This window comes from Plecotus auritus (genome assembly GCF_963455305.1).
Source record: "Plecotus auritus genome assembly, chromosome: 2".
Taxonomy (NCBI): Eukaryota; Metazoa; Chordata; class Mammalia; order Chiroptera; family Vespertilionidae; genus Plecotus; species Plecotus auritus.
Genome location: NC_137771.1, coordinates 88,420,095 through 88,490,392, shown reverse-complemented (window position 1 = coordinate 88,490,392; position 70,298 = coordinate 88,420,095). Strand labels below are relative to the sequence as shown.

Here is a 70,298-nt window from a genome sequence, read left to right as displayed (position 1 = left end):
ATTCCCACTGGCAGCCATCTTCCTATCCCAAGAACTCTTCTTTTTAATAACTACAACTTCAATGCAATTATCACATCTTAAAAATTAATAAAAATTTCTTAATACCAACAAAATCGGTGAAATCCTTAATTTCAGTTAGGATCTATGTAAGGTCCCCATACATTGCAACTGATTGATACATCTTAATTATCTTTGGGTGCATAGATTATCTTTCTCTCGTCCATTTTTAAACAGTATATTTTTGGACTTTTATGATTATTGTGCTTGGAGTCACGGGAGCTTGTGGGAATGTACATGATACTAACAAAAAGGTCTTTTGAGGCCTTTTTATGAGCCAGGCACTATGGCAAGTGCTTTGCATATTTTATCTCATTTAATCCTTAAAACATCCCATTGAGTTAGGTATTATCAGCCCCATTTTATAAACAGAAAGCTGAGGGTTAGGGAGATGAAATAATTCGCTTGGAACAGAGCTGAGATTCAGAACCAGGTAATTCTGATTCCAAAGTACACGTTCTTCATTCATATCCAGGCTATACTGTCCAAGTAAATGCATTAGGAAAAATTAATGCCATCCCGAGTATGGGCTTTATTTATTTTTAATATATATGTATATTTTCTATTGATTTCAGAGAGGAAGGGAGAGGGAGAGAGAGATAGAAACTTCAATGATGAGAGAGAATCATTGATTGGCTGCCTCCTGCATGTCCCCCACTGGGGATTGAGCCAGCAAACTGGGCATATGCCCTGACCTGGAATCGAACCATGTCCTGGTTCATAGGTCGATGCTCAACCACTGAGGCACACTGGCCAGGCTGTGCTTTATTTTTATTAGTACCTTTATGGATGTTTGAGATATATCTTAGATTATCAAAGGAAATTGAATGCCATCATAAAATGTCCATGTTGCCCATCTAAATAAACAGATATGTATTGAGCACCTTCTGTGTACAAAGAACTAGGTAGGAGCTGAGCAAAATCAGCAGAAAAATTATATTTGATCAATGCTTCCAAATGCTCAAAACCCAGAGGTGAGGGTGAAGGAGACAGACAAATACACAAGCAGATGCAATGGAAAGAGGACTGTGGTGAGTGCTATCATAGAGCTACGGATAAAAAGTGATGCAGAACAGAGAGAGAAAAAAAGAATTCTAATTTGGGGGGGATTAGAAAACATGGGAGCTGCAAGGCCCTTGAATGATAAGTAGGATGTTAGCAAACAGAGCTTAGGTGGTTGGGGAGTGATGATGATGAATATTAAAATGTAATGCCACATTCTGATGAGGTTTATTTGGGGCTTCTGTTTCCCTCTGTTGATTCTCTGGAAATGCACAAAGTATTCTTTGCAGCTTTCTCTACAACTCAGCAGCTTGCACCATAGGCAGGAGGGGCTAACACTTCACCCACCCCCGCCACCTTTCCAGCAGGATCCAGGTTGGGATGTCACATTGACCATCCATAACTGCCAATGGTCTCTTTGCCGGTCCCTTTTGAAAGGCCTGGGGTTGCTTTTGGATCACTAGTGGCCATGGTCCCTGCTGCCATTCATCTCACCAGCCTGCTTCTGACCTAACGCTTCCTTTGGCTTTGCTGAGGTCAGGCAGCTTGCCAGCTCCACCTTGGCAGGAGCCTCGGTTCCCGAGATAACTAGCTTTGTGCCTCTCTGATTACAACCTGATTACAACCCTGGATTGTTCTTGGTGAGCAGTGAGGGCTATCAGTGCAGGAGGCGGTCAAACCCTAGGTGCTTAGCGGAGATCCATCTGAGATTTCTTAGGTCTATTACATTAAGAAAATAAGCTCTTTTATCCAGTACTTTACAAGACTATTCCATTTTACATCTTTTTTAGAGACATCTGTTTCTATGGTTTTCTGAGGTTAAGCAAAAGGGGAATGCTGAGTGGCAAATTTTTCATTTTTTTGTCACCCATCAGCAGCAAAAGCTTAACCTCTGGCTGCCTGAACCTTTTCCCTAAGACCAATTGTTCCCTTCCCATCTCTGTACACACACAGCAGTTATTGTGTTCTCAGAAAAGACAAATAGGCTTCAACATTAATCGAAGAAAAGCTTAAGTAAAGAAGTAAATCTAATATTCACTGCTCCCCTCCAAACCATATATGACAATAAATGTAAAAGCCAAAGGCAAAGTATGTTAATTACCTATGCAATAGTTCTTACAACTAGGGAAGAAAGTTGGGTTAATAATACAGCCTACAGACCCTTACTTGGAAGATATAATGATAACTTCAAAATCAGCATTTCTATATTATAATGACTTATTACATTGGTTGTATGTGGTAGTTGCTAGGTCTACCTTTCAAATATTTCTGGTTTTCCTCCCAGATGCACCATAGCAGTATATATTTCAGAACTCTGCAAGTTAGGTGTGGCCAAGTAATTTGCTTTAGTTAAGAAAATGTGTGTGCAGGTAGCAGCTGCCACCTCCAGACAGGCGTTGGGAGCCAATGTGTGATGCCCCATGCTTCTCTTTCCCTCTGCTATGGTGACTGGTGACTGTGACCGGGGACTTTCAGGGTGGTCAACCTCGTTCCTCTAATGATAACAACACTGGGCAGAGGCCCCAGCCAACTATATGATAGACATGAAGCATGAGCTAGAAAATAAACTTTTGCTGTTTAAGTTACTGAAACTGAGGTTGTTACCACGGTATTGCCTTGACTTGCTTGACTGATACACAGGGTTTCTTAAAAGCTTCCGAGGATTAAAAAAATAAGCCTCCAGATAACCTTTTATATCTAAAATAACCTTTTATACCTTTTTGGCTTGGTGAGAGTGATAAAATATCTGCTGCAAATTTGAGGGACTAACGATAATTTTGCCAAACTTCCTTAAAAACTCATTTTCCAATCTCCTGTAACTAACATAATATCTAATATATTACCTATAATATATATAATACATCACCCTACAACAAGTTTGCTTTTCCCTCCAGGGAATATTAACTAAAAGTTTTATAAAGTGACAAGGCAATATGAAGTGCCCTTGTATTTAAGATTTAATATTAAAAATTTCACATATTAAAAATTTTGGTTCTAAGACCTCCTGTGCCCATATTGTGCAAGAGTAGTCCTTTTAAGATATATTTGCTATAAGAACTTGATGCTCAAGACTGAATAGGCAAATCTATTAGTTAACTAAACAAATTTTTGCTAAGCTTCATTGTGCCAAATTTCTATTTGAGCGCCCTCTGCTGGAAAAATATGCACCTCTGATAAATATGGGTGATTTTTGGTGTGTGCTTTTCAAGTATAGAAGAATGTCTTATTTATAATCTGTACTAAAAGAATTTTCTCCTTTAAGAAAATATCCTTTTGACAAACTATTCATCTACAAATGGTATTTGTCTACTGCAGACCCTATAGAAGAATACAGATGCACATGTATTTATGTATGTATAATTTACACATTCACAATGTTAAAAAGTACTAAGTAAAAATTAGAAATTTGTAAGACCATAATCCCCTGCCCCATGCCTACACATGCTTGTGCTTGCCAGTGTCCAACTCTCTACAATGTCTTCTGAGATATGTGCCAAATCTCAGTCCAAATATGTCATTCATTCCATAAACTATGTGACAAGCACAGTGCTAAGGGCAGGTGTTCCATTCTGAGCTAAAAGGATGTTAAATCTGTCTTTAGGGAATTTATAGTCTTATTGGGCAGCAGAATTTCACCAAAAGAAAAGATCAATAAGTGTTTAATTATGAACTATTGTTACAGAGAACCGGAATAAATCAAGCAATGCTCAGAGAGTTTGGAGTCACACTTTATTCACCGCGGTGGGCTTAGAGAAAATGAATTCAAATTCTAAGCAAAGCTACAAGCAGAACGCCCCTTTTTATTAAAGAGCCAGCCCTATGTGTGCTTAGTGGTTATCTCGCTGCTGACCTTGAAAACAACACAATTAATTAATTAATTCTATCCAATTAAAAAATACCCCTGGCATGGCATTGAGAGTATGGGCATATCTAGTCTCTGGCCTACAAGGTCAGACAGCTAAGTTTATCTTCCTCATTATTCAAGCAGGCTAGAAAGCAAAGTTATTTTTTTATAGAATAAGAGGCTGCCTAAAAAATAGCAGAGAATTCCAAACAGTAGTTTTACAAAATAGGGTTAACCTTCTCATTCCCCGCCTTGTCCCACAAGCTTTTTAGCCTTGTGGTACAATAACTACGGGATGTTACGGTGAACAGGGGTGATGATTGCTCTTTTACTGCTAAAAAGGGATGATGTCCAAGGGGTTAACATCCCGTTTCTTCCTCTTGGAGAGGTTTGTAGGGAATTCTTCTGGCTTGTAGGACCATTTGAAGTTTAAAGGCATCTAGATGGGATGAGATAGAGTTAACAGATTTTGAAGATATGGTCCTAGGGTTATGGCTATGAGTAGCATTAACAGTGGTACTGTCAATGGAAGGAGCCATTTCCAGACATCCCGCCCTCCCCTCCCCTCTGCTCATGCAGCCCAGGTCTAAGATAACTCCTGTCTTATTTTTGAAGCTCAATCAGCTAGTTTCTTGGCCCATCCCTTACAATACCAGACTGGTTAGCATAAAAACAGCACTCTTTCTAAAGGAACAGGCACAGCCCCCCCTTTCTCTGCAGTGAGAAGGTCTAGTCCTCTTCGATTCTGGAGAGTAACGGCGGCCAGTGAGTCAATCTGATCCTGTACTGCAACAATACTTTGAGTTGTTTCTTCTAAACTGTCAGCAAGGTCTTTGGATAGGCTCTGATAGTAGGAGAGGGAAGTTGCCAGTCCCCCTATTCCAGTGCTAACCCCTGTTGAAATGCCAAGTGTTATAAAGAGAAGGATTAGCTGGACTGCTCGTTTGTATTGGATATGATGTGTTACAGGGACAGTCAAGGATTGATTGTTGGGGGCAATGTCTATTTCAGGGGCTAGGTAAACCAGAGTACAGGTCCCAGTCCAGTTGGTAGGTAGACAGAGATAGGTATTGGTGCCACAGAGGAAGAAAATTCCCTGGGTCTCCAAACAGAAGGTATTCTCAGTGGTAAAGAGGTGTGTCAGCTTGCTATTCTCCTGTTCCCAGACAGAGAGAGTTCCTGCCAAGGTTGCCCCTGTAAGGGGCTGAAAGGGGCCTTGAGGATTATTTTGTGTAGTCCCAGAGGTGGTGTTTTCAAAGAAAATAAATTTCCTGTCAGTCTCTACCCAGAATTTAGAGTGTGTGAGCCCGTGGGAAGGGAGGCAGCAGCATGAGGCTTGTAGGTTCAATGTGCAATCCTGCCATGGGTGAAACCTTGAGCAGGTGCGGTGTTGGACTGAGCAGAACTGAGAGGTGTCCGTGGTTGGGAAAGCTGCTGAAATGATGGGCCCTGCGGAAAATAGAACAGGGTTCCGAAAAGGAGCTGTTTGGGTGACAATATAGTTAACCCAATTAGAGGCAGGTTAGGTCGAGAGTAAAATTGCAGAGGCATTGATCAAGATGTCCCAAAGCATCTCCTCCAGGGAGTTCCCTTCTGATGCAAAGGGGTGACTGAAATGTCAAGGCAGTGTTAGTGGTTACCAGTCCAAAGGCAGGAATCTTGTTGGATCGGTGTGGTGCTATATCATTTAGTTAAGTTTGGTGTAGCTGAACGGCCCTGCCTGTAAGTGTCACTTTTGTCATCTCCGTGATTTGGAAGTTATAAAGTTCATTGAGGTGCATAAGTTGGAATGGATGTCCTCCATGTATTTTATAATGGAAGAACAGACTAGAATCAGACCATGCGTGCAGGGAGGTGGGGGCTGCCATGTAGCTTGTAGATCAGAGGGGAAGACAGAGCCAGCACTCCCTGGCAAAGGCTGGGTTGGTCTGATTTAAGAGGGAGAGGGTGAGGTTAAGCGTTTGGTAGAGATAGTGAGGACTTAGGAAGCTCTCAAGAGGCAGAGTGTAGATCTGAGAGTGGTCGAGATTAAGAGAGTTCAGTAACAGTAAAAGAATTAGCCTTAGCTTCATCTTGTTCCTTTGCTGTATAGGAAGCAGTAATTTTATGGTGCTTCTGTGTTCCAGCAAGGGCAGAAGAGTTCTCCTCCTAGGACTAGCCTCGGGTTCTGGTGGCACTCATAAAAAGACAATATGAGAATTATTAGAAAGATAAAAACAATGATTATCCAGAAATACCAGAGCATTTTGCCTTTAAGAAAAGATAAGAAAGGAAGATTAGTGTAAGGAAGAATTCAGCAGGGCATTTCTGAATTCCTTGGAGCAGGTTGATCAGTTAGGTCTGTTGTCTTCTTGAGGGTGATCCTCAAGGGGTGTTTCTGGTCAGAGGTCACCTTCCACTCAGTCTGGGCATCGCTCGGCTGGTGGGCTGCTTTCACCCGGGAGTGGTGAATCCAGGTGTTCAGTCCTGCAACCTTGAGAGCCGTGGGAGTGGTTAGTATGACTGGATAGGGTCCCTTCCAAATTGGCTTAAGGGGCTCTTTTTTTCCAGTCTTTTACCCAAACCTGGTCTCCAGGTTTATAAGGATGTACAGCTGTTCCTAGAGAGATGGGTAGTCGGTCAGTAACCCATCTGTGGACCTCAAAGACAGTTTTTCCAAGTCCTTGTAGTTGCTTCTGGATTTCTAAGTTTCTTATTTCCCTGAAATCTCCCTTTGGCCGAATTAAGGGAGGGGGGTCTACCATATAGAATTTCAAATGGAGAGAAACCTACCCTGGCCCTTGGGGCACAGTGTACCCACAGGAGTACAAGAGGCAAGATATCTGTCCAGGGTAGGGTTGTCTCTTGGCATAGCTTAGCCATAGCATGCACTCTACTTTCCCTGAACTCTGAGGCCTGTAAGCTGTATGTAGGTTCTGTCTAATTCCTAAAGCCTTAGTTACCTGTTGTACTATTTCTGCTACAAAGGCTGGGCCATTATCAGACCCTATGGTCAGAGGCATTCCATATCGCGGAATTATGTCCTTTAGCAATGCCTTAGTGACTTCTCTCGCCTTTTCCGTGCAAGTGGGATATGCCTCGATCCAGCCTGAAAAGGTGCAAACAAAGACTAGTAGGTATTTATTTCCTCTGCTAGGCCCTACTTCTGTAAAGTCTACTTCTAAGTCCTCAAAGGGAGTTTGCCCGCAGTGCTGAACTCCTATTGGTCCCACAGGACCCTGTTTGGCATTGTTCTGCGCACCGAGGAGGCAAGCTGAGAAACTGAGGCACACAAGGAGGGAAGACGGGCAATTAGGTAGTATCTGCCTAACAAAGCTTCTAGAGCAGTCTTTCCTAAATGAGTAAGTTCATGCTGCTGGAGGACTACCTTATGGGCTAACTGTTCTGGGACATAGACCCTATGATCTGGGAGTATCCACCAACCTTCTTTTGTTCTTTTGCCCCCTTCTTGCTGGGCCCATTCCTCCTCCTGCGGAGTGTACTTTGGAGGTTCAGGTAATTCGGGGGCCAACATGATCCGTGCCGGTGCTGCTTGTTCTTTGGCAGCCTGCTTTGCTGCGGCATCAGCACGCTCATTTCCTTCTGACACTGAGTCTTTCCCTTTCTGGTGACCTTTGCAATGAATGACGGCTATTTCTTTAGGCTCCCAAACTGCTTCTAGTAACTTTAAAATCTCATTTTGATTTTTTATTCCTTTTTCTCCCGCCGGCAGGAGCCCCCTTTCCTTGTATATAGCCCCATGAATATGCAGGGTAGCAAAGGCATAGTGTGAATCAGTGTAGATGTTGGCACGCTTATCCTTACTGAGTTCTAAGGCTCTGGCGAGGGCCCAAAGTTCCCTCTGTGCTGACCATCCTTCAGGCAGGGCCTGTGCCTCAGTTGTCTCAAAGTCTGATACCACTGCATACCTGGCTTGTCTTTTTCCTTCATTTAAGAAGCTACTGCCATCTGTGAACAATACTAAATCCGGATTCTTTAGGGGCTTATCTGTTAGACCTGGCCGGCTAGAGTAAACCTCCTCTAGGACTTCCAGGCAATCATGCTCAGGGCCCCCTCAGCAATGAGTAGAAAGGTAGCAGGATTAAGAGTTCTTACTGCTTCTAGTCATACCCTTGGATTTTCACATAACAGTCCTTGGTATTGAGTCATCCGAATATGAGTTAGCCAGTGCTGTCCCGTAGCTTCCATTAGGGTAATAACAGAATGAGGTACTTTTACATTTAAGTTTTGTCCCAGGGTAAGCTTATCTGCTTCTTTGACTAATAATGCCGTGGCTGCAAGGGCCCTGAGCCATGGGGGCCACCCGGAGGCAACTGGGTCAATCTGCTTGGAGAGATAGGCTACTGGTCTTTGCCAAGGTCCAAACTCCTGGGTCAGAACTCCTAGGGCTACCCCGCTGTTCTCATGTATGAAAAGATTAAAGTCCCTTGTCACATCTGGTAGCCCTAGTGCTGGGGCCTCAATGAGCTTTGCCTTTATGCTGATGAAGGCTTTCTCCTGCTCAGGGCCCCATACAATGGGTGCCTTCTCTTCCCCTCTTAAAGCTTCATAGAGAGGCTTGGCCAGATCTGAAAACCCTGGGATCCAGATTCAACAGAAACCTGCTGCTCTCAGGAATTCCCGAATCTGCCGCTGGGTGCTAGGGACTGGGATGGCACATACTGCCTGCTTTCTTTCAGTCTCTAGCCTTCGTTTGCCTTGGGTGATTTGGAAGCCTAGATATTTGACTTCCTTCTGACAAATCTGTGCCTTTTTCTTGGACACTTTGTAACCTGTTTCATTAACAGTCTCAGGAGGGCTCGTGTCCCCTCCCAGCACTGAGCTCGTGTGGAGCTGGCTAGTAGGAGGTCATCTACATATTGAAGTAGAACGCACCCCAAGTCTTGTCCTGGGAACTTAGACAGATCAGATGCTAGTGCTCCACTAACGAGTGTAGGGAAGTTTTTGAATCCTTGTGGAAGTCTGGTCCAGGTGAACTGCTCCTTGGCCCCCTAGTTGAGTTTTCCCACTCAAAAGCAAAAAGGGGCTGGCTGAAGGGGGCTAATCAGAGGCAGAAAAAGGCATCTGTCAGATCTAGGCATGTAAACCATTCTGCTTCTGATGGAATAAGTCCTAGAAGTGTGTAGGGGTTTGGCAGCGCCAAATGCAAGGTTATAACAGCCTCATTAACACCAGCAAATCCTGTACCAGGCAGTAGTCATTAGTCCCAGGCTTTTTGACATGCAAGAGGGGAGTATTCCATGGTGACTGGCATCTTTTAAGGAGTCCCCACTGAAGTAGCCGGTCTAAGTGGACCTGAATTCCTAGGCGTGCCTTTCTTAGAATTGGATATTGGCAGATTATGACAGGCTGTGCCCCAGGCTTTAAGTCAATTAGTATCCGGGCATGGTCTTTCACCAGGCCAGGGGGATTTCCTTCTGCCCAGACCAGCAGAAATTCTTCCTCTAATTCAGGCTCTAAAGATGAGGCCTTTGACTGAGGGACATAAAGTATCCATTCTTCCTCCCGGGGCACTGCTAAGGACAGGATCATTGGAGAAGTCCCCTCACCTAGGCGCAGCTGTGCCAAGCCATCTGGGGTTGCTGGGGTTCTTGTTCCAGCCTTACAAAGTGTTCAGCATTCTGGGGAAAGGGGCTGCGCCTAGATGATTAAAGAGTCCGGAGATGAAAGATAGTTTTGAAAGGCATTGGGGGTCAGAGGAGCTTCAGCTAAAAGGAACTGAAGACTCTACCTTGACCAAGGACCCGTGCTTTTATTGAACATGATTTATCCTAAGGCAAGGTGGAAATATACACTTCAAAGGGTACGGTATCAAAGGGTAGAATACAGAAGCATTATCAGTTTGGGGAATACCTACAGCTGTTCAGGTGTTTGGCCAACAGGAGGCAATAAAATGCCCTGAGCTGTCTGGCAGTTAACAATCCTATTCAGGTTTGAGGGAAGTGCCTTTTAGCTGTTTCCAACAGGTAAACTACATATGACTCAACCCTGTTGAGCTCCCCAAGTCCCATCAACCTTTTGACGGAACTCTTGTAATTATTACATGCTGGAATTGGTTCTCAGCATGGGGCAAAGATGATCTCTGCCCCCATTTTGGCTAAAAGGTCTCTACCCATCAGAGGTACTGGACAATCTGGCAAGTTCAGGAATTCATTAATTACTCAGTGGCCGCCAAGTTGGCATCGGCGAGGCCGGCAGAAGGTCTACGGGTCTGGTCTCCAGTAGCTCCAATAATTGTGACCTCCTTTCCTGAGAGAGGTGCTACTTTCTTTGTGACTACTGAGTGCTCCGCTCCCATATCAACCATAAAATCCACAGTCTGGCCCCCAATTTTCATTCTGACCATGGGCTTGTGGGGACCCAGCTGAAAAGAGCCCGGTCTGTCCTAGTCAGAGTCATCTGCTGCCAGCCCAATAAGGTCTGCTTCAGGTGGTTCTGGTTGATAGCGACTGAGTGGAAAAGGGGGCCCTGTTTTCTTGCTCTGCCATTTGGGACATTAATTTTTCCAGTGCCCTATTTCCTTACAATAGGCACACTGGTCCCGTCTCAGGCTTGCTCTTCCTTTCCCTCCTGATCTGTCTCCTTGTTTCCCTTTTTGGGCTGTCTGGGGGCCCGAACCTCTGAAAGCCGCTGCTATCACATTGACTCTTCTTTGTATTCTCTTTTCTTCCTCCTTTCTTGCTGCCCTGTCTCGGTTGATGAAAACCTTGTTTGCTATCTCTAGCAGTTCACTAGCATTTTTTCCTGCAAACCCTTCCAGCTTCTGTAATTTTCTCCTGATATCAGGCTGGGCTTGGCCTACAAAACCGGCATTTACCATGGTTTGAGTGTCCGGGGCCTCAGAGTTAAAAGGGGTATAGATCCGGTATTCCTCACACAGTCTCTCATAGAAAGCTGCTGGACTTTCACCAGGCTTCTGGAAAATCTCAGAAATTTTAGCCATATGGTGGGCTTCTTGGCTCCGGCCCTGACCCCCTGGAGGAAAGCCAGCTGATATCTTTCTAGCCTGGTCTTTTCGTCTTCTGAGTTTGGGGACCAATCAGGTTCCTCATCTGGGAGGGCCTCCTTTGCCCATCTGCCTGTATCTAATGTCTCTGCCAGGGCCTGGGTCTGGAGCCACTTCCAAGCCTCTGTCATTACTCTCATGTGCTCCTCAGTGTTAAAGAATGCAAAAAGGAGCTGCTTGCAGCCCACCCAGGTGGGCTTCTTGGTCTGGAAGATCATTTCTAGGAGGTCTACCATGGCTTGAGGTTTTTCAGAATAAGCTGGGGTGTGTTGCTTCCAATTCAGAATGTCACTTGTGGTAAAGGGCTGATAATAATAGACCGGCCTTCCTTCCTGCAAGGTCCCATCTTCACCAAGCACTTGGGCACCCTGAATCTCCCTGAGAGGCATCTGACACGCTGGTTGTTGTTTGGGCCCTTGATTGGCTGAACGCAAGCGCTGCCCAACCAGCTCTGGAGAGCCTGGTTGAGGAGAGACGGAGGGGGGCGGTGTTTCCAGACTTTCCAGACCTTCCAGGCTAGCAGGGGGAGCACTTGGTGCTGCCTGTGGCTCATATGGAGGTGGTAAAACTGGTGGGACTTCCTCAGGGGGGTCCTGTAGAATAGGGGGTTAAACTTCCTTCTGAGGGACTTGCTTCTCTTCTCCTGCCTGCTTTTCCTTAGCCTGAACCTGCCCTGCCTGCTTCTTCACTCCTGCTACTAAAGCCTTACTCTGTCCCTTGTTACACACGCAGAACTGGACCCAAGGTGGCAAGGTTTTAGCTATTTCTAACCAGCTGTCTATGTAGGGAAACTGATCTGAGTGTCCAGGGTCTCCCGTGACTACATTCCAGACCGCCCTGACCAATCCTTGATCTAAAGAGCCTTCTGAGGGCCAGCCGACCCCAAAGGTTGGCCATTCTACTTCACAGAATTTCCTCACTGTTTCAGAATTCATTTTAATTCCATAATCCCCATTGAATACCTTTTTAAAAATTTTCAACGTGCAATTGAGAACAGTGTGTTTACTCTGTCCCGACCCCATGATGATTGGTGGCGCGAGACAGACAAGGGAGGGGGTGACCTGTTTTCACAGATCCTCACTCAAATGCCCGCCTGGCCATGTCCCTTGGGAGCTTAGATTTGTCTTAGCTAAGGTGCACCCGTATAAACCCCAGGCCTGGTCACTTCTGAGTGGGGGTGAGTCACCGTTATGCCGTATGACAAATCACGGAACCGCAGGTTGAGGCCCACTCGGACTCCGTAACCGAAGTCGTGGAGCCACACAAAGGAGAGGAGAGGGCAGGCCCTTTCCTTCCACACTTACACACTTTCACCCGTCATTCACTCAGAGTTTAAACAATCCACCCAATTCCTGACTAATTGCCTAAGGAAGCCCTATGGCTTCCGGGGAGGTGATCAAGCTCCCCCTTCCACTCACTTGGAGTGGGCCTGACTGGCTGGGGCCCCTACCTTACCAATTTTGTTGAGAGGTCCAGAAGTGTCTGTTCACTCTCTCCAGATGCCGGCCGGGTCCTGGGCTAAGGTCCGGGGTGCCCAGAGACCCCCGGTTTAATTCTGCTAAGATCATCAGCTTTTGAGCCTCCTGGAGGCCTGTCCAGCGCCCCTGGGGCCCCAAACCTGGTCCACTCACCAGAGGCCAAAAAGCCAAGCATGGGTTGGTTTTCCCTGTCAAAGAACAATAATGTTACAGAGAACCGGAATAAATCAAGCAATGCTCAGAGAGTTTGGAGTCACACTTTATTCACCGCGGTGGGCTTAGAGAAAATGAATTCAAATTCTAAGCAAAGCTACAAGCAGAACGCCCCTTTTTATTAAAGAGCTAGCCCTATGTGTGCTTAGTGGGTATCTCGCTGCTGACCTTGAAAACAACACAGTTCTATCCAATTAAAAAATACCCCTGGCATGGCATTGAGAGTATGGGCATATCTAGTCTCTGGCCTACAAGGTCAGACAGCTAAGTTTATCTTCCTCATTATTCAAGCAGGCTAAAGCAGGCTAGAAAGCAAAGTTATTTTTTTATAGAATAAGAGGCCGCCTAAAAAATAGCAGAGAATTCCAAACAGTAGTTTTACAAAATAGGGGTTAGCCTTCTCACTATGAGATGTGCTTTGAAAGGATATGGTTTTCTGTGAATAACAAAGAGAGCTAACTTAGGTTGATTAAGTCAGAAAGCAGTAACTGAGCTGAGATAAACTGTGTCCATGGACAGGTGCTAACCAGATAAAGAGCAGGATGGGTGGGAGGAGGAAGAGTAAGCTAGGCAGGAAAGCAACAAGTTGAGAGGAAGCCTGGGTGGTCCAGGAGTAAAAGACAGCAAGGTTCCAGTGAAGAGATCAAGGGGAGAGAGGAGGGAGGGAAGGCAGAGCCAGACCAAAGGGCTTTGTGAGTCATAGGAGGTAGTTTTGCTCTTGTACTTAAGAATTATGGGAACTGGTGAAAAGGGGAACTGGAGGGTAGGGTAGATGCTATAGTCAGGACATCATCAGCTCTGTGTTTCTAAACAAAATTACTCCTCTGGGTTTTGGAGCAGAAATAACTAATTGGATATAACAAGAGTGGTTTCCTTTAGACCCTAGAATTGAACCTAGTGTCTAAGCATGACATTGAGCTCTCTATTACTAGGCACTAACTATTCTTTCAGTCTCACTCTCCCAGAGGTTCTATCTATTGGTGTTTATTGTTCCCTGAGAACATCATCATGCTCACTTGAAATGCCCTTTCTTTTTCTCCCCTCTCCTTTTTCCACCTACAGAAATGCCATTTATTTTAAAAGACCAATGCAAAGCCACCTCCTTTGGGAACATTTCTCTGAGTCTCTCAAAATGAATTCTGCTTCCTCGACACCCTTTTAACATAGAATCTCCATTTCTACATGTTTTGTCTCCACCCCATGACATTGTAAAAAAATCAAAAGGACAATATTCTCTTCATCTTTGTACCCCATCCCCATAATTCCTAGATCATTGGTTAAAACTAAATAAATGCATTTTAAAGTAAAATTTCACTATGCATTTCATTGTATCCCCTAATAAATGTCATTAAATCTATCATAGACACAAACTATGAAGGTTATATCCACACACATATATCCATTTAGATGGGCACTCCTAAGAGCAGAATGGGCAAAAGGTTAATGTTTTGCTTGGGTTGAGACAGAGTATAGCAGAAAATATATAGAGAAAGAGAAAGGGGGGGTGAGAAGGAATAAGGAGCTGAATTACAGCAGATGGGCAAGCAGGTGAGAGACGGAATAGTAGGTGACCAGAGAATGAAGACATAAATAACCATGCTTATCTATAAAGCTGAAGTCTTGCTTCACAAAAGTTACATCTTTCTCATACATTTACACTGAGTTGGAAGAACGCATTTGTAATATTCTCAAAGAAACTATTATACATACATACATACATACATACGTGCATACATATACATAGGTATCTACAAATATGTACACCGATGCATATGTGCGCGCACACACACACACACACACACACACACACAACTTTTACTTACTATTCTCCCTTGTCATTTTATAGTTTTGGGAAAAGCTCTATTAAATCTAAGTTGATGATGTTGGTCCCCTTGCTAATATCTAAAAGTCCTGATTGTAGGGAGGTGAAGGATGAGATCAGTGAGTATCAGCTATGGATCTTGCAGATCCTGACTGAATCGACCTGGGTGGAGCCTGAACTTCTCTTTGGGTGCTGCTGAGTCTGCTGGTCTGTGTACCACACTTTGAGTAGCAATAGACAGGTGATTTCCGGTAGTTCTTTGGCAAATGTTTTTGTTGGAAAAATTCTCCACTTTTGGAGGTATTCACCTGTAAACCACCTATAAATCACTTATGCTTAAGCTATATAGTTTTAGATGAAAACAAAACAAGACATTGCAAGGCCAAGGATTCAAAGTTAAGTAGCAATCGTAAATATAATCTAGAGTTATTCTTAAGGCAACAAAAGCTGTCAAAGTAAGTTGTAAGCGCTAGACTTGAAATTTTAAGGGTGCACTTAAGATGAGATGTACAACCGTTGTTGAGTGAAGGTTTGGTCCCAGTCTCACAGGGATATAGACTAGATCAGTAGATATCAAAGTTTTTTGTTTGCGCTGAAACTGGTTTGGCTCAGTGGATAGAGCGTCGGCCTGCGGACTCAAGGGTCCTGGGTTCGATTCTGGTCAAGGGCATGTACCTTGGTTGTGGGCACATCCCCAGTGGGAGGTGTGCAGGAGGCAGCTGATCGATGTCTCTCTCTCATCGATGTTTCTAGCTCTCTATCCCTCTCCCTTCCTCTCTGTAAAATATCAATAAAATATATTTTTTAAAAAAAGTTTTTTGTTTGCAACCTACAGTAAGAAATGTATTTTAGGTTGTGATCATGTACAAAACAAAAGTTTAATAAATAAGACAATATCTTACTCTGTGAAATATACTCTGATATTTTTTATTCTATTACATTCATTAAAAATGCTTCTCACAACTCATGAATGCATGATGGCTTGAAGTTTGGAATATCTGAACTAGAGGACACTTTCAGCTTTCTTTCTTTTTATTTTTGGTCACTATTCATCAAAAGAAAGTCATGAGACTATGTTGCATGGTCTTTCTTTTTTTTTTTTTTTCAAATTTTTATTAAGGTATTATATGTGTACATATCTTATCATTGCCCCCCACCCCCACCACACTCCCATATATGCCCTCACCCCCCAATGTTTTGCATCCGTTGGTTACTCTTATATACATGCATATAAGTCCTTCAGTTGATCTCTTATTTCCCCCACCTCTCCCTAACCTTACCACTGTAATTTGACAGTCTGTTTGATGCTTTACTGCCTCTGTAACTATCTTTTTGTTCATCAGTTTATAATGTTTTTCATTATCCCCAAATGAGTGGGATCATGTGGTATTTTTCTTTCATTGACTGGCTTATTTCACTTAGCATAATGTTCTCTAATTCCATCCAAGTGCCTACAAATGGTAGTAATTCCTTCTTTTTTACGGCAGCATAGTATTCCATTGTGTAGATGTACCATAGTTTTCTGATCCAGTCATCTGCTGATGGGCATTTAGGCTGTTTCCAAATCTTAGCTATTGTAAATTGTGCTGCTATGAACATAGGGGTGCATATATCCTTTCTGATTGGTGTTTCTGGTTTCTTAGGATATATTCCTAGGAGTGGGATTACTGGGTCAAATGGGAGTTCCATTTTCAGTTTTTTGAGGAAACTCCATACTGTTCTCCACAGTGGCTGCACCAGTCTGCATTCCCACCAGCAGTGCACGAGGGTTCCTTTTTCTCCGCATCCTCGCCAACACTTGTCGTTTGTTGATTTGTTGATGATAGCCATTCTGACAGGTGTGAGATGGTATCGCATTGTTGTTTTGATTTGCATCTCTCGGATAATTAGTGACTTTGAGCATGTTTTCATGTGTCTCTTGGCCTTCCTTCTGTCTTCTTTCGAAAAGCTTCTATTTAGGTCCGTTGCCCATTTTTTTATTGGATCATTTATCTTCCTTTTATTAAGTTGTATAAGCTGCCTGTAGATGTTGGAAATTAAACCTTTATCAGTGATACCATTTGCAAATATGTTCTCCCATACAGTGGGGTTTGCATGGTCTTTCTTATGGTGGAGACGGAATGTTGGAAGGAGGGCTTCCAGGGTAGGGTGGATGGCAGAAAAGACCTGCTATGTCTTCCAGCAGCCATTTATATTACAGGTGCCAGTTGTTTGATTTCCCCCCAATGTACAACATAACTATGTGTGATTCTTGGAATTTTATGGAGGCAATCTGGAGTATCCCCCACCCCTTTCCCAACAATAACCACTTACCTTTTACTTGAGTAGGCAGAATAGGAGAATGGTTAAGAACAGGTCTCGAGGCTGACTCTCTGGGTCTGAATCTCGACTCTCCCTTTTTTCAGCTATGTAAATTTGGGTTAGTTATTTAACCTCTTGTGCTTCAGCTTCCTCATCTATAAAGTGGAAATAATAGCCCTGACTGGAGTGGGTCAGTTAGTTGGGCATCCTCCCATGCACCGAAAGGTTGCCAGTTCAATTCCTGGTAAAGGCACATGCCTGGGTTGTAGGTATGATCATCAGTTGGGGTACATGGGGAGGCAACCAATTGATATCTCTCTCTCTCTCTCTCTCTCTCTCTCTCTCTCTCTCTCTCTCTCTCTCTCCCTCTTCTCTCTCCCTCTCTCCTTTCCTCTCTCTCTAAATCAATAAAAACATATTTTAAAAAACCTGCTAAAATGGGAGTAATAATAATTCCTACCTAATGGAATAGAGATGACAATTAAATGAGCTAACACAGTAGACAAGTTGTACTACAGGAGTGTTATTAGCCACTGTTAGCCAGACTTTAGTTAAGTTACAATGTAAACTTTGAGCTTAACTTTACATTTTAATGATAAGGAGGAAAGATACTCTATTGATAAGTACTTTCTAAGCAGTGGCCTGAAAATAGTGGCTTGAACTGCAATATTAAATACAATTAAAGAATTTCTGATAAACCCCAAATGCAAGTTTTCCCCAGTCCTGATTCAAATGGATATGAAATAACTTAGTTACTGAACTGATTAACTTCCTAAAACTAAACTGGGAAAAAAAGAAATTAAAATTTTTGTACTAGAAAATAAAGATCCAGTGAAGCATCACATTTCCTTGGAAATGTAAGAGGGCTTTATTGTTCAAAAGGAGGGATGCAGATTCCATTCTGTGTATCACCGAGGAAAACAAGACATGATTTAGTAATTTTTTCTTTTTGATTAGTGCCTCCCTTCCCCCATTGTTACCTAATTTTTTGTGTGTGTGAGTCAGAGGTTGCTATGGTACTTTAGAAATAAGATAGGTTGAACTGCTAAAGGAAATAAATATGATTATGTTATAGATCAAATGTTTGCCTCCCCCAAGTTAATATGTTGAAATCCTAACCCTCAATATGATGGTATTAGGAGGTGAGGCCTTTGGAAATATTTAGGACATGAGGTTAGAGCCCTCATCAATGGGATTAGTGCCCTTATAAAAGGAACCCTGAAAAACGCTCTCTCTCTCTCTCTCTCTCTCTCTCTCTCTCTCTCTCTCTCTCTCTTCTGCCATGTGAGGGCACAATGAGAACATGACCTTCTATAAACCAGGAAGTGTTTCTCACCAGACACTGAATCTGCTGGTGCCTTCATCTTGGACTTCCAGCCTTCAGAACTGTGAGAAATAAATGTTTGTTATTTAAGCCGCACAATTTATGGCATTTTTGTTGTAGCAGCTGCATCTGGCAGAGACAATATCCACTATAAATGTTCAACCTATTAAGTTGTGAAAATAATAATATAGTTATCTCTTAAAATTCTTAATTAGTTTAGCTTTTCCTTATAAAACTAACAAATTAACCTAAACAGCTACTTTTATACATATGGTCTGCAATTAAATATTCTACCTGCTATGGGAATGGTTAGCCCAAGAAGGGAAATGAGTAGTAGCTGTATGTGCTTTCTTGCTCACGACAGTTGTTGCTATCTGTGTAGATAAAAATCTATTGATACAGTTATTTGTTTAAGTTGCTATTGGGAAAATGGTGTGTGTTCAGTGCTTAACTGTAATTTAACCAAACCCCTTCCAAGACGTAAGCCATATTTTTGTGGATTTCCATAAATTTAAAATGAGAGTAGAGGATAGTCGTGCATTTGAAATAAAAATATTTTTCCAAATAAGGTCTAAAAGGAAAATTTGAACTCTTCTCCCTGGTTTCTCACTCCTGTTAGGCAGAAAGCTCACCTTTCTTAGGGATAGCTCTCTCCCTTCCATCCCCCTGCCCTCCCTATGCCTTTGCCTAGGACGTTGTTAGCCTGCATCTGCACCTGTGGCCTCCTTAAGATCCCTGGAGACTGTAGGTGAAGTACAATTTCTCCTCTACTCTCCAGCTGGGCCTAAGAGTTAAACTGACATAAGACAGTTTAACAGGAGAAAAGCATACACATTTTACTTAGTAATTTTTACATGCACATGGGAGGCTTCACAAGAAAAATGAAGACCTAAAGAAGCAGTTAGGGTCCGAGCTTATATTATAGGTTGAACAAGAAATAGTAAATTGTGAAAATGTGACAAGACAAAGGGTTTGGACTAAGGCAGTTAATCATGGAGACGTGGCTAGGAAGATAAGGGTTAATTTAAGAAGGCTGGTTATACAGTTTTCTCTTGGCCTCGATTCCCCATCTGTGGTGATAAGAATGTCTTCCTTCCTCCTGGTATAGGAAGGGCACCTTTCACATGGCAGTTTTTATCTCCCACTTTCAGGAAGAAAAGGGAGGTCAAAGTGCCCTTCTTGCATATACTATTTTTCATCAATATGCCTAAGTGGCATATTTTGAGGTAACATGCTCAGAACCCCTATAAGACCTAAGATTTTTCCAACATATCCTCGACTCCACTGTTAGGCCTAATATTTTGTGTGTGTGTTGGTGTGTTCTTTTTGTTTTTTGTTTTGTTTTGTTTTTTGTTATTCCAAGATGTCTTTTTAGGCCTAATCTTTTTTAAATCCTCACCAATGATATGTTTCATTGATTATGATAATAATAATAATTATTATTATTTTATTTTAGGGAGAGGAAGGGAGAGAGAGAGAGAGAGAAACATAGATCAGTTGCCTCCCACACACACCCCAACAAGGGATCTAACTTGCAACCTAGGTATGTGCCCTAATGGGGAATGGAACCAAGCTAGGCCTAATCTTTTTTAAACACTATGTCAATCTTGTTCTATTCTTACTCTTCATCACTCCTTTAACTTTAACACTCCCAAATATGCAGATGGCTACTTGAGTCCTGACTGTTCTCTTGAACAACCTCCAGATACCCACTAAGATCTTTCTGCTGAACATCTTTATCCAGATGTCCCACCATCATGATCCAAATCTAGCATGGCAATGTTACCTATTCCCTAACTCACGGCAATATTACTTATTCCCTAACTCAAAGATTTCTGTCCAGTACAATGACTTTCAACCAGTCACTGGGGCTAACGATCTGGAAGTTATCATTGGCTCTCTCTGTGGCCTCAGTAGAACAAACAACTCATTGGTCCTGTCTTCATAGTGTTGTTTCCTCTGCCCTTCCTTTGTCACACTCAATGTTTAGGTCTTGTGTCTTTTTGCCCAGATGAATAGAATGTGCAATATTATGCATTGAGAATGCTGACCTTTAACAAAGAGATAATAATATATCTAGCCAGCAAAAATAGGTTTATTTAAGAACAACAAAAATTTGCAATTCAGGATGCATGGTCTAATGGTGAACCTCTCAAAAGTCCAAAGAAACAAAGAAGATGAATGTTTTTTATGAACTTGGGGTGGGGGCGCTATTGTAAACAAAGAGTTCATTGTAGGAAACAAAGTCTGAAGCACATATAGTGACTTTTCATTGGCTGAGTTATGGCACTCTCCTGTTGGCTAAGTGTTACTGTATGAGGAGGGATCTTTTCTTCTTCCTGCTATCACTTCTTTTAGGAGGTGCAAGTATCACTTCTTTTAGAGGATGTCTTAACAATAAATGAGAAAATAATTGCTATTTCCTGTTGGGGTGAGTAGTATGTATTGAGTGTCATGTGCATGAGAGTCCTCTTATCCATTTTAAATGTGGTTTCTGTTTATTAATTTTCATATGAACATAACAAGGAAATATGAGAAAAATGTACATTTTTATTTTAAAAGGTAAGAGAACAAGCTTGCCTAACATTTACTATAGGGATTGACCCTGTGGCTCTCACTTGGCCCATATGCTATATGGTCATATGTGAAATAGAATAAGAGGAAGTATCCTGAGGGCATAGTAAGAGTTCCACTCTTGATGTATCACAATGCATTGCTGTTTCCTTGTTATGAGTTGATTCCAATGGGCTTAATTTTGTAAAAGCAAGACCTTAACATAGTAAGTCATTACTAGACTGGCCAGGCAATCCTTTTGTATCACACAGGAGTTTTCTGTTTGTTTTTTTTCTTGGCAAAGCATGTACTAGTACAGACAAGTTACCTTTTTTTTTTTTTTCCTCTTAAAAGATGGTGCTGCAGGTTGGGTTTCTGAGAAGGAAATTCTCAGACACAGCCTGCAAGATGATTATGAAGGCATGCCCTTGTTTCAACATGAGCAAAAGGAAGGAGAAGAAGGAAGCAGGACTGAGAAGAGGGAAAAGACAAGTTGCATTGCAGGCCAAAGGCCCCTTGGCTGACCCCACCGGAGCTCTGGGGCTAGATTGACCTTCCAAGTTGTGCTTAGGCTGAGCTGGCCAGATCTTTCTTTTCATGCATGGATCAATCCCTGGTGTAGGCCGCCACAGGATGGGGTGTGGATGAGGCAATCCCTGAAGTGCCACCAGCACTCCCTAAGGTAGAGCCACACTATGACATCGAGGGGGACACATAAGGATGGTCCACCCAATAAGCAAACTATACAAGGTTTGCTGGCCTTTTCTGCAACAAAATGATAGAGTGGCTCTTTAAAGCATACTACATAGCAGGCAGTTCTGGGGGAAAAAACACATTTGATCTGTTTCCTCAAGATAAAGAGGATGGCTTAACAATAAATGAGAAAGTAGTTGCTTTTGAAAGAAATGCAGCCTATTGAGAGAATATTTTGAAAACTCTTCCATTATTTTATGACTTAATTGTCAAAAAGTACACACTTTGTGCTTATGTGCACACACACTTGGAACCAGATTTTTTTCACTTGTTTAAAATTTTTTCAAAGAAACAGTTCCCATGGATTTATTTTATGTTATTTTAGAGAGAGAGGAAAGGAAAGGTAAAGGAAGAAAGAGAGAAATGTGAGAGAGAGAACATTTGTTGTTCCATTTATGCATTCATTGGTTACTTCTTGTATGTGCCCTGACCTGGGATCCAACCCAAAACCTTGGTGTACCATGATGATACTCCAACCAAGTGAGCTACACAGCCATGGCTCCCATGGATTTTTAACCTATTTATAAAAGTAATAAAAATGCATCATCTTCCAATTAGTGTTTGAGAACAATTAACACAGGAGAGATGGAAATTTACTAGCTAAATATCTACAAAAACCTTAGTATAGTAAGTGGATTGGGATTAAAACAACTTGTATCACAATGTAGAAAGGTGGTTAGGAATGCCCTGCTTTAATTTGCATCCCTGGATATTTTGAGTAATTTTTTACAATTCTGACAAACATTAAAATTAAACATTAAGATAAACCAAACTTAGATCATTGAGCTGCTGAATTTCAAAGTATTAATCATCTTCAAAAGGTTTTTTAAGTAATGGACATTATTTTGTGATTGTTATGGGTTGACCAGTGGAAATCCTCACCTTCAATTCTCCAAGATGAGTGACTTGGAAATAAGGTTGTTGCAGACATACAGGTATTGCCCCCTTTTCAAAATTTTGCCTTAACCCACAAAAGACCTACATTAGTGCCTGTTTTCACCATTTGGAAGAAATCCAAAGAGTTTTTTGCTTTTACAAATAAAGGGGAAAAACAAAAATAGTATTCAATGTGTGTTTTACAGCAAGCCCTCTCAGAGGCAGCTCGGGGCAGTCCACACCCCGACCAGTGAGGGTGGCACCTTCAAGCTCCTTCCCCACGAACCAAACTCAGCATTTCAGCAAACTCGCCAGGGCTGTGGACTGTATCTGTGACCACCTGCGCTTTATCTCAATTTACACTGTGCATCTATCTGTTAGCAAGATGTGTCCTAAAGGTATTGGAGTTCACAAGGTGTTATGCTTAGTGTAAAACGGGCATAATTAAGGGTATTTGGTATAATTTGATCGGTTATCTTTGGGGTCTGGGAACAATACAAATTTTTCCATATAAAGTAATAGTATTGCTTCTTCGTTTTTTTGTTTATGAAAGGTGTCATAGGAACATTCTAATTTCAGATAGTGGGGGAAACCTGGAATTAGTTAAATTAATGACTGTTGATCTTATAAAAAGAGAAGGCAGTGGCAAAGAGGGAAAATAGCCAGGTGAAGAGGAGGCAAAGATTGGGTGTATGCTGCCAAAGGTCAGGGCATGTTGGGGTTGGGGGAGGCAGTGTCCAGAAACTAAAAGAGCCAAGGGCAGATCCTCCCCTAGAGGCTTTAGAGACGGCATGGCCCTGCCATCACTTCGATCTTGTACTTCCAGCCCCCAGAACTGTGAGAGAATACATTTCTGTCATTTTCAGTTACCCAGTGTGTGGTACTTGTTACCCTGGCAAACTAAACATGAGTATTAATATTGTTGCCTATCATTAAAAATAAAAACTTAAATACTTTATTTCATTTCTAGCTCTTTTTTTGTAAGCAAAAAAAAGCATGTATTAATGTGTGTGATCATAAAAACATTTTAACAAGAATGGCAAGCAATAAAAAACTGTTTGCATTTGTGCTGAAAATTACTTTTGAAAGGTTATTTGTAGTAACAATTTGAGGCCTAGGATGCTGAGCTTTTTCATTTGTTTCAGCCAAGCCTTGGAGCTGTAGTAATCCAGGATTCCCTTAATCCAATTTCAGGATTTGAACTTTTAGGGGTCAGCTAGATCAGGCAAAGCTGACCAGGCTGCAGGCTTATTTTTGGTTCCCCTTTCCTCCTGCGGTGCAGCCCTCTGGTGTCTCCAGGCACCCGAGCCCGGGCCAGCTTCACCAAAATCCCCAGCATGCTGGAAAGCACTGCTCAGCCTTCTCTTCAGGACCTTCCAGTGCTCCCCTGGGTAAATGAGCCCTCAAATGCCAGCTCACTAACATCGCTGGATTTCTATTTCTGCCTATTCCCCAGTCTTGGCCCAGCTATCACTTATTATTTTACTAGAGGCCCGGTGCACGAAATTCGTGTGTGGGGGGGTGGGGTGTGTGTCCTTCAGCCCAGCCTGCACCCTCTCCAATATGGGACCTCTCAAGGGATGTCTGACTGCCCGTTTAGGCACGATCCCGGTAGGATCGGGCCTAAACAGGCAGTCGGACATCCCTCTCACAATCCAGGACTGCTGGCTCCCAACTACTCGCCTGCCTGCCTTCCTGATTACCCCTAACCCAGTGGTTCTCAACCTTTCTAATGCTGCAACCCTTTAATACAATTTCTCATGTTGTGGTGACCCCCAACCATAAAATTATTTTCATTGCTACTTCATAACTGTAATTTTGCTACTGTTATGAATTGTAATGTAAATATCTGTGTTTTCTGATGGTCTTAGGAGAACGTCTGCTGTAGAGCCTCCCTTGCTGGCCTGCTCGCCCACAACTGCCCTCCCTTGCAGGCCTGGTCCCTCCCAACTGCCCTCCCCTGCTGGCCATCTTGTGGTGGCCATCTTGTGTCCACATGGGGGCAGGATCTTTGACCACATAGGGTCAGCCATCTTGTGTGTTGGAGTGATGGCCAATTTGCATATTACTCTTTTTATTAGATAGGATAAAGGCCTGATGCACAGGTGGGGGCCGGCTGGTTTGCCCTGAAGAGTGTCCCAGATCAGGGTGGGGGTTCCCTTGGGGTGTGGGGTGGCCTGGGTGAGGGGCTGTGGTGGTTTGCAGGCTGGCCATGCCCCCGGTGACCCAAGCAAGAGGCCCTGGGATCTGGGATTTATTTATCTTCTATAATAAAACTTTGTAGCCTTGAGCAGAGCCAAGCCTCCTGCTTGCTCCGTGGCCATAGCCATTTTTGTTGGGATTTATTTATCTTATGTAATTGAAACTTTGTAGCCTTGAGTGGAGGCCTGGGCCTGCCGGGGTGTGCAGAAAGCTTGGCTTCCTCCATTGCCGGAGAAACCCAAGCCTCCTGCTCTCTCTGTGGCTGCAGCCATCTTGGTTTGGTTAATTTGTGTACTCGCTCCTGATTGGCTGGTGGGCGTGGCTTGTGGTTGTAGTGGAGTGATGGTTAATTTGAATATTACTCTTTTATTAGATAGGATTAGTTCTTTGACACTTAGAAAGATTTATTTTATTATCCTATATAATAAAGAGGGAATATGCAAATTGACCATCACTCCGCCACAAAGATGGCTGCGCCCACAATGGAGGGTGGGGGTTTCTGTACCACAAGATGGCTGCACCCACAGCGGAGGCCCGATTCCCGTAATGAGCCTTAACGAGCAACCAGCAGGGACCTGAGGCTGCCCACCCCTGCTGCCACGCCCCCCCCTGCCCTGGCACCAGGCTGGGCTCAGGCTGTGCCCCCCACCCTGGTGCCAGGCTGGGGGACCTCAGGCCATGCACCCTGCCCTGGTGCCAGGCTGGGGACCTCAGGCCGCGCCCCCGCCCTGGCACTGGGCCAGGGGACCTGAGGTTGCACCCCCACCCAGTAGGGCTTGACAGTGGACCTCAGGCCGCACCCCCGGCTTGGCGGGGCTTGACAGGGGACCTCAAGGTGTGCCCCGCACCTGGTGGGGCTTGATGGAGGACCTCAGGCCATGCCCCCCACCTGGCGGGGCTTGACAGGGGATCTCAGGCCACATCTCCCACCTGGTGGGGCTTGACGGGGGACCTCAAGGCACGCCCCCCACATGAGTGCTGGCCAGGGGACCTGAGTCTGCACTCCCTGCCCTGCGGGGCTTGACAAGGGTGGGACTGGCCGGGTCTGGATCTAGCCCAATGGGGGGTGGTCAGCCAGGTCTGGGTCTCTCATGATTTTGAGGCACACGTTGTTGGGCGGGGACTTGACTCTGGGTCCTGTGGTGCACCTCAGACTCTGACAGGAGGAATATTTTCATATACATTTTACTAATTTTCTTTCATCTCTGACACTTCTATTATAGAGAAAGGGCAAATAGCAACATTAAAATATTTCCTCTAATTAATCCCCTTTTAATGTGCACAAATTCCATGCACCTGGCCACTAGTATATATATTTAAATGTATTTGTATTGATTTCAGAGAGAAAGGGAGAAGGAGAGAGAGATAGAAATATCAATGATGGGAGAGAATCATTGATTGGCTGCCTCCAGATGCTGCACACTTGGGATTGAGCCTGAAACCCTGGCATGTGCCCTCATCGGGAATTGCACCTTGACCTCCTGGTTCGTAGGTCGACACTCAACCACTGAGCTATGCCGGCCAGGCTAGAAAGATCTTTTAAATTTAGATTTTTAAGTTGTATTCAGCCAGAGGCTTGGCCCCACTTATCTAGTCTACCTTTACCAAAAGCACAATAAAAAAAGGTCCAGAGACCACTTTTTTGGACTATGCCAATGATCTCTTTATGTCTCTAATCTTTCCTCACCCCCAATCTCACCTCTACTCTGCTGACAGATCTATGTTTTAAAAACATTTTCATCAAGTCATTTCCTTGTTCAAAAAAAAAAAAAAAAGTCTTAGTGACTCTCACTGTGTGGTGGCTTTTACTATGTCAACTTATCCTGTGTGGTTCTGGATCAGTTGGCCATTAGAGACATTTTGGATGCTATTTGGGAGACAGAAATGAAGCAACTGCTAATTGTTTTTCAACTTTTTAATGGCTGGTGGAAGGTGCCAGGCACATTGTCTCTGATCTGCAGCTTGCCCACCTCATGCGAGCAGCTCCATGGTGAAGGGTTCCAGCATCATCACCCAAAGCTTCGAGGTTGGAGGTGAGGCGAGGCAGACATGGGTTCCAGTTGGTAGGTAATACCGTGTTTCCCCAAAAATAACACATCCTCCGAAAATAAGACCTTCTTACAGGTTTCCTTCTGAGTGAAATATAAGGCATCCCCTGAAAATAAGGCCCCCAGGCTCTGTCCCAGAATGAAAATTAATTTACCGTAAACTGGTCACTAGGGCCGCCCCGACTGGTGTCTAGCAACCAGTGACGTTACGTGGAGTCCTGACGTCACTGCTGTGTGGAGGCGGAGCAGAGGTCGGAGTGAGCGGTGAGCGCGGGGCGGGAGAGAGGAGGAGACTTTTGCAATGCGTGTAGAAGAACGGGAGGATTAGAGTGGATGGGATGCAGAGAAGGTGGTGAGTGGTGGTCTGTCTCTGGTGACACTACCTGATGCTTGCGGCCGCCTTCATGATGACTGAAGGTTCTCAATCAGTGGCAGACCCTGCTCCAGCCCAGATCCAGGCCCCAGCAAGCCCAGTGACAGTCCCCAGGCAGGCCCCAGGGGGTAAATGTCTGTCTGATAAAGGGGTAGGGGGGATGTCTGGTGAAGGTGTTCAGTGGCACAGGGTTGGAGGGAGGGGGATCACTTAAAATGACACAGGAGGATCAGAGGGGGCAATCAAAATGACACAGGAGGATCAGAGGGGACAATCAAAATGACACAGGAGGATCAGAAGGGGTTACTAAAATGGTAATCCCCCCTTTGATTCTCCTGTGCCATTTTGATTCCCCCCTCTGATCCCCCCTGTGTCATTTTGAGTGATCCCCCTCCCCACACCTTGATACCCCAATTCCCTTTTTTTTACCCCTAGAAATGAGCGCAAAAAGAAAAAGCTACTCCGTGGAGTACAAGAAAGGAATCGTGGAAGACTCTTGGGGCCAAAATCTTACTGCTTTCTGCAAAGAGAAGATGCTGAGTATCCGATTGGTCCGAAAATGGCGAGCAGAGTATGGTAACCTCATTGAACAAGTGGACAAGGGAAATGCTAAAAAGCACAAGTGTGGATCAGGTCGGCAACCATTATTTTCCGAGCTGGAAGACCTGATCTGTGAATGGGTTGTTGACAGGAGAGCAAAGGCTTTGGTTGTGAATAGGGCTCAGATTCAAGAATTTGCCCTTGCAATGGCACCACAGTTTGACATAGCCCCCGAAGACTTCAAAGCATCACAACACTGGCTGGATAATTTCCTTCAGCGAAGTGAACTGAATTTAAGAAGATCTACAACATTGTTTAAGTGCACGTGTTTCCTGTATTTTGGCAATTCGTCTGGATGGCACTAAAATCCCACCTTTAATCATTTCTAAGGGCAAAAAGGAAAAGATTGAACGTGTTTTGGGCGTTTTTATTCCTGAAACTGAAAAAGCCTGGGCCACACAAGCAGTTATAAGGAAGTGGGTTGATTTAATGCTGCCGCTTGTTATGCGAGGGAGCCAAAGAGGTCTGCTAGTCTGGGATGCAGCCAGCACTCACCACGCTAAAGACATGAAGACATTTCTTCACGAAAGAAAAATAGATCAGATAATGATTCCCGCAGGAATGACTGCCTATCTCCAGACTCTTGATATTGCAATAAACAAGCCATTCAAAGACAATTTGCGCATGGAAATTAATGACTACATTGAAAATAGAATGGAGATAAATCAGCGTGGAAACTTTGTGAAACCTAAATTGCAAGAAGTTGTGACTTGGGTGAAGAATTCATGGGAGAAAATCACTGACAGTTGCATTGCAAATGCACTGTGATCAGGCTACCTTGACAAGAAGTACTCATTTAAAGACCGTGCTATTGCTAAACATGAGAGATTTGGTCCACTGATTCTGAAAGAAATGGAGTCACAAGAAATTCACCAGGAAATTCAGGAATTGGATTGTTATGATGATGTTCCAGAAGATGATGACATGATTGTCATTGAATAAATGAGTAAATTCTTGATACTGTAGGATTCACAGTTTGTCTGGTTTGTGTTGACAACTACCGTACTACCGTACCGTATACAGGTAATAAATTTCCTTTATTTTCATTTAACAATAAATGTGTACCGTATTCTTCTTCATGGAAAAATAAGACATCCCCTGAAAATAAGACCTAGCGTGTCTTTGGGGGCAAAAATTAATATAAGACACTGTCTTATTTTCGGGGAAACAGGGGTAGTTGTCTCCTTAGTCCTAGTTCACCCTGGCCCTTGTCCACATCCAACTTTCCTTCCCCAATTCCAGTATAGCCACTATAGGCTCGGCACTAGACCTGGAGAGAATTGCCTGCATGGACTGCCCTGCCTTTATTCTTATAATAATTGCTGTTAATTCTTATAATAATTTATTTTAATTCACACAATTGCCTTTGATTTTTACAACAATTCCCCTATTACCTTATTGCATGTGCGTATGGTGGTTCTGTTTCTCTGATCAAACCCTAGCAGCCTGAATTTCAAATAAAGTAAAAATGAATTGAATACCACCAATCCTGCTACCCAGTTCCTCTATTGTATATTAGGATATATTAGGTTATTGAGATTTGTAGCTAACATTATTGAAGACCTCCTAGGTGCAGGGCGCTTGTTAAGTAAGCTTTTTATGGCATCTCATTAAATTCTCAAAACAATCCTCTGAAGAAGATACTAGTATTATACCTATTTTACAAATGTTTACAAATGTCACAGAGGCTTAGTAATTCAATCACGTCAGAAGTCACAGCCACAGTCTAATTATAGAACAGGAGTTCTCAACCACCTGTACTCCAAATTCATTAGAACTGAAAGAAATTGTGTCTTTTCCATGGACTCTTAAGGACCCTCGCCCTTTCTCCACCTACATACACAAAATGCATGTTCATGACTTTAAGATTTTTCCCTTAATCTTCCCCTTTTCTCAAGAACTTTCCTAATGTCCTAGCCAGTCTTGTGGTAAAACAGAGACAAAATTTCAAGCCAGACTGACCAGGGTTTGAATGTCATATCTATCCATTACCTACTACGAAATTTTTAGATTCCCTAAGCCTCGATTTCATCTATAAAATTTCTATGATATATGTGTAAAATAAGATTTAATATTGTCAGTTATGTACATACCTGGGTCCCCTTGCTGGAGTATGGATTTTTAACTTTTAAAAACTATAACCCACAGTAAGAATATATTTTGCATTGCAACTGAATTTACACACACAGATAACTGAAACAAGTTTCATGAGTACCACTTGCCTTTACTACTTGTAATACACAGTGATCTATTCTATTCTATTCTATTCTATTCTATTCTATTCTATTCTATTCTATTCTATTCTATTCTATTCCATTAGAGGCCCGATGTACAAAAATTCATGCAAGCGTAGGCCTTCCTTCCCCCAGCTGCCGGCACCAGCTTCCCTTGGCTCCCGGAACCCAGCTTCCCTCCTCTGGCCACCAGCAGGCACCTAGGACCTGGGCTGGCTTCCCTCTGCCCCGGCTTCATCAGGAAGGAGGTCTGGAATGACGTCTGGAAGATGTCCAGTCTAATTAGCATATTACCCTTTTATTATTATAGATTCTATTCCATTAGTGCAGCCTTGGGCAAACTACGGCCCGCGGGCCAGATCTGGCTGTTCTATCCGGTTCTCTTGCTCTCCCCTCCGTTCCTTTACTTTGAATTTATATTAGTTTACACAAACACTCCACCCATGCTTTTGTTCCGGCCCTCCGGTCCAGTTTAAGAACCCATTGTGGCCCTCGAGTCAAAAAGTTTGCCCACCCCTGCATTAGTGGCTGGTCATGACTCACTAAATTGATTTCGTGAAGCACAGATGGGTCAACATTGAAAAAATGCTGAGCCAGTTCAGATTCTTTTATGTAAGGAGGCATATTTTGTTTATATTTTTTTATTAGTTTTGGCACAGGGTAGGTATTTGGTAAATACTTGCCATAGAACTGGGTTTCCTTGAGGACAGGAGTCTTGTCTTAGTTACCTTGTATGTATCCCACATTTAGTATAATTCTCCCCACAATACTTAGAGAACAAATGACTAAAATTCAGGCCTATTTCCAGGCTTTCAAGATCAAACATTTGGATCAGTCAATATATGACAAGCACCTACTATGTGGCAATACATAAATGCCAAATTCCTGGCTCCTTCCCTTAATTATCTTAAAAGCAGTGTGGGATTGTTGAGGGGGAACAATGAATACATGTTGCCCAACTGAGAAATTTAAAAAATGAGTAAGACATATGGAGGCCATAATATGACCTTTGTTAATAATGAAGACTAAGTCAGAGAACACATAATAATGTGAGAGCCAGTCAGGCCTGTTAATTAACCCCTAATGTGAGGCATTGATGAAGTGGGGTGGCCCTCCCTCATGCCCAAGAAGAATGTGGGAGGAAACGAGCTCAGCAAACCCTGTTTGTTTTTTCTAAATGTACTAATTAGGTAAGTCACTCCTCCCCTGATCAGTGACAGAGGGAATAAAAGCATAGAGAGACTAGACATATTATTACCAATTGAGCTTCCTCCTTAATGGAAAGAAATAGCAGAGGAGTAGATGTTCCCTTTAAAAAATCATATTTTGGAAACGACATATATAGGTGAAATGCTAAATAATATATATGTATATGTATATGTATATGTATATATAAAATACTACATAATATAAAACAACCCAAGGAATATCAAAGGTGGATACCTAATTAATTTTTAAATATATTTGGCACTAGTGTTTCTCAAGTCTGACTGTTTCTCAAAACCTGGAGGACACTATCAACAATAAAAAAAATATATAAAGTGTGTCAGGGTGTGTGAATATGCACTTTCTGAATGTGTGTGTATTTGTGTATCAGCAGTTTTGCAGGTCCTGGATGTTGCTGACAGTATGAGGCGAGCGCAGGGGGACAGTTTAAAAATCCTATCTAATAAAAGAGTAACATGCAAATTAACCATCACTCTGCTACACCCACAAGCCACGCCCACCAGCCAATCAGGAGCGAGTATGCAAATTAACCAAACCAAGATGGCTGCAGCCACGGAGTGAGCAGGAGGCTTGGGTTTCCCCAGCAATGGAGGAAGCCAAGCTTTCCGCACACCCTGGCAGGCCCAGGCCTCCACTCAAGGCTACAAAGTTTCAATTATAGAAGATAAATAAATCCCAGACACCAGGGCCTCTGCTTGGGTCACCGGGGGTGTGGCCAGCCTGAAAACCACCACAGGCCCCTCTCCCAGGCCACCCCATGCCCCAAGGGGATCCCCACCCTGATCCAGGACATCCAGCTGGCCCCCAACTGTGCACCAGGCCTCTATTCTATCTAATAAAAGAGTAATATGCAAATTGACCATCACTCCAACACACAAGATGGCTGCCCCATGTGATAAAAGATGGCTGCCCCCATGTGGACACAAGATGGCCAGCAGGGGAGGGAAGTTGGGAGGGACCAGGCCTACAAGGGAAGGCAGTTGGGGGCAATCAAGCCTGCAGGGGAGGGCAGTTAGGGGCAAACAGGCTGGCAGGGGAGCAGTTAGGCATCAATCAGGCTGGCAGGGGAGTGGTTAGGGGGTGATCAGGCTGGCAGGCAGAAGCGGATAGGGGCAATCAGGAAGGCAGGCAGGTGAGCAGTTGGGAGCCAGCAGTCCTGGATTGTGAGAGGGATGTCCGACTGCCTGTTTAGGCCTGATCCTACCGTGATCGGGCCTAAACGGGCAGTTGGACATCCCTCGAGGGGTCCCAGATTGGAGAGGGTGCAGGCTGGGCTGAGGGACACACCCCTCCATGCACGAATTTTGTGCACCGGGCCTCTAGTATATATATATATGCCCTAACTGGTTTGGCTCAGTGGATAGAGCATTGGACCGCTGATACATATATATATATGTATAATATATATGTGTGTATATATGTGTATATATATATGTGTGTATATATATATATATGTATATATATGTGTGTGTGTGTATATATATATATATATATATACACACACATATATATACACACACATATATATATACATATATATATATATGTATATATATATGTATATATATATATATATATATATACTAGAGGCCCGACACATGAAGATTTGTGCAAGAATAGGCCTTCGGCACCACTTTTGCTCCAGCCGGAGCCGCCTTTCCACCTTCACTCTGGCCAGAGCTGCCTTCTGCCTCTCGCCTTGTCGCATCAATTTGCATACTCCCTCCTTATTGGCTGTGGGTGCTTCCATCTTTGTCGTGGAGTTATGATCAATTTGCATATTCCGTCTTTTTTACATAGTAAAAGGCTAATATGCAAATCGACCAAACAGTGGAATGACCTGCTGCTATGACATGCACTGACCACCAGGGGGCAGATGCTCAACACAGGAGTTGCCCCCTGGTTATCAGTGTGCTCCCACAGAGGGAGCACTGCTCAGCCAGAAGCTGGGCTCAAGGCTGGTGAGCACAGCGGTGGTGACTGAAACCTCTTCCACCTCCGCGGCAGTGCTAACGATATCCAACTGCCGGGTTAGGCCCGCCCCCCATGGAGACAACCCCCAAGGGCTCCTGGACTGTGAGAGAGCACAGGCTGGGCTGAGGGTACACCCCCTCCAGTGCATGAATTTCGTGCATTGGGCCTCTAATATATATTAAATTATTATATCTTAAAAATTAATTTATTATATATTAAATTAAATTAATATATATATATATATTTAAAACAACAACAAAACAAAACACCTGGAGGACATTAAATAAAACAGACCTTTTATTCCCTCTTCCCCACCTTTAGTATGCCCAGCATGAAACCTGTGATCTGTTTTTTAAGCTACCTGGGTAATTCTAGTGTACAGGTAAGGCTGAAAGCCGCCTTAGATGAGCTAGACAGACAAATGAACAGGGATTGAGAGGTTTTCTTAATGAGGAAGTTGGACATACATTGCAGGATAAGAATTGAGGTGGTCAGAAAGGAAGAGGCTGAGCCCTGACTGGTTTGGCTCAGTGGATAGAGCGTCAGCCTGGGGACTGAAAGGTTCCAGGTTCGATTCTGGTCAAGGGCATGTACCTTGGTTGCAGGCACATCCCCAGTGGGGGGTGTGCAGGAGGCAGCTGATCGATGTTTCTTTCTCATCAATGTTCCTAACTCTCTATCCCTCTCCCTTCCTCTCTGTAAAATATCAATAAAATATATTATAAAAAAAAAAAAAGAAAGGAAGAGGCTGAGCATTTTATTCAGGGGTGAGAACAGTAAGTAGAAGGATTCCAGAAATAACTGTGGCTTGAGTTACCTCAAATCTTATTCTTGAAAACCCTTACAAAATTTATTGTTAGAAAAATGATATATGCTAATATAACAACTGATAAGACATATAGCAACACAGTTTAATAGAAAAGATCTTGGACTTGTGAGAGTTAGGAGACTTTGTTTCCTGGTTGTGTGAATTTGTCCCAAACACAACGTCTTCATAGTTAAGATAGTTAAGACTCATTTGTAAAGATAGGAGTTCCTAAAACAGTCTAGGGAGATGGTTGCAGTCTTTCTCATTTCAGGAAATGGCACTGCCATTCACTTAGAAGTTTTGGCTAAAAACCTGACAGTCATTTTTTATTTCTGTTGAGAACCAGTCCCCACTAATCCATCAACTAATCCTGATAATTTTCCTTTCAAAAAACATATCCCTAATTTGTCCACTGTTCACCTCATTGACTATGACCCCAATCCAAGACACCTTTTACTTGGATTGCTCCAGAGAAGGGCCTGAGAACTTGTGTTTCTAACAAGTTTTCAGATGATGTTGGTTCTGTTGGTCCAGAGACCATTCTTTGAGAAGCACTGCATTAGAGCAATGGTTCTCAACCATGGATTCACAACAGAATCATCTGATCTTTTAAAAACAACTGAGCTTGCGCCTGACCTCCACTGATTCTGATTTATTTGGTATGGGGATGAGGGCTGGCCATTTGTAATTTTTAAATCTCTGTGGGTGACTCCAAATGGGCATCCAGGGTTGAGAAACACTACCAAGGCTAAGTTTGTTTGCTCCTTGTGACTTTTGCACTAGCTGCTCCCATTACCTGGTGTACTCTTCCTCTTAGGTCTTTCCATGGCTGAATCCTTCCTGTCATTAGGTCTCAGATTAAATGTCACTTTGTCAGATAAGCTTTCCTTGATCCTCTAATCTAAAATAACACCCCTGTCTTTATCACATCGTCTTGCTTGTTTTCAATATAGGAATTAGCAGTTCCTGAGATTTCCTTATTTACACTTATTGTCTGTATCTTCCAACTATAATAATAATCTTGAGCATAAACACCTTTGCTTGTCTTACTGACTGCTGTACCCCTGGCACTTACAACAGTGCTTGGCATCTGTTAGGTATTCAACATATGTGAAAATTAGAGAGAAAAGCCTTTAAAATAATTTCTTCCAGTTCTGTTTTTTCAACTCTTCAACTGGATTTTAATAAAATGTATTTTATTTATGCAATAGAATCGAACCATCTATTAAAAAGGCATCAATTGATTAAAAATTACATCTTAGTTGCACAGGGCTCATTCTCTCCTCTTAGAAAATTATATTAAATCTTCTGAAAAATCATTATCCCTTAATATTTTCATATACAGTATGGATTTGTTCATAATACTGTTGTGTAGGGAATTCACAAATATTTTCAAATATATCCTGACATGGTGAGGATATATTTAATAAATCCAGGGATTGCTGCATAGATTCTGTTTGCCTTTTTTTTTTTTTTTTTTTTGAGAGAGGAGAGGGTAAAGGAATTTGTAGAATGGAAAGGTATTGCAGGGAGCAAGAGAGTCATAGGAAAGCATGAAGGCTATATCTGGTTCTTTCTAAAAGTGGACTACACATTTATTCTCTTTTGGGGGCACCTCCTTAATGAATGAATGTAATCTGGCGGAACTGAAGACTTTAATTTCAGGTGGAGAGAGAAAACTTGAGATTATGAAAGTGTCCTGTTTCATAGTGGTTTGTTCAAGCCAGTGCGGCAAAATCTTCAGTTGTGGGTCATCTGTCGCTTGGTCTTAAGGGAGCAGCATGGATTAAACTGACAACTGAGGTGAATTAAGGGCAAAGCAGATGTCCTTAAGTCCACCGCGGACCATTTCTAAAATACATTATCTTTGAAAACATACAACATCTGTTACAGGGAGAAAAGGAAGATTCCGTGCCTCAGGCCGGTGTCTCCCGCAGGGATGTGAGTACTTGCTCAAAAGTCCCAAGTATACAACCAGCGCCCCCAGCTATAAAGCTAGGTTCACAGGCAACCAGTTTTTCAGGCAGCTGCCACCCCTTTCATTCCTCTTCGTGCTTCGTCAATCATGGTTTTAAACAAAACGGCTTTGTATGTGGAATAATGGTTGAACTAACTCTGGCGCTTTGGCACAGACAACTGCGCGGGTATTGGGAATACAAAACCCGCAGTTTGAAGACAGAGGTTGTGGCTTGAGAAAAACCAAAGGCAGAGAGGGAAAGAGGGAGGGAGAAGCAAAGCTGCTGAGTCGGTGGTGTATTCTGGGAGTTGTAGTCCATGTGGGATAGCTTTCTCAAGCCTCTACTGGGCCTTGGACTTCATCTCCCAGCCGCCCCTGCGCCACGGAGGCCAGGGGTGGGGCTACGGGGGTTGAGCTGCCGCAGGGGGAGGGGGCCAGGGGCTGAGAAGCAGCTGTTAGCGGCTGCCAGGAGACGTTATCTGCCGTTCGTTAGGGCCGAGGAAACCCTCGAGAGGGCGGCGACGAGGGCCGTGCGATCGCCGCGCGTCCCTGTGCCTGTCCTCTCCTTCCACAGGCGCGTGGTGTCCGCCATGGAAGCGCATCCGGTCGCCGCCGGTGTCTCCCGGCACCGCGTCCCAGGCTCTCGGGAGCGATGAGGGGGTAGAGGCATTCCGCGACACGCCTCTGCCCGCGCTCCGCTCGCCGCGGCGTGAAGAAGGGTCGGCCAGGTTGGCCCGCCGGCCGCGGTGTCTGCCCCGCGCCGCCCCGCCCCCTGGGGGCGCCCGCCTCCCATGCCGCCCCGGCGCCGCGCTGCGCCCGGAGCCCGCCGCTGAAGCCCGGGACCCGCCCGCCGGCCGCGCGCGCCCACCGCCCCGCAGCTCTGAGCCGGACGCCCCTCCACCTCCAATATGTGGCACAACGTCGGGCTGACCCTGCTGGTGTTCGTGGCCACGCTGCTGATCGTCCTGCTGCTGATGGTGTGCGGTGAGTGGGGCATCCGCCGTGGGGCAATTGCACGCTGCGGTACACACGCCAGCTCTCCTCGTGTTGCTGACTGGCTTGTTCTGTCTGGTTAAAAAAAAAATTAAGGCGTGAATGAACAAGTGTCTTAAAATCATCTGTTGTCCAATTACCTCTCAGGAGTGAGCTCAGCGGAGATGTACCCCTGACCTATGACAGCCGCTGGCATCCTGGAGAGGGAGAGAACAGGATCCAGGTCTGGGCATCTTCACTCGGGGTTAAACCAGATATTGCTTCACCGGCAGCGTCTGCTCTTGATTGCCATTCTTACCACACTCTGCCCAGATTTTAACCTTGGCCTGTATTCGAAGGTGAAGTGATTGGTTACTCCTTTTTCTTTTCTTTTTTTTTTTTTTACGGATTCTGACCCTAAAGATAAAGAGAGGTTTCACTACCTTCATTCAATCAGGAATAGGATCAGAGTTGGCTTTTGAAGCACTTGAGAAATTGTTTGTTTACTTGGAGTTCAGGCTTAAACTAAATTCCAAACAGAAATGTTGAGACTAGGCAGAACTTAAAAACACTGGCTATATTAAACTCTCAGGGTCGGGTAACCCAACTCTTAGTTCTGTAATAATGGTGCTATTTTGTTCGCTGTGAGTTTTTTCCTTCTTCGAAGGACTGGACATAAAACTTTCTTCTCAAGGTACTGTTAGCTCAGTTTTAGATCTTTTTGAGTTTTTTTATACACAGTAATTGATAACCACAAATATCTTAGCGGACTGGCTCAACAACTGTGAAAATTTGGGAAGTATTTCAATGTCATCGAGTTTATTTTTTCATAATTGCATTGAAGTATGGGTTCAGATTAATGCAATAATTGGTCAGAATTCAAAATAAATACTATTCATTACATGAAAAATGTACTAACTGAGTTGGGTTTGGAGAGGATATGGGTGTGTTTGTGCATATGCATATATATGTATTTGTATTTACATACTTGTATGTATATATTTTTAATTTTCTTGCTTTACTAAGGCACCAGAGTAAAGTTTCTAACTTACAGCCTTTCCTTTCTGATGATAAAACAATTGAAAAGACTTTCTTAATTTCCTGCTTTTGAAGTCAAGATTTTGGGCTAGTTGGAGGTGTTTAGGATACTTGAAGTAAGGAAAACCAGACTTTTGTTATTTGTTTGGATATGAAGAAGGAAGAAAGCATATACTTTCTTTTCTAATTTGAAGATGCAGGCTACCTGGAGATGGCAGTAAAACATACAGACTGTGTGATATGTGACAACATCCTTGGTAGCATATTTGCCAAACTTGCCTTTGGGACATTAAAATTCCTAATTGCTACAAATATCAGAGTTTCTCTTGAGACAGACTAGTAAGCCCAGGAGAAGTGAAATAGGGAAACTGAGACAGAAAGTTAAAAAATCTTGATGCCAAGCAGTTTGTAGACATCTAGCAAATCATGTCTTCCCTAAACGAAGGACACTTAAGAGTAAATAGTTTTCACTTCTACTCGCCAAACAGAGGGTAAATAGCTTAAATCACCCAACTCAGGGAGACAGATAGCGGAAATCCAATTAGTGCTATTTGCCTACCACACCTAAAGACAGATGAAGTTAAGAGAATAAACCTCATTTTGGTACATCAGCATTAATCTAATGAATAATTCTATTGAGACCCTCCCCTAAGACTGTCCCTAAACACCCAGCCTTTTCTTTTTTTAATTTAAATTCTTTTTTATTTTATTTTTAAAAATTATTTATTGTTTAAAGTATTACATGTCTCCTTTTCCCCACATTGACCTCTCCCCGGCTGTTCCCACTCCCCAACACATGCCCTCATCCCCCTACTTTCTATGTCCATGGGTTATGCTTATATGCATGCATACAAGTCCTTTGGTTGATCTCTTACACCTCCTCCCCCTCCCCGTCCCCCCACCTTCCCTCTGAGGTTCAAAGGTCTGTTCGATGCTTCTATGTCTCTGGATCTATTTATTTTTGTTCATCAGCTTATGTTGTTCTGTTGTTCATTATATTCCACAAATGAGTGAGATCACGTGATATTTACCTTTCTCCGACTGGCTAATTTCACTTAGCATAATGCTCTCCAGGTCCATCCATGTTGTTGCAAATAGTAAGAGGTTTTTTTTTTTTTTTTTTCTATAGCAGCGTAGTATTCCATTGTGTAGATGTGCCACAGTTTTTTAATCCACTCATCTGCAGATGGGCACTTAGTCTGTTTCCAAATCTTAGCTATTGTAAATTGTGCTGCTATGAACATAAGGGTGCAAATATTCTTTCTGATTGGTGTTTCTGATTTCTTGGGATGTATTCCTAGGAGTGGGATTATTGGGTCAAATGAGAGTTCCATTTTTAATTTTTTGAGGAAACTCCATACTGTTTTCCACAGTGGCTGCACCAGTCTGCATTCCCACCAGCAGTGCACAAGGGTTCCTTTTTCTCCACATCCTCGCCAGCACTTGTCATTTGTTGATTTGTTGATTTGTTGATGATAGCCGTTCTGACAGGTGTGAGATGGTATTGCATTGTCGTTTTGATTTTCATCTCTTGTATGATTAGTGACTTTGTGCATGTTTTCATATGTCCCTTGGCCTTCTATATGACCTTTTTTGAAAAGTGTCTGTTTAGGTCCTTTGCCCATTTTTTGATTGGGTTGTTTATCTTACTTTTGTTAAGATGTAGGAGTTCCCTATAAATTTTGGAGATTAAACTCTTAACAGATATAACATTGGCAATATGTTTTCCCATGCAGTGGGCTTTCTTGTTGTTTTGTTGATGGTTTCTTTTGCTGTGCAGAAGCTTTTTATTTTGATGTAGTCCCATTTGTTTATGTTCTCCTTAGTTTCCATTGTCCTTGGAGCTGTAGTGGTAAAGATATTGCTACGACATATGTTTGATATTTTGCTGCCTATGGATTTTTCTAAGACTTTAATGGTTTTCCATCTTACCTTTAAGTCCTTTATCCATTTTGAGTTTATTTTTGTGTATGGTATAAGTTGGTGGTCTAGTTTCATTTTTTTGCGTGTATCTGTCCAATTTTCCCAACACCATTTATTGAAGAGACTGTCTTGACTCCATTGTATGCTCTTGCCTCCTTTGTCAATATTAATTGAGCATAATGGCTTGGGTCGATTTCTGGGTTCTCTGTTCTGTTCCATTGGTCTGTATATCTGTTCTTTTGCCAGTACCAGGCAGTTTTGAGAACAGTGGCTTTGTAATATAGCTTGATATCTGGTATTGTTATCCCTCCAACTTTGTTCTTCTTTCTTAGGATTGGTGCAGCTATCTTTTTTTTATTCCAGATGAATTTTCGGAGAGTTTGTTCTAGGTCTGTGAAATATGCCATTGGTATTTTAATGGGAATTGCATTGAATCTATAGATTGCTTTGGGTAGTGGGACATTTTAATGATGTTGATTCTACCAATCCATGAACATGGTATATTCTTCAACTTGTTTATATCTTCCTCTCTTTTTTCAGTGTCCTGTAATTTTCAGAGTACAGGTGTTTTACCTCCTTAGTTAAATTTATTCCTACTGGTAGGTATCTTAATTTTTTTGGTGCAATGGTAAATGGGATTATTTTTTTTAGTTTCTCTTTCTGTGAGTTCATTATTGGTATATAAAAATGCTGTAGATTTTTGGGTGTTAATTTTGTATCCTCCTATGTTGCCGAATTCATTTATTTAATCTAGTAGTTTTTTGATGGAGTCTTTAGGGTTTTTTTTAATGTTCAATATCATGTCACCTGAGAATAATGACAGTTTTACTTCTTCTTTTGAAATTTGGATACCTTTTGTTTCTTCTTATCTGATTGCTATGGCTAGAACTTCCAGTACTATGTTGAACAGGAGTGGTGAAAGTGGGCATCCCTGTTTGTTCCTGTTCTTAGGGGAAAAGGTTTTAGTTTTTGCCCATTGAGTATGATAGGTTTGTCATATAAGACTTTTATTGTGTTGAGGAATGATCCCTTTTTATCTTATCCATTCAGTCATCTTTTGTCTTTTGATTGGAGTATTTAATCCATTTACATTTAAGGTTATTATTGATAGGTACTTGTTTTTGTCATTTTTATTATTCACACCTGTGTTCCTTCTTCCCTTTCTATTTCTTCTTTTTACAACAGTCTCTTTAGCGTTTCTTGCATTGCTGGGTTGGTGGTAATAAACTCCCTTAGCCTTTTTTTGTCTGCAAAGCTCCTGATTTCATCTTCAATTTTGATTCATAGCCTTGCTAGATAGAGCAGTCTTGGATTCAGCCCCTTGCTTTGTATTACTTTGTATACTTCATTCCATTCCCTTCTGGCCTCATGTGTTTCTATTGAGAAATCACTTGATAGTCTAATGCAGGGGTGGGCAAACTTTTTGACTTGAGGGCCACAATGGGTTCTTAAACTGGATCGGAGGGCCGGAACAAAAGCATGGATGGAGTGTTTGTGTGAACTAATATAAATTCAAAGTAAAGGAGCAGAGGGGAGAGCAAGAGAACCAGATAGAACAGCTGGATCCGGCCCGCGGGCCATAGTTTGCCCAAGGCTGGTCTAATGGGAGATCCCTTGTAGGTAACTTTCTGTCTCTTGCAGCCCTTAAGATTCTTTCTTTGTCATTAACGTTTGCCATTGTAATATTGTGTCTTGGTGTGGGTCCTTTGGGTTCATCTTGTTTGGGGCTCTCTGTGCTCGTGTGACTTTCCTTCCCCAAGTCAGGTAAATTTTGTCATTATTTCTTCAAATAGGTTTTCTTTTCCTTGCTCCTCTTTTTTACCTTCTGGCACACCTATTATGCAGATGTTGCTTTGTTTCATGTTGTCCCAAATCTCCCTTAAACTTTCCTCTTGCTTTTAAATTTTTTTTCCTAATTGCTGTTTAGATTGAGTGTGTTTTTCTGCCCTGTCTTCTAACTCGCCGATTCAGTCCTCTGCTTCTTCTAGTCTACTGTTGAAACCTTCCATTGTGTTTTTTATTGCCACTATATCATTATTCATTTCCTCTTGATTCTTACATATGTGGTTGATTTTCTCATCCAGCCAGTTTAGGAACTTTATGACCCTTACTGTGAATACTTTCTCTGACATATTGCTTTCCTCCATTTTCATTTAGTTCCCTTTCTGGTGATTCCTCCTTTTCTTTCCTTGGGGGATGGTTTTTTTTTTGTCTCCCCATTTTTGCTGTCTCTTTCTGACCCTGGGCACCTTGCTTGAGGTTTGAGAGGTTGAAGACCCTGTCTGGCCAATGGTCTGGAAATCGTTAGCCCAGAGGCTTTATTGTCTCTGCTCTGAGTTGTGTCCCCTGCTCCCATGGATCTGGTCCCTCAGTTGTCTGCTTCAGATGCTCAGGGTGGTGGAAGTGCGTGCACATTTTCTCTCATGTGCGACTCTCTTTGAGGACCCAGAACCCTCTGGCATGCAATTCACTGTGTGGTCCCAGCACTTGTGGCAGGGTGGCGCCCTAAGTCCCTCTGGCAGCATGCTTGCAGCATGGTCCTGTTGCCCCTGTCTGGGCACACTGTGTTGCTCTGGACTGCCCTGGCAGCACTCTCCTGTGGCCTGGAGTGGGGCTGTGCTAGGTTGCTCCGGGTAGCCCCAGCAGCAAGTCCCTGGGCCCAGGGTGGATTGTGCATGGGTTGCTCTGGGTCACAGTCTTTGCTTTCCTGTGGGCGGAGTGAAGCGTGAGCTGGGTTGTTCCAGGTTGCCCCTCCCCAGTGTGGAGTGGGCGCAGGTTGCTCTGGGTCACAGTCCAAGGTCTCCTGTGGCCCAAAACACCCAGCCTTTTTAAAACCCCTCAAAACGAAGGTCCAGTGCGTTCTCTCCCTCCATGAGAATCCCTAGCATTTTGCCTCCCTCCCCTCCTCTTGCTACACAGGCATGTACCTCCTAAACTCTAAGGCTTGCAACCAGGGCAGCAATGGGCAGTGGCAGTTCATCCTGGGCAAACCCCCTGACTCTGTCTCAAGATCCCCTTTTTTCTGACTTCTTAAGTGAGCCAAAGCAGTCTCATTTCCCCAGCCCTTCCTTGTTTCATTGTCCCCAGTTTTAATAAACATTTTCTAAAATTCACCTGGACTTGTGTTGTGAAATTTTTCCTGCACAAAGTCCAGAACCCACGCACTACCAGCTGGCCCTAGGCAGACCCACTCAGGGCCAGGTCCTCTTTCTGGTAACACTCCCAGCTCTCAGTAGCTGTTTGACTTTGGAGAAGTAATCCAAGACTTTCTGTTGGAAGAACTAATGATGGTGGTGTAGGTGGCAGAAATGGCACTGGATGTTAGACCCATGGGGTCATACTGGACCTGGGTTCAGTAATCTCAGTACTTGAGTTCTGGCTAGGAAAGAATCCAGAGCCAAGACTCAAACTGTAATAGAACATTTATTTATAAAATCACAGAGGTAGTTATAGAGGTAAAGGAAGGGCCCTTGGAACTTGGGAGTGAGGAAGCTAATGGTAGCATTGTGTATCTATGTCGGGGGAGGTGAGAGAGGGGAAAAGGAAACGGAAAGGCCAGGCTGGCTCCCAGGAGGGAGAGCAAGCTAGGTCCTCCCTCCTAAGGGTATTAAGGGTGGAAATTTTAGGGGAGGCCCCAGGAGAATATCTCAATAGAATATTCAGCAGTTATATTGGATTAGGGTCCCATCCTTATTAATTTATTTCACCTTAATTAACTCTTTAAAGGCCCTATCTCCAAATGCAGCCATACAGTTGACTTTGGGGGTTAGGCATCTATGACACAGGTCTGCCCCATGGATAGCAAGTTTATTTTAGAACTTTGATTGGGCTCTTTTACCCAGTGAATTGATTTTCAAATTCCTGGGGAGGTTTTCCTTCTGGCTATATTGATTGTGTCTACTTTGTCAGTCTCTCATTCATTCTAAAATGTTTTGCACTCTCATCATTCACTGGAGTACCTTTGTCAAGGTCAGTAACAAATGGCTTTCATATTGCCAAGTCTGTGGTCACTTATTAGTCCCAATTGTACTCAACCTTTTACACAACTGAGCATTCTTTCCATGAAACATTTCTCTTGGCTTTTGTGCATATACTTTCATGGTGTTCTTTCTACCTTTGTGGCTAATTATTTGTCCTTTCCTGGCTTCTCATCCCATAGAATTTATAATTTTTTTTTATCACAACTTACAATAGGAAATACATTTTATGTTATTCACAGTACATTCATAAGTATGTAAATTTTATATATATATATATATATATATATATAATATATATATATCCATCAATTTATATATACATCTATCTACCTGTCATCTCTCTATGAAATAAGAATTTATTGCCCTTTCTCCATGAGATGCATGGTATTTTGTATTACATTTCTATAATATATTATGTTGTAATGCAAACATATTTCTGTTTCCAATTTCTTTCCTTTTGTTCTCAATCTATATAATATACTAGAGGCCCTATGCACAAAATTCGTGTAAGAGTAGGCCTTCGCAGCCCCAGCTGCCTCGGCCCTCGCAGCCCTGGATTTGTCCAGAAAGTTGTTCCGCTGTTTGGCCGTGCAGTCGATTTGCATATTATGCTTTTATTATTATAGATTATCTAGTCCTAGAGACTTAAATATAAACTAACTTTAACTAATGACTAAAATTAGTAACTTCAGTTTTCACTTCTCTCCTCTATCTCCGGCATGTGCATCAAACTTTTTTACTTTTTTCCTTTAAGAGAGAGAGAAAATTGATTTGTTATTCTGCTTATTTATGTATTCATTGGTTGCTTCTAGTATGTGTCCTGACCGGGGATCAGACCCACAGCCTTGGCATATCAGGATCATGGTCTAATCAACTGAGCTGCCTGTCCAGGAAAATGTTTTTTTATTTGTTATATATATATATATATATATATATATATATATATATATATATATATATATTATATTTATATTTATATTTATATTTATATTTATATTTATATTTATATTTATATTTATTTATATCCCCACTTGGAGATCTAATAAGCATCTCAAATGTAATACAGGTGGTCCCTAACTTACAATGATGGTTCAATTTAGGATTTTTCGACTTTTTGCATTTACAGTGGTGCAAAAGCCATATGCATTCAGTAGAGACTGTACTTTAGATTTTGAATTTTGATCTTTTCCTGGGCTAGCAATATGCAGTTGTATACTCTTGTGAAGTTGGGCAGCACAGTGAGCTGAAGCTCCCAGTCATCCACAAGAGCATGAGTGTAAAAGCTGATCACAAGGGTAAACACCACTGGTACTCTACAAGTGTACTGTGTTGCGTTTTTTGGATATTGTGTTTTGACATCCCATCATGTCTACAAAACGCTCATTTGTGCCTCCTGTTACTGGTGAGAAGAGGAAGGCAATTACCCTTGAGCACATTTAAGGTAAGCTAGGCTAAGCTATGATGTTTGGTAGGTTAAGTTAATTAAATGCATTTCAACTTATGATGTGTGTGTGTGTGCTTGCATAACCCCATTGTAAGTCGAGGAGCATCTGTATATCTAAAACAGAACTCTTGATTTATACCACCTGTTCTTCCTGTCCATCTCAGATGTTACCGGCAGCCAAGGATTTGGGTATAAATCTAGGTTTTACCTTTTATTTACTTTCTATCCATCTTCCCTTACAAACAGCCACTCCATCTGGTAGTCCAATTTTATCTCTTTAAAAAATCTGATATAGGTCGGGCTGGGGCGGGAGCATGGTGCAGGATGGCGGGGCCCGCGGGCTGAGAACAGCAGCCTCAGTGGCCAACAGAGTGCTTCTGATTTCATGCATTTTTGCTGAATTTGTAAAGAGTCACGTCGATGATGGATTAACAAGAACATTGAAATTCTATGCACAGTTTCAAATTGGAGCATATTGAATTTTCACCCTAATTCAGCAGCTTTGCTGCTCACTTAAATGCAGATGAATGAAGACCTCATTCGGGAAGATACCTGGCCAGCGGTCCAGAGCTGATGCAGGCCATGCTGGTGTATCTGCAAGCATGATGAAGAAAAGGATGTCCCACAAAAAACACCGGAGCAGCGTGGGGCCGAGCAAGCCCATGTCCCAGCCTTGGCAGAACATCGTAGGCTGCAGGATTCAGCATGGATGGAAGGAGGGCAGTGGCCCTGTCACCCAGTGGAAAGGAACCGTTTTGGACCTGTAAACTCTTCTGTATCTTATAAAATACGATGGATTTGACTGTGTTTATGGACTAGATTCTAGAACTTAATAAAGATGAGTTTCTGCACTGGATGTCCTCTCTGATAGAGTTGCAACATCTCGAGTCAGTGATGTACACTTAGCTGACACAATGATTGGCAAAGCTGTAGAGCACATGTTTGAGACTGAGGATGGCTCTAAAGACAAATGGAGGGGAATGATCTTAGCATGTGCCCCTATAATGAACACATGGTTTTACATCACCTATGAGAAAGACCTTATCTTGTACATGTACCAGCTCCTAGATGATTATAAAGAAGGTGACCTTCGCATTATGCCTGATTCTAATGATTCATCTCTAGCAGAAAGGGAACCAGGAGAAGTTGTGGACAGCCTGGTAGGCAAACAAGTGGAATATGCCAAAGAAGATGGCTCTAAAAGGACTGGCATGGTCATTTCATCAAGTAGAAGCCAAACCATCTGTCTTGTTAATCAAGTTTGATGATGATTTCCATATTTATGTCTACGATTTGGTGAAAATATCCTAGATGTTGTCATGAACTTTGTTGAATTTGTGGAACTATTAATTTGTAGACATAAAGACTCTGCTTTCTAGTTTAATGAAAGCTTAAATGTCCCTGCGAACCCACAATCTCTGCCAGCAGAACAGGTTTTGTTCCGAATAGTACAGATTTATGTGAACACAAAGCATTTTGTGTAAGGAACACCTTCCTCTTAAAAGAAGTCTCTCTGTTTGGAGGGGAGTTACAGGTAAAAGCTAAGCTAGTATTATTGTCAATTAAAAGTGTAATAGATAAAAAAAAAATCTGATACATGTTTTCTTCTCCATGTCTACCATCACCACCATCTTAATTTTTGGCTTGTCTTGGTTTCCTAACTAGTGTTTTTCTACTCCCTCTTTTCTATATAACCTACTTTTCACATGCTGGTCAGACATTTTTATTCAGAAAACATTTTCTCAAAAGTTTTGAACAAGCCCGCTGGCATGGCTCAGTGGTTGAGCATTGACCTATGAACCAGGAGGCCACAGTTCGATTCTCAGACAGGACACATGCCACATGCCCTGCCAGTTCGATTCTCAGACAGAACACATGCCACATGCCCTGCCCAGGTTGTGGGCTCTATCCCCAGTGGTGGGCATGCAGGATGTTTCTATCTCTCCCTCTCCCTTCTTCTCTGAAATAAATAAATAAATAAATAAATAAATAAATAAATAAATAAATAAATAAATAAATAAATATTTTAAAAAGGTTTGAACAAAAGAAATCAAATTAAAAAGTCAGTAGTGTTACTGGAGAGGGGAACTGGCCCTGAGTGGGTCTGCCTAGGGCCAGCAGGTAGTGTGGGGTTCTTGAGTTCATGCAGGAAAAATTTCACATGAGTCCAGGTGAATTTTAGAGCAGCGGTTGCCAACTGGTGGTCCGCGGACCACTAGCAGTCCATGAGGTCCGAAAGGTTGGCAACTGTTGTTTTAGAGGACGTTTATTAAAGCTAGGGACAATGAAACAAGGGGGACTGGGGAAATGAGCCTAGGCTGGGGTGCTTTGACTCACTAAGAAGTCAGAGAAAAGGGGGCCTTGGGGACAGAGTCAGGGGTTTGCCTGGGATGAACTGCCACTGCCCATTGTTGCCCTGGTTGCAAGCCTCATGGGGTCCCTTAGAGTTTAGGAAAGGCATGCCTGTGCGGAAAGATGCTGGCATGCACATGGAAGGGAGAGCTGGGACCTTTGTTTTGGAGGGTTTTAAAGTCTGGGCACTTAGGGGAGGATCTCAATAGAATATTCATCAGATTTATGCTGATGTACCAAAATGAGGTTTATTCTCTTAACTTCATCTGTCCTTGGGTGTGGTTGACAAATGGCACTAATTGGATTTCTACTCTCTGTCTCCCTGAGTAGGGTGATTTAAGCTATTTACCTCTGGTTGGGGAGAAGTGCAAATCATTTACTCTTAAGTGTCCTTGGTTTTGGGAAGACAAGATTTGCTAGATGGCTGCAAACTGCTTGGCATGTAGTCTTTCTAGATGGCTGTAAACTGCTGTTTAACTGTTTCAGTTTCCCTATTTGGCTTGTCCTGGCTTACTGGCCTGTCTCAATAGTACTTGGGAAAATGCAGTTCCCTTCAACTCTCAGTTTCAGTTTCCCCTAGTTAATTACTTTCATATTCCTGAATAATTTATTCATAGTTATTTCTTGAGTTTTGCAGTTTTAGACATTACTAACCATGGTAAAGACCCAATTTCTTTTCCTGCATCCCATTAATAATGATAATTTTTGGCCCTAACCGGTTTGGCTCAGTGGATAGAGCGTCGGCCTGCGGACTCAAGGGTCCCAGGTTCGAGTCCGGTCAAGGGCATGTACTTTGGTTGCAGGCACATACCCCGTGGGGAGTGTGCAGGATGCAGCTGATCGATGTTTCTCTCTCATCAATGTTTCTAACTCTCTATCCCTCTCCCTTCCTCTCTGTAAAAAATCAATAAAATATATTAAAAAAAAATAATGATAATTTTTGGCTAACTTGATAGCCAAAATTTATATTTTGACTGTGTAAATTGTCCCTGCTGGTCAAATAGTATAGTTTGATTACACTTCCTTTCTTATATGGTTCTCTCTCTCTCTCTCTCTCTCTCTCTCTCTCTCTCTCTCTTTCTTAGGAACTCCAATTATAAGGGAAAGTTTATTTAGAAGATTGCAGAGGTAGTAGACAGGCGCTTGGAGCTTAGGAGAAAGAGGGAGAGAGATATGCCCCTTGAGGGATGAAAGAGGGAGGAGAGGCCCAGGTGTGCTCCAGCAAAGAGAGAGGGAGAGCACAGTGATTCTCCATTTTTCTTGAGGTTAATAATTGCATTTTTAATTTACCTTGTATTACTGTTTTGTATATACACATTATTTGTCCCATCCCCTATGTTCCATAATCTTACACACATCCATTAGTAATATTTGCCATATGTTAAAGAAATTGTTCCTTTCCTCCCCTGTCCCTACCTCCAACTCTCCCACCCAGTCCCAAAGCCCTTCTTCCTTCTCAACAGCTTTTATTCTCTGCCCACCCTTTACCCTCTCTGCTGGAAACTGCTTTCAGATCTCATGTCACCATCTTTCTCAGTTTATACTCTTGTTTTGCTGGAGCACATTTTTCAGTAGCTTTCTAAGAAAGAATTCATGGAAAATAATTTTTTGAGCTAATATCTGCCTGAAAATGTCTCTTTATTTATTTTCTATCTTTATACTTGATTGATAATTTGAATAGATCTCATGTTGCAAATAATTTCATCCAGAATTTTAAAATATTACTCCATTGATTTCTAGCTTCCTAGGTCTGATTTTGAGAAATGTAATACCTTCTGTTTCTTTGTCCTTATTGCTATTCTGAAACATCATAATGATATGCTTAGGTATGTTTTTTCATTTTTCTGGTTTCTTTGGTTCAGGTTTATTCTGCATTTCTGGGAAAATTTTCTGTTATATTTTTGATAATTTTCTCCCTTCGTTTTCTTCATCCTTTCTGAAACTTCTGTTGGTTGGATGTTGGGTTTCTTGGGCTGATAGTTTAATTTTATCTTTTTAGCTTTTATTTTCTACCTTATCTTCTTCCTCTCCCTTTCTTTTGGAAGATATTTGGAATTTTATTTTCTACCTCTTAATTTTTTATTTTAGTTATCTAATTTTTAATTTTAGAGCTTTCTTGTTTTCTGATTACTCCTTTTATGGCAGCTGTTCTTGCTTCATGTATGTAATATCTTATCTCCATAAACATATTAGTTATAATTGTTTTGTTGTTTTTAATAAAGTATTTTTCTTTTCCTGTATTGCTCTTGTTTTTTATCACATATTTCTTTTTGCTTGTTCAGTTTGGATTCTTTTTGTGATTGGAAGTTTTCTGCAAATGTCTAGTGATCTGTTTTCTGTTCATGTTTAAGGATAAGGTAGTAAAAGATGGTGATAAATTCTCAGTGTCTGTTTCGGGCTCACTGTAGGATGATAGGGTTTCTTCTTTAGAGGAATCTCCAATTGTAAGTGTCTGGAGGTCTATTCTCTGGGTATTCTATCTCTCCAGAGAGGCGTCCTCTTATTTCCCTCTTGGGTGTTGTAAACTTGGCTGCCTGCAAGACAGTTCTATAAGTGGACTTTAAACTCATCCTTTTTTTCTTCCCTCACCTTCCCTCTTCCCATCTCAGGTCTTTTCTATGGGTCCTTACAGAATTTTGGCTCCACTTAGTCTCCCCCTTTCCTGCCATCTAGCGTTTTCTTTCTTTTGCTTTGATGGATCAGTTGCCACTCTTAAAAATATCACTCTGTTAATGGACAGGGCCTGGGCCCAGAGCTTGTCTACCTTGGGCCGGCCTGAAGTGTGTGGGTTCTTGACTTTGTGGAGGAAAGATTTCACAACAGGAACCCAGGTAATTTTGAGAGTACATTTATTAAGGCTGGGGACAGTGAAACAAGGGAGGGCTAAGGACACAAGAAGCAACAGGGGAGAGACTAGGTGGGACTGCTTTGGCTCTCTAGAAATGTTATGGGAAAGAAGTGAGCAAAGGTGGGACTGCTGTCAACTCAGTGGAAAGTCAGAGAAAAGGGGGCCTTGAGGATCTGCTGCCAATTGCTCCCTTGGTTGCAGTCTCATGGGGTCCCTTAGAGTTTAGGAGATTGGGGCGTAAGGTGAAGAAGAGGGGGGAAGGAAAAGTACCTTTGTTCTCTGGGAAACATTCTGGGTCCTTTGTCTTAAGGGTTTTAAAGGCTAGGGGTTCAGGGGAGGTCTTAGGGGAGGATCTCAATAGAATATTCATCAGCTTTATGTTGATGTACCAAAATGAGATTTATTCCTTTAACTTTATCTGTCCTTGAGTGTGATTGGCAAATGGCATTATTGGATTTCTACTATGTATCTCTAAGTAGGGTGATTTAAGCTATTTTACCCTCTAATGGGCAGCAGCTCCTCCTCTGGTTGTGGAGAAGTGTAAATCATTTACTCTTAAGTGTCCTTGGTTATGGAAGATAGGATTTTCGATTTACTAGATGGCTGTAAACTGCTTGGCCATTTAACTATCTGTCTGTTTTCCTATTCCATTTGCCAAGGAATATTCTTAGCTTCTTACTGTCCTGCCTCAACTACTTGCTTAAAATCTATTCTCCAATGGTTTCTCATTTCCCTCTAAATACAGTGCAGCTTAAATTTCTTACTGTGGCCTTCAAGGATCTGTGTGCTGCAGCCCTCTGCTCCATGCATCTTTTCTTTCTTCTTCCCACTACTCTCAACAGTCCACCAACAGGCCGACCTTGTACTTTCCTGGGTTTTCCATTGGCTCTTCACATGGCCAGTTCCTCTCATCGTTCAGGTTTTCACATCAACTGACCACATAGGTAGTCCAGCCAGTCACTCTATCTCATTTAACCTTAGTTTTCAGAGCTCTTAGCACTCTCTGAAATAAGCAGTTTCATTTATATGTTTCCCCAGTTTTGTAAGTCTTATTTGTCAATTTTTTTTGTTTTGTATTTAATGTATTTTGAGTCCTATCTAAGAAATAATTACTTACCTCAAGGTCACAAAGATTTTTCTCCTACAACTTTTTTTCTAGGAGTTTTATATTTTAGGTTTACCTATAGGTCTGCGATCTACTTTGAGATCATTTTTGTGTATGGTTTGAGTTAAGGATTAGGGTTCTTATTTTTTACATAATTATATCCAACTGTTTTTATTGAAAAGGCAGTTGTTGCAAATCAATTCACTCTATATGTATAGGTTTATTTCTGGACTATTCTGTTCCATTGACCTGTATATGTCTCTTTTTATGTCAACTGTGTAGATTATATAGTGTTATTAATTTCAAAATGTTTGGGCTATTTTAGGTTCTTTGCATTTCCTTATAAACTTCAGAATCAGATAGTCAAAATTGATATATTGACTCTATAGGTCAAGTTGGAGAGAATTGACATTTAATGTTGAGGTCCATGACCATATTATATCTCCATTTCTTAAAGGACTTTAATAATTTATTTAGCAACATTTTGCATATTTTGATATGTAGTCTAGTTCTTGCACTAATTTTGTCTAATTTAACTGTAAAGGTTTCATATTCTTGATGCTATTGTAAATGGTATTCTTTTAATGTTTTCTGCTAATATGTAGAAACAAATGATTTTTGTATATTGACAATGTATTCTGCAAAACTGCTAAATTCATTCAAATCATTGTCATGCATTCATGTATTTGCATATTGCCTTTATATCCTGCAATCTTGCCAAATTTCACTGTTCTGTAAGATTTGGGGAGGGGAGAAGAAGCAGAGAGAATGCCTTTATTTTTTTTGTAAATTCCACAGGATTTTTAACCCAGAGTCATGTGAACTGTAAATGAAGATTATTGTACCTATTATTTTTAATTTGTATGTCTTTTAATTTTTGCCTCATTGAACCTCCAGTACAGTTTTGAAAGAAAGGGTTATCAACTGATGGTTCTTAGCACCAATTCAGTGCCAACAGGAATCCCCAATTTTGGGTATGGTGTAAGAAGAAAACTTTATTATTCATTGTAAATAGCTCAATTATGATTCAGTATGGTTGTGAGGACAGCATGGCTGTGAGGTGGCCCTGGAGTTAGGTCCTTCTCTGGCTAAACAGCTTTGCTCTGCTCCACTTGCTCAGGTCTGGTCTGCCCCACTTTGCCCTGCCCAGTCTGCTCCACAGATATTAGGAACGTAATCTTCAGTCTTTGATAGGAAGGGAAAGTGAGTGTGCTCTTGGAGCCAGAGGGGCCTCTAGTTTTCAGTAACAGCGTTAGTAGCCTCATGTCTGGAGCCGAGCAGATAATAACTGACTAACATTTGATGAGTGTTTACTATGTGCCAGGCATTCTTTTTAGCGTGTTACACGTATTAATTTTTTTGTTACCATATTGACTCTTTGAGCGTGGGTACTGTTATCTCTGTTTGCTAGAAGAAGAAACTGAGACACATAGATGTTAACCTTCCCAAATTGCAAGTAAGTTGTTGAGTTAGGATTCATGGCCAAGCAGTGTGGTTCTAACATGCTTCTGAGATGTAAGAGGTTATGGTGATAATCTAGTTGACAGATAATAAGGATTTGATCTAGGATAGAGAATGACACTAGGAACGTACTGAAGGAAACAGATGGGAGATGGTTTATTAAGGTGGAATCTCTAGCACTGACGGGGAGGGGCAATGTGCCCACTAGAGAGATGGGGAGAGGATACAGTCCCTAGTACATAAATACAAAATCAAAAGAAGGAGCTAGAAGGTATGTATGAAAAATTTGGTTGTTATTTGTAATAGAGGTAATATTTGGATCCATGGGAGTATTGTGACCACCAAAGGGAGGAGAAAATTGAGGAGAGGTTTTAAAAGGCAACTTTAAAAATGTCTTACAGGTTTTGGATAAAAGAGTTTTGGATGTGGAGGTATTATGGTTCCACATTGTGTTGATTCAGTAATGGTATCTCCAGGGGCTTATCTTCTGGTGTTGCCCAGTGTGTCATTAAGAACGGACAGTAGAGGGAGCAATAGAGGGAGTGTTGTGGTAAGAATTGGAAGAGCATGGCTCTATTTTTACTTAGCTTATATTGTCTTAGAAGTGAACCTTAGCTGCCTTTAGAGTAAAATGAAAATAAGGTAATAGGATTGAAAATGGAAAAGAGCTTTATATAAATTGAGATTGATAGTGTGCCAGTTAGTTAACCATTTAGATACCATCATGAAGGTGGGATTATGTAAAACTCCATTGGGATGATTCCAAAAAGATAAGAATTTGTGATTATTCTGCATCTAGGCTTTTGACCTAAAAAATCTTGGGTAATGAAATCAAATTCTCATTCCCTAATTACCTTACTTTCACCATGAAAATCTAAGAAAATTTGATACAATTTTAAAATTCATTGTTTTGTTTTGCCTGGCTGGCCTTCTTCAGTGGTTATGAGTCACTTTTGAGCCTTTATTTTATCTAGAAATTAGGGATGATTCTGAGTCCTATTTATTCAGAGGCTTAAATGGAATGTTGAATGTACCAGTAAGAGCACTTTGTGAACTGTGAACTCTGTCAGAACTATTCCTCTGTTTGTGATGTGTTGATGGTGAGGATTCATCACTCAAGTTCATTACTACCCTCCTGCTGCCAGCCCATTTATCTTGCCTAGAAAAACAACGTATAGTGTAATTCATTTTTTGAGCCAACTCTTAGTTATTGGCATACACAAGTGAATGCTCCTTTGCTTATCCCAGAATACATACCCTCTGTTACAAGCCAGTTTTTCTGATATACAGTGCTTATTCGGTATGAGACTGGAGCAAGGCACAGACTTGCCTTAATTTAAACTATAAAAAAAACTTCAATACTTGTTTTAACAGTCAGCATAAATTTCTGATTAATCGTGGACAGTCCTTCCTCACACCTCCACACTTCTCCTTTTTTTCCTCTCTCTTGCCATGTTTTCGTACTAAATCCCAAGACAAGCTATAAGACACATGCCTCATAGAATAAGAATAAGTAAGGAGTTTCTGGTCTGCATATTATGTTTGGGTGGGAGGAATTTTATGAGCCATACTTCGATAAGAGTTTCTCTGCTATAGGCATGTAGGGTACACCAGGCAGGTCCCTTTTAGTAGCCTGAGTTTAATTTAGTGGTATTATTTCTCCTATCCTGCTGTCCCCTAAAAATGCATATACACACCTGGGAAAAGTTAGTCATTAAAGCGCAGAGTCCAAGTTAGGTTGGTCTATTCTTATGGTAAAGTCAGAGTGAACTGGTGATTCTATCCTTTGGGTCTGTGGTGCCTCTCCCCCTCCCAAACTCCACTGCATATTCCTCTGTCCTTAATTTGATGATCTCTTACAACCAATAACATGTAGATAGAATATGATGCTTCATTTTATATTATGTAACTTTCCACTTGTTTTCTCTTATATTCATAGTATACAAAAGAATGAACTCTGACTACATAAATGTTATAATAAACCATTTTGTTTAACCAGACAATATAATTTTACTTGGAACAAAGATATTCTTTTTTAAAAAAAAATATTTTCACTGATTTCAGAGAGGAAGGGAGAGGGAGAGAGAGATAGAAACATCAATGATGAGAGAGAATCATTGATCAGCTGCCTCCTGCACACCCTCTACTGGGGATTGAGCCTGCAATCTGGACATGTGCCCTTGACCGGAATTGAACCTGGGACCCTTTAGTCCACAGGCCAATGCTCTATCCACTGAGCAAAACTAGTTAGGGTGGAACAAAGATATTCTTTATGTCCAACTTCTGACCATCTATTGCATCATTCATCGCACATCCATTATCTTCTTGCAGCATTGCCCCACCCATCAGCATTATGTGGGCAGTGTCTTCATAGCTCCTCTTTATATACTCTGTCCAATTACTAATACTAAGGTAGTTTTTCCTGCCTTTCTGAAGTAGAATCTTCTCAAATAGTTGATCTGGTCAATTGTTGTTTCATCTCTTCCCCACTGGTGCTCCATTGCTAATCCTTTCGTCCTTTTCCTTGGCCAATCTTCGTAATTGATCTGCAAAAGTACTCAGGTATCTTCTTCACTCCATTTGTCTTCTCCAAACCTGTGTGTGCATCAGAATCATCTAGGGCTGTGGTCGGCAAACTGCGTCTTGCGAGCCACATGCGGTTCTTTGGCCCCTTGAGTGTGGCTCTTCCACAAAATACCACGGCCTGAGTCTATTTTGAAGAAGTGGCGTTAGAAGAAGTTTAAGTTTAAAAAATTTGGCTCTCAAAAGAAATTTCAATCGTTGTACTGTTGATATTTAGCTCTGTTGACTAATGAGTTTGCCGACCACTGACCTAGACTCTCGATTCCAATAATTACAGGCTGTTGTTGTTCCTTGTGATTAAGCCCCTATCCCAGTGGTCGGTAAACTCATTGGTCAACAGAGCGGCAAACCACGGCTCGCGAGCCGCAGTTTGCAGCCCACTGATCTAGGGAACTAAAAAAATGAGTAAGCACAATCTCTGTAGATTAATTTGAGAATTCAGGAAGAAGTTGTGGGAATCTGTAGTTTTTCAAAGCTCCGTAGTAGAATAAGATGAGTACCCAGTCTGAGTGATTCTTCTTGTGAATGACTGTAATGTGGTAACCACATTATCTCCAACTGAGGTCATTTTCCTAGATACTAAATGCTTTTGAACTTCCTTTGCATTTACATGTGCCCTTTTCTCTAAAAGGGACATGTGACTCTCATCTGATGCCATCTCCACCTCTACCCTAAGTAGTTCTTCTGCGACAGAGGTTGAGGACCTCTTGCCGTGTGAATATTCATCAGAGGTCACATATATGTTGAGATTTTAAAGGAATTGAGGCAGATCCCAAGAAAATTGAAGGTTTGGGTTACACTTTATCCAATAAAAGAATTGCCTGCCCGCTCAGGGATTTTGGGGCATGAGTCCCTTAGTGGAGACCATCCTTCAGGAACCTGTTACCTAATAAAAGTAGAGGAGACATTTTACTGGAGTTCTTTCTATCCACTCCTCTCTAATCTCTAAAATCACTTGAACTTTTAGGGGTAGGCCCTACAGCCATGTTCATAATACCTAACCCAGGTAATGCACATTGGTCTTGGGGCTTACACTTGACCCAAGTTGGGACAGAGATTCCAGGTTGCTTTTTTGAGGATATGAACTGAAAAGTCATATAGAGCTGGGAAAAAGCAGCTATGTGCAAGAGAAGCCTAGTAGAAAATGAAGCAAGCTTGTAGAGAAACACACAATGCTGAGAGAATGGTGTCAGTTCACAATGGCCTAGTACGAGTGCTTCCTTCCGTGTGTTCTATGAGACACTTCTATAAGCTATAACAGTTTTCCCCTTTTTGATTAAGCTAAAAGCTGTTATTTGAACTAAAAGCTGTTTTATTAAAGTAACAGGAGATGGACTATGTCTGCAATGTTCTGTTTTGTGTTTATCATAAGACTAGAGGCCCGGTGCATGAAATTTGTGCACGGGGCGGGGGGGAGGGGAGGGAGTCCCCTCAGCCCAGCATGCACCCTCTCCAATCTGGGACATCCCTCTCACAATCCTGGACTGCTGGTTCCTAATTGCTCACCTTCCTGCCGGCCTGATCGCCCCTCACTGCCTCTGTGTGCCAGCCTGATTGCCTCTAACTGCCCCCCCCCCAGCCTGGTAGCCCCTAACTGCCCCCCACTGCTGACCAGGTTGCCCCCAACTGCCCCCTCCCTGCCTGCCAGGTCGCTGCTAACTGCCCCCCCACTGGCCTGGTCACCTCTAACTGCCCCCCCTCTGTCCTGGTCACCCCTAATTGCTGCTCCCCCCGCCAGCTTGGTCATCCCAACTGCCCCCTCCCCCGCCAGCCTAATCGCCCCCAACTGCCTGGTTGCCCCCAACTACACCCCCCCCCACCGGTCTGGTCACCCTCAACAGCAACCCCCCCGCTGGCCTGGTCACCTCTTACTGCCCCCCCCCCCCCCCCGCTGGCCTGGTCTCCCCCAACTGCCCCCCTCCCACCGGCTTGGTTGACTTTTACTGCCCCCTCCCCCCCCCCCCCCCCCGCCAGCCTGTTTGCCCCTCACAGCTCCCCCACTGGCCTGGTCGCCCCATGCAGCCTGCTTGTTCAGTCGTTTGGTCGTCCCTTGGGCTAGCCCTGGGCAGCTGGGCTGCCGCCATCTGAGGCTTGCCTGCACCTCGGGCTGGCCCTGGGCGACTGGGGGCTGAGGGGACTGGGCACTGCCATCTTGTGGCTGTGGGCACTGCCATCTTTGATGGTGTGACAGTCAGTTAGCATATTCCCTCCTTATTGGCTGTGGGCGCTGCCATCTTTTGAGGGTGTGATGGTCAATTAGCATATTTCTTCTTTATTAGATAGGATCAGAACAATAAAATACTGTAGGTGAATAAGTCAAGGCCCTACTATTTAGACACAGGAAGTGTGACATACTAGGCATATGTGAAGGGATGTTAGTTAAATTACAATTTGGTCATTAAATGGTATGTACAAAAAATTTCCTCACAGTACCTGTCCCAAAGTTAGCTATTATTATATTTCCATGTCTAATTCACATAGCCAGTGAATCTTTTATTAGTAGTTTTATCTGGTGCTGTACTATATCCTTTGTTTTTTTTTCTAAGTCATGCTTTTCCTGGTATATACCCACTGGAGTTTTAGAAATGGTACTTTTTCCAAAATACAGGGTGGGGCAAAAGTAGGTTTACAGTTGTTCATATGGAAAATAATACAAGAATTAATAAAATATATGAATAAATAGTTTCACATACTTACAACTGTAAACCTACTTTTGACCCTTCCTGTACAAATGTAGTGTGTGGTTCTTCCATTCAAACTGCCTAGCATTTTTAGTATTGTCCCTTGTTCAGACTCTTAACACTGATAAAGAATCTGTTGTAGAAGCATTAGATTTTACTAATTCTAGACACTGTGATATGGAAATCCCCCTCCCCCATATCTTCCTCCCACCTCTCTCTCCCAAATTACAGCTATGTAAGAACTTAGTCATTTTACTTAGAGGACAACTTGTTGAACTTCCCTTAATGTAGTGAACACTACAGCAGTTCTTATCAACACTACAATTTATCTCTTAACGTTGCCCTCCCAGCCTATCTTTACAGTAGCCATTGTAAAAACGAAGCACAGTGGTTATTTGTTCTTTGTGGCTGCCCAGCAGATGAACTCCATATGTATATTAGGGGAATTCTCTATCATGATTTTTTTTTGTGGGAAACAGTGTCACTATCCACATGCTCCCCCGCCACCCTACCCTTGCACACCGTATGCCCAGGGAGAATAGGGGAAAATAAGGATACTTTTCAGGGTTGCTTAGCCCCATATTTGGGGGTAAAAATGAAAGATATGTGGAGTCGAGTGGTGTAACTGGTGTGGAGGGCAGTGGTAAGTGTGGAGGTAGTGGTCTTAACATGCTGCTCCACACTGGAGTTTCTCTCACTGGCCATCATGTTCTCAATTTTGACTTTATGATTGAATCCCTTATATTGTTTGGTTGTTATAGTGATTTAAAAAATTGGGGGGTTGTTGTTTTATTAAAATTGGGAAAGAGAGTTTGTGATCTAGTTGAATGCTCTTATATCTCCCTAAACGGACTCCTGCAGCTATCCTCAGTTCCTGTTTTTATAGATTTCCATGCTGGGAGACTTTGTTTTCTCATAATCATCCCAAGGGCACTATGGTATTTTATGGTGGGAACTCCAGTGGTGACAGCCCTTCACCATAGATTCTTTTTAGTCAAAAGACCTTTAGTAACCTCCCTTACTTTTCTTTGTGGTCATTTTATGCCTTGTAGCCACTTTTGCAATCTTTCATCTTTATAAGGTTAAGACTCTCATCTTTGAGCTTGACTATAATTTCCTTCATAGTAAATTCACTTTCATGATCTCTATGTGTAGAGATCATGATTGGGCAAATGAGTTCTTTTAACTTTTAGATTGGATTCTCAAAACTAACCTAAGAGTTAAGGGTTTTCCTTAGTATATGTTGACATTAATTTAAGCCACTTAATGGCATTGGGCTGTTTAAAACATATTATAAGCCTACAGAGTATTTATTATTTAGTTACAAATTTCTGACTTTTCTCCTGATTTTCCTGATTATCAAAACCACATGTGTCCATTGTGGAAAAATTTGGTAAGTACAGAGAAGTATTAAAAAAAAAAAAAGTGTAGCCCTAACCGGTGGGCTCAGTGGATAGAGCGTCGGCCTGCGGACTAAAGGGTCCCGGGTTCGATTCCAGTCAAGGGCTTGTACCTTGGTTGCGGGCACATCCCCAGGTGGGGGTGTGTAGGAGGCAGCTGATTGATGTTTCTCTCTCATCAATGTTTCTAACTCTCTATCCCTCTCCCTTCCTCTCTGTAAAAAAATCAATAAAATATATTTAAAAAAAAAGTGTGATCCCTACATTGATCTACAGATTCAGTGCAATTCCCTTCAGAATTCTTGCTGCTTTTTTTTTTTTTTTTGCAGAAATTGACAACATAATTCTAAAATTCACATTGAAATGCAAGGGACTCAGATTAGTCAAAATAGTGCAGAAAAGACAAAGTTGGTGGGCTTTTACTCGATTTCAAAACTTAACACAAAGCTACTGTAATCAAGATGGTGTGGTACTGGCAATAAGGATAGACATTAAGATCAATGGAGTAGAATTGAGAGTCCAGAAATAAACTGTAACATTTATGGTCATTTGATTTTTGACAAAGTTTCTAAGAGAATTTAATGGGGTTGGGAGGAAGAACAGTGTTTTCAGCAAATCATTTGGGAACAACTCGATGTCTGTGGGGAAGCACGGGACTTGGTTGGAATGTTTGTAAGGAGAATTCTCAAAAGGTCGGGGGTCTCTGAGGAGACCTTGCCGAAGGCAGCAGCCCCTACCTTGACTTTTCCAAACAAGTCTGATCCCCTGGGGTGTTTTGCTAGAATTTCAATGTTTAGTCTTTAAAGACTTGACCTTGTAAAAGCATATACTTTCTCAAGGATGTTTATCCTGCTAATTCTATCTGAAGATTAATTTTAGTTCAAGCTGTTATGACAATAAAAACCAAAGAAGACAGGCGAACAGGGCTACTTGGCGGCAATGGCCAAGTAGTGCCTTAGCCCTCTCTTTCACAGAAACGTGTATTAGGATAATCATTCATCCATCGTTCAAGGTCTGCTGGTCAGCCCTGGCAATATCCACATGCACAATAATGAATTTGGAACTCTCTCTCACACAACGTTAACTAAAAATAGATCAGAGACCTAAATGTAAGAGCTGAAACTCTTAGAAGAATACATAGGTATTCATGACCTAGGGTTAGTCAATGGTTCCCTCATATGGCACAAGCAACCAAAGAAAAAAATAGATAAATTAGATTTCATCAAAGAAGAAACGATAAGTTATGCTTTATCATAATTAAAATCTTTTGTAGTTCCAAGGGCATTATCAAGACAATGAAAAGACAACCCACAGAATGACAGAAAATATTTGCAAAATCATACATTTGTTAAGGGTCTAGTGTCAAGAATGTATAAAGAACCCTTACAACTTAATTATAAAAGAAAAACAACCCTATTTTTAAAAAATGGGCAAAGGAATTAAATAGACATTTTTCTAAGAAAAAAAAACAACCAACAAACACATGAAAAAATGTTCAAATCCCTAGTCAGTAAGGAAATGCAAATAAAAGCCACAAGGATAAACAATTCACACCCAGCAGGATGGCTATGATAACAAAAGGTGGACAATAAAAGTCTTGGTGAGGATGTAGAGAAATTGGAACTTCACATTTTGCTGGTAGGAATGTAAAATGATGCAGCTGTTTTGAAAAAGTTTCACAAATGGTTAAGTATAAAGTTACCATATGACCCAGCAGTTCTCATAGATATATACCTAAAAGAAATGAAAACATGTCCATGTGAAAACTTGTACACAAATTGTCATTGCATCCAAAAGGTGGAAGCTTTGTTTTTTATAATAGCCCAAAACTAGAAATTAGCCTTATCTTCATTAATTGGTGAATGGATTTAAAAAAAAGTGATTTATTCATACAACGGAATAATATTCAGCAATAAAAATGAATGAAGTAATGCAAGCAATAACATGGATGAAGAACCTTGACGATCTATTCTGAGTGAAAGAAGCCAGACACAACAGAAAACGTTGTAGTTCCATTTATAGGCATACATCAGAGATACTGCGGGTTTGGTTCCAGACCACCGCAATAAAGTGAATATTGTATTAAAGTGAGTGATACAAATTTTTGGTTTTCCAGTGCACATGAAAGTTAGTTTACAGTATACTGTAGTCTATTATGTGTGCAATAGCATTATCCTATATAATAAAGAGGTAATATGCAAATTGACCATCACACCCTCACAAAGATGGCTGCCTACCACCAGGCCGGCAGGGGGGTTAGTGAGGGACGACCAAATGACTGAACAAGCAGGCTGCGTTGTGCAACCAGGCCGGCAGGGGGGTTAGTGAGGGATGACCAGGCCGGCTGGGGGGTTAGTGAGGGATGACCAGGCCGGCAGGTGGGGGGGCAGTTGGGGGAGACCAGGCCAGCAGGGGGGGCAGTTAGGGGCAACCAGGTCAGCAGAGGGGGGCAGTTGGGGGCGACCAGGCTGGCAGGGAGGGCAGTAAGGTGTGACCAGGCCAGTGGGGGGCGGGAGGCAGTTAAGAGTGACCAGGCTGGCAGGGAGGGGGCAGTTGGGGGCGACCTAGCCGGCAGCGGGGGCAGTTAGGGGCGACCAGGCCGGCACATAGAGGCAGTGAGGGGCGATCAGGCAGACGGGGGTAGGGGGGAAGTTAGGGGTGACCAGGCAGGCAGGCAGATGAGTGATTAGGAGCCAGCGGTCCAGGATTGTGAGAGGGATTTCCGACTGCCGGTTTAGGCCCGATCCCTGGGATTGGGCCTAAACCAGCAGTCAGACATCCCCCGAGGGGTCCCGGATTGGAGAGGGTGCAGGATGCGCTGAGGGCCCCCCCCTCCCAGTGCACGAATTTCGTGCACTGGGCCTCTAGTATCTAATAAAACAATGTACATATCTGAATTGTAAAATACTTCATTGCTAAGAAATGCTAACCATCATTTGAGTCTTCAGCAAGTCATAATCTTTTACTGGTTGAAGGTCTTTCCTTGATGTTGATAGCTGCTAACTGATCACAGCAGAGGTTGCTGAAGGTTGGGTGGCTGTGGCAATTTCCTAAGATAACTATGGAGTTTGCCACATCAATTGACTTCCTCTCATGTGTGATTTCTCTGGAGTGTGATGCTGTTTGGTAGCATTTTACCCACAATAGAATTTACTTCAAAATTGGAGTCAGTGCTCTCAAGCATGCTGCTGCTTTGTCAACTAAGTTCATGTGATATTCTAAGTCCTTTGTTGTCATGAGAAAGAAACACCGATCGGTTTCCTCCTATACGTGCCCTGCCTGGGAATGGAACTCAAATCCTTTTGGTGTATGGGACGATACTCTAACTGAGCCACACTGGCCAGGGCTGTTTCTTTTGTATTCTCATTGAAGAAAACTTGCTTTTAGTCATTATTAGCAATGAGGTATGAATTTCCAAGGGAATAGCAAAGTGTATTATTTCTTCCCAAGAAAAATGCTCTCAAATATTTTATTTTAATATAGTAAACACTTTTACTTAGGTATCAAAGCTCATTATAATTTTAATGTAGATGGACTAAGCTTTGATTCTAAATTCTGTTACAGTAGAAACTGTTTCTGCCATCCCTTTATAAATTCAGAGCTTATCCGTATGCTTTGCCCCTAGTAAATGCTTAGAAAATACTTATTTTATAAGTGTATATTTGTAATCACTTATGGATAATAATGTTTTGTAATATACCCACCACAATTAACTGGAATGTTGTTAATCAATAACATGTAATAATTGCCAAACGCTCAGTGGATAGAGCGTCGGCCTGCGGACTGAAAGGTCCCAGGTTCGATTCCGGTCAAGGGCACATAACTTGGTTGCGGGCACATCCCCAGTAGGAGGTGTGCAGGAGGCAGCTAATCGATGTTTCTCTCTCATCGATGTTTCTAACTCTCTATCCCTCTTCCTTCCTCTCTGTAAAAAATCAATAAAAATATATTTAAAAAAAAAATAACATGTAATAATTATTCTTAATGTTTTTGTCTCTCTTTAGGTTGGTATTTTGTGTGGCATCTTTTTCTATCGAAATTCAAGTTTCTGCGGGAACTGGTGGGAGACACAGGATCCCAGGAGGGAGATCATGAACCTTCAGGGTCTGAAACCGAAGAGGACACTTCCTCATCTCCACACAGGATCAGATCTGCTCGCCACAGGAGGGTGCCTGCTGAGGAAGGCCACTGACCCCCACCATCATCCTGTGGGAGTGGCTGATGAAAGGCAGCGATCCTTGGTCTTTGCGAAAATATTGAGGAGCATTTGTACTTGGACTTCAAGTCCCATTCAAAAAAAAGATTTACATGTAAGCCATATGAACATAAGGGAATTTAAACCAAATTGGACCATTACAAATTTTATGTTAAAGATAATCTTTTGCTTTACTAGCTTTTACTTATATACTTATTCCTTGGCTCTTGGGCTTATTGTTTTTGCACTTATGTGAATCTGTTAAACATTACAGGCTTGAACACTGTATTTTATTAGTTCTATAATGTACTCTCCCCCCTCCCCCCCACACACATTTTAACTTTTCTGAACTTGGGATGCATCTCACTATTCCTGTCAACCAGGCAATAGCTGATATAATTATCCTAGCCTGTGTGTGTGTGAGTTCACAGCTTGTCATAGTGTCATCACTGTGTCATAGCTATCAAATGTGTCAGATTTAATTAGCATTTAAAAATGTCTCCTAAAAGATTTCACTGTGATTCAGCACTGAAATGAAGTTGTGTATGCAGACAAGCATGGAAGCAGAGCAGTGGGACATACATTTGATAGTAGCGAAGCAAATATCCATCGTTGGAGGAATGACTGCAATTCCATATTTTCTTGAAAAGCAACAAAATGCTTTACAGGCCCTAAGAAGGGAGGATAACCACAAGTAAAGTTGTACTACATTTTGTCACTGAGACACATGCAGAAGGATTGCCTGTCACACGCTAAGTGATGCAGTGAAGGTGGGAGAAATTGCCAAAACCTTGGAATAGATGAAACACAACTCAAAGCAGTGAGAGGCTGGTTCTGTCGATTCCTGTCAGGCAGGACCGTCATCGTTAAGGTGTCAAACATGGTTGTCCAAAGCTTCCTGCTGTCATTAAGCAGAAGCAGTGGTAGAGCACCCTTTCCAGAAATGCTTTTGATGACGCCAAAGGGGCCATTGTGAGGAGAAGGCAGGTATCGGTGACTGATGTTAAGAAGTGATTCATGAAAGTTGCACTCAGAGTATGAAGTTAGAGTATAACTTAACCAGTTTATTTCATAACACATATGCACAAGACTGTGATAAAAGTCTGTTTAATTCAAAAAGTTCTGTTTCAGTAAATATAAAATAAACATTCTACATGATATGAAAGCATTGTGTCATAATTTGATGGCCTGTGTTTTTTCCTTAGTGATACATATGGTGCATCTGACAAGTGATGGTATCTTAGCTTAAATAAGAAATAGTTTGTACATTTATTTTTTTCTAGGATAACAATTATTACTAACTTAATTCTAAAAGTGTCATCTTATAATGTTAAAATAGTTATCCTCTATGAGACATTTTTTTGGCAACCTATTCAAGACTTTAGTAGCTTTGGAATCTGAGAACTGTCTTCTACTTTAGGGAGGTAGGATTAGTCACTCCCTTTGTATGGAAGGACTTCATGCTCAAGGCATGTTTCATGGAGAAAACACTTCTTCACAAATAGCAATTCAGTGGCAAGATCCCAGAGATAGGATTGAGGGAAAAGGGAGAGTGGGTGAAAATGCCTGCTTCACTGTAAACTGACTTGCCAGGTCTGCATGTTTGTCCTCATTGAACTTTGGACTGAGTGTTTACTGGGGAAGAGATATGGATTAAAGAACCTTTCTGTTTACTGTTACCTGCTTTGTACAAGAGTGAATTGTAAAGCCAACTTATTTTACTAATTCAAGTTCTTTTTATATGTTTAATCTTAGTTTCTAAAGAACTAGTCACCACTATTTTATGACAGTGTGTAATTATGTTTGGTACCTCATACTTCATGCTGACAGTTTTGTTAATAGTTCACTTGCTCTGACCCAAGTGGTATTCCTGGTGCACACTTCTGTTGTCATTGTAGCCCTTTGTATATACGGAAAGGGAATTCACAGAGCATAACTTTGATTTTAAATATGTGCTACAGGCAGATCCCCAGCAGCTGAGAGTGGGGCATAATGTTTCTATTTTCGTTAACTTATTGGATGCCGTTTTCTATTTTTATGTGACTGTAGGGATTAAAAACAATGACACAAATTTCATGCATTAATTTTAGTGCTTCCTACTAGCTAAGTATTGCATTAAAATGATCATCAGTTAGAAAAAAAAGCCTAAAAATCTTCTTGGTACTGGGAAGATTCAATTAGATCTTTCATAGTCCAGTATTTTGAACTGTGGATTCTGCTTTATTGTGGACTAGAGGCCTGGTGCATGGATTCGTGCACCGGTGGGGTCCCTTGGCCTGGCCTGCGGGGATCAGTGGACCTCCACACCGCCACAGCCTGGCCTTACCTGCCAGCTTGTCGGACTCCAGCCCGCTGTCTGCATTGATCCCGCACAGCACAAAGTAGTGCGAGAAGCGGCAGGTGGCAGGGGAGGAGCCTGAGCCCAGGCTGGGCGCTGCGTCGCTCCCGCTCATCCTGGCCCTGCCCACCACCGTGGCCACACTCAGGCATGCAGGGGGAGTGTCCATGGGAGAGGCTCACGCCGCCACAGCTTTGCTTGCCAGCTGTGAGCCTGGCGTCAGGTGCCCGTTTGTCAGCTGAGCGGCGCTTCTGCTGTGGGACGCTTCTGCTGTGGGAGCACACTGACCACCAGGGGGTAGCTCCTGCGTTGAGTGTCTTCCCCCTGGTGGTCAGTGTGTGTCATAGCTACCAGCCGGTCATCTGGTTGTCCGGTCATCTGGTCACTTAGGCTTTTATATATATAGATATCTTAGGTTTAGAGAATAATTGCTGACAGCTTTTAAGTAGCTGGCCGAGCTTCCATACTGTTATCAGTATTAAAAACTGATGGCCAATGTAATCCCCCGAAACCTACAAGTGTCATCCACAAATTAAACAATTTAATCCATGTAAAGGTATGTATGTTGGTATTATTTATTAATATTTATGCTTCAAAAATGTCTTTTTAAAAGTAATTGTAAGAAATGTTCTGCTTTATTTTTTGGGGAAATATAGTTAAAAGCATTTTAACAGCTCACACCCTTCCATGTGTTAACTCTCAAGAGAGTTAAATCCCTGATGCCAATATGAAAATCCTCCAAACTAATTCCTTTGTTTAAAATCTTTTTTTTCCTCTGTACTCCTCTGCCCCCAATATTCTCACTATAGCACATATTTCTAAGGCCACTGAAAGAGACAAGAGAAATAGTTGTTAGCAGAATTATTTGTGTGGTATAGTGTTTCTGTTTTTTACCCGTTTTAGAGCTTTTGTAGCTGAACTTAGCGGAACTTCATAAGGGCATTTTCAGTTTCTCAGTAGGAGATGGACTAGCCTGTGGTTAATTTTAAAGTTCAGAAGTTCTGAGCATTAAAAATGCGGTCAAGTGTTAGTCGTGTCTAAATACTCATTAATAATGATGTTGATCAGGTATGCCATCTTTTGAGGAGTAATTTTAAAATTGAGGACTGGTCAGTTGTTTTCATTACCTTCCCAACTAACCATTCCCAAGGCTTTCTCTTTGCCTCTGAAACTCTTGTGAAAATTTCAGGTATCAAATATATTGGTAGCATTACTCTGACTTAAATGCCAAAAAACATTAAATATTTGTGTTGCGCAGTTAAGTGAGGTTTTTAATATTTATGTCCAGTTAAAAATAGATTGCATTCAGTGGATTTTATAGTGTTGTTTTCATGGTGGAAACATAAATATGTTATTTGGAGGATAGCCAATTCATAGGTGTGCCGACCCATTTCTTTAGATGTTATTAGGTTTTAAAACAGCTTCAAACTGTTACTTTGTTGAAAGGTGAGAATATATTAAATAATAGTTTCACAAATATGGCATTTTAAACCAAAACATGTTAAATGATTTGAAAGTAGTACATTTTTACTTTTAAAAGCAACATTTAAAAATTATTTTAAGTCAGTGATGCAGTATTTTTTGAAGTCAGTTTTTCTGAAGTTATGTTTTAATGTAACATGGAACCAATGTAACTTTAGATTTTCACTGTAAACTTTCATATTTGAAGTTCACTTAAAAAGCCAATGAAGCCCAGTTGGTGTGGCTCAGTGATTGAGCATTGACCTATAAACCCAGAAGGTCATGGTTCCATTCCTGGTCAGGGCACATGCCTGGGTTATGGGCTCGATCCTCAGTGTAGGGCGTGCAGGAGACATCAGATCAATGATTCTCATCATTGATGTTTCTATCTCTCCCTCTTCCTTTCTTTCTGAAATCAATAAAAATATATTTTTAAAAAGCCAATGAACAATACTAAAATATTATAGACTCAAGCAGCTAATGGAATAGTATTTTGATGGAGTCTAGAATGAAAGCACCTTGTACTGTCTGCTTCTAAAGTATCTTACGGCTTTTACAGCATAAAGAGTAACATTTTATCTTTATAAAATTACATTTTCCATGTGTTAATGTACATGTGCTTCCTGTTTTATGGCCAATGTTGAATATTACCCTCCAGGTCAGTTGTATGCATAACCACTCACCAAATACTGCTCCTGTGGTTTCTTAAAGGAGACATTCTGTGCTGTGCTATGACGCATTGTCATCTCACTGCTTGACAAATAGGTTTATAAGGAATTAAAATTGTGTGTTAATAGTTCTTTGTATAATAATATGTAAAATTAGAGATGAGGAGTGATCATTCACTGTTTTTGTTTTAAAACTGGTCAATATTATACCTAAAGCCTCTGTGGTTTGTTTGTATGATGTTTTAACTGTTACTTTAAACTGCACAGAATAAATTAAAATGAACAAACACAAAAGTTGTGTATGTTTCATTGACAAAGTATAATAAGTATGAAGCGTACCTTGGACATAAAGAGATTGGAAAGCAGCCATTATTCCCAATGGTCCATTTTTCAAACTCTAAAAAGCTCTAGGAATTAAGACAGCAGTAGTATTCTGAGTGTCATGAAAGTAATTGACTTAGAACCTGAAGGACATAAAGCATTAGAGCTAAATTACATTTACCATGTTTAGCCTTTTTGTTTCCTCTCATAATATAATAGATCATGCCTTATATTTTTATTAGTGTTAACCACCAGGAAGACTGAGTGAGAAAACTTACCAAAACCAAGAAAAAAGATTGAGGAATACCTTTGAAAACTAGTTTGTGATAAGAAACCATTAGTTGCAGTGGCTGGAGGCCAACTTTTGCTTTTTATCCAGCAGTGCTGAACTGCCAAGAATGAAAGATGGGAAAAAACAGATTGTGCCGAAACCGGTTTGGCTCAGTGGATAGAGCGTCGGCCTGCGGACTGAAGGTTCCCGGGTTCGATTCCGGTCAAGGGCATGTACCTTGGTTGCGGGCACATCCCCAGTGGGAGGTGTGCAGGAGGCAGCTGATCGATGTTTCTCTCTCATCGATGTTTCTAGCTCTCTATCCCTCTCCCTTCCTCTCTGTAAAATACCAATAAAATATATTTAAAAAAAAATTCAAAGTGGTGCTACAAGAAATGTAAGATTTAAACTTACTGAAAATAAATAAAGTGGATTTGTTTTAAAAAACAAACAAACAAACAAAACAACAACAACAACAAAAAAAAACCAGATTGTGCCAGGATCAGTCTTTGTAAGGTAGGAGTGTCTAAAGGGCAGGTCATTCGAGATTGCTGGAGAGTGGCTTTGGGATTTGGGCTGGGTTGTATGTAAGAGAAGTCGGATCATTAAGGCACTGATAAATTGGATGAATGGGAAGGGGTAGAGATTAAGGAAAAAATGTAACATTTGTGTATAATTGATAGAAGGAAGTTTGGGGCACAGACTAGGATTTTAGAGGTGAAGCAGTTCCGAATAGTTGACACTACAGCCAGAGAAAAGGGGAATCTGAGAACCACTCACTCTACAGCCATGGTGTGGATTGTCAGCGTGGCCACTAATCCGTGATAGCTGAAGTTAGGATGGAGAAGATGACCCTGACCTGGAAACCACGTCAGGGACTTGAAGACTTATCTCAAGGTCTTGGGATGACAAGGAGGAAAGAGCCACAGTCATTTTGGCTCAGTGGATAGAACGTTGGCCTGTGGACCGAAGGGTCCCGTGTTCGATTCTGGCCAAGGGCACATACCTCAGTTTGCAGGCTCCTCTCTGGCCCAGGCCCTGGTCAGGGTGCGTGCAGGAGGCAACCAATTGATGTGTTTTTCTCACATCAGTGTTTCTCTCTGTCTTCCCCTCTCTCTAAAAATCAATGGAAAAATATCAGGTGAGGATTAAAGAAAAAAAAAAAGAAGAGTTTCCTGAAAATGAAAGAGGAATGTTGGGGAGCTGTGATAATATTTTCAGCTTGCCCTTCAACCCCAGGTCTATAGGCCAGTGTATGATTGTTAGGTACAAATAAGTACTTCAATTATAAAAATGCTATTTATGAAGAACTTTGTTGGGGGGAGAAGAAAAAGAGGGAAGAACAGCAAAAGTTTCTCTAAAAATCTTAAAGGCAGAAGTAGGAGTTTTTCTGGTAGAGATGAGATTCCAGAGGGATGAAAGAGCATGTGCAAAGTCAGTGTCATAGGAAGGTGACTTGTCTGGAGAACTGTAGATAGTTGATTATTCCTGGAATAGTGATGTTATGGGAGACAATGGTTTGAGGCTGAAAAGATCTAAAGTACAATGGCAAAAGCTGTGAAGTGCTTGCCATGTGTGATGGAGAGCATTGCAATATTTTAAAT

General features: G+C 42.0%; 1 protein-coding gene and 1 pseudogene across 2 annotated transcripts; both read left to right on the top strand.

The window, feature by feature from the left end:
* The first annotated feature begins 36,088 nt into the window (after positions 1–36,088).
* Positions 36,089–68,387, top strand: SMIM13 (small integral membrane protein 13). Its single transcript, XM_080654227.1, has 2 exons — positions 36,089–36,637; positions 63,445–68,387. The coding sequence occupies exons 1-2, from the start codon at positions 36,562–36,564 to the stop codon at positions 63,630–63,632; spliced, it is 264 nt and encodes an 87-aa protein (XP_080510353.1). The 5' UTR covers positions 36,089–36,561; the 3' UTR covers positions 63,633–68,387.
* On the top strand, positions 45,538–46,321 carry LOC308241899 (spindlin-1-like; annotated as a pseudogene). The gene has a single exon. The product of its transcript is annotated as a spindlin-1-like (transcript).
* Positions 68,388–70,298: the final 1,911 nt, after the last annotated feature.

What these genes read in the sequence shown, in the direction of transcription:
- SMIM13 (XM_080654227.1), top strand. Translation starts at nt 36,562, where the DNA reads ATGTGGCACAACGTCGGGCTGACCCTGCTGGTGTTCGTGGCCACGCTG. An exon ending in CCTGCTGCTGATGGTGTGCG is followed by an intron (nt 36,638 to 63,444) that starts GTGAGTGGGGCA and finishes GTCTCTCTTTAG; the next exon opens with GTTGGTATTTTGTGTGGCAT.